Here is a 69,205-nt window from a genome sequence, read left to right as displayed (position 1 = left end):
ATAATAATAATAATAATAATAATAATAATAATAATAATAATAATATAATGATAATACTAATACTATTAATAAAAAGAAACTAACAAACCATAGTAGTAGCCGCATAGCCGCATCAGTAAAGAAGTAGTAGCAGTAGTCGAGGCAGTAATAATAATAGTAGTATAATATAATAATAATAATAATAATAATAATAATAATAATAATAATAATAATAATAATAATAATAATAATAATAACAACAACAACAACAATAAGATATATGTTTAATAAGTTTTCATTATGTGAATAACTTTTTTGTTTAAGAGATTAACTTGAGTTTAAATTATAATGTGACTTACATGAAAAGGATAATATATTTAACTAATATGAGATATATTTGCTTTTTGAAATTTGAATTGAAGACGTAGAAAGATAAACTAAACCTAGAGTTCTATATGTAGTATTAATTTTTTTCTTTTAAAATTCCCTATTTTTATGTATCCTTTCAAGGAAATTTATTTTTAATTTAAGATAAGGATGAAATTGAATATAATTAGAGACCTAAAATCATGGCTATTTCATTATTAACTTTTGCAATTTGTAAGAGTTTTGAATTAAAAGATTAGATATTTATATTAAAAAAATATTAGTGTTTTTTTAAGATTCTCATTAGCTTGAAATTAGGAACGTAATATTGAAGAGTTCTAAATGAACTCTTACTATTCATAAACTTATTCCTTTCAAATATTATTTAAAATATATTTAATTAAATTAAATAGAAAATATTAGCCTAAATAATAATAGTAGTAGTAGTAATAATAATAATAATAATAATAATAATAATAATAATAATAATAATAATAATAATAGTGCACGTTTAACCCAAAAAAGGTATTAGTACAGGTTGAGCAGTGCTTCTAATTTTTTTTAAAAAAATGTAGTATAATAATAATAATAATAACAACAACAACAACAACAACAACAACAACAACAACAACAACAACAACAATAATAATAATAATAACAACTTTTAAAATAATAATAGTAGCAGCAACGGTAATAGTAATAGGAGTAGTAGAAGTAGCATAGTAGTGTAATGGCTGTAGCAATAATTATAATAATAATAACTAATAACAATTAACATTATCAAGATAGTTATTCAGGAAATTGCATGTCATAGATCCAAATATGAGTAACTTTAGATATTTGATCCCAATAAGAAATGTCTTTAAAAAAATAACCTTCCCTACTTTTTAAGTTTAGTACAAGTATCATTTTACCCCTCTACACCTCAAATATATTTTTAAACTTTTCATACTCATTTGTCCCTCAAATTTTATTTTTTATTTTTTTCACTTTTTATTTTTCCTTTAACTTTATTATTCTATTTTTTATTATTTTCACTTTTTATTTTTTACTTTAATTTTATTTTCATGTTTTAATTCATTTGTCTCAACCTTTATTTTTTTCTCTTTTTTCTTTTTTCTCAAGTATTATCTATTTTTTTTAATTCATTTGTCTTTAACCTTTATTTTTATTTTATTTTTTGTTCTTATCAGTTCTCTTTTTTTCCCCTCATTTTTCTCAAACTTTGTTTTATTTTTTACTCTCATTTTTTATTTTCTCAATTTTTTTAATTCTTCGTTTTTTACTTAATCTTTATTTTTTCTTGTCTTTTTTTCTCAATCTTTTTTTATGTTTCTCTATTTTGTTTGCTCGCTTTTTTCCCTTTTCAGTTTTCTTTTTTCCCCTCATTTTTCTCAAACTTTATTTTTATTTTCCTCACATTTTTATTTTTCTCAAATTTTTTAATTCCTTATTTTTTTCTTGATCTTTATTTTTTTTCTTTCCTTTTTTTTCTCAATTTTTTTTATTTTTCTATTTTATTTGATCATTTTTTTCTAAACTTCTATTATATTTTGCTAATAAATAAAAAATTAGACAATCCGTAAAGGAATCTTTTTTTTTAACTTCAAAACAAATTTAAGGGCATGAATTGTTGTTACGAAGTTCTTTAAATTTTTTTGAGATAAGTCGTGTCTCTAAGGTGAGAACTATAGAATATCTCATAAATAAGTGGTAGTGTCACCTCTTGCCCATGGGGCATAATTTATTATTTGAAAGTCTTTGAGCTAGGTTTTGCCTCTAAGGCAAGAGTTGTAGAGCATCCCATAAATGAAGACATAACGTGGTAGTGTCAACTCTTGCCTGTGGGGCATAATTTATTATTTGAAAGTCCGTGAGCTAAGTCTTGCCTCTAAGTCAAGAGTTGTAGAACATCCCATAAATGAAGACATAACGTGGTAGTGTCAACTCTTTCCCGTGGGGCATAATTTACTATTTAAAAGTCCTTGAGCTAAGTCTTGCCTCTAAGGCAAGAGTTGTAGAACATCCCATAAATGAAGACATAACGTGTTAGTGTCAACTCTTGCCCATAGGGCATAATATGTAGTTTGAAAGTCTTTGAGTTAAGTCTTGCCTCTAAGGCAAGAGTTGTAGAACATCTCATAAATGAAGACATAACGTGGTAACGTCAAATTTTGTCCGTAGGACATAATTTGTAGTTTAAAAGTCTTTAAGCGCAAGAGTTGTAGAACATCTCATAAATGAATACATAACGTGGTAGTTTCAACTCTTGCCCGTGGGGCATAATTTGTAGTTTGAAAGTCTTTGATTTAAGTCTTGTCTCTAAGACAAGAGTTGTAGAACATCTCATAAATGAAGACATAACGTGGCAACGTCAACTCTTGCCCGTAGGGCATAATTTGTAGTTTGAAAGTCTTTGAGCGCAAGAGTTGTAGAATATCTCATAAATGAATACATAACGTGGAAGTGTCAACTCTTGTCCGTGGGGAATAATTTGTAGTTTGAAAGTCTTTGAGCTAAGTCTTTGATACAAGATAAACAAAGAAGACACAGAATCACACACCAAAACAGTCCACAAGTCAAGAAACCGAAGATTATCTTGGTGACCACACTCGGATTCGCTAGTGATAACAATAATGGAGAGAACATCACGTGTTAAACACAATAATCAGCTAGTCCCAAGCTATGATTAACAACAATATATAAAGCACAAGATGAACATAACAATGTGAAGAACAACAACAAGACAAACGACTTACAATACAAGATACCAAACCGTGACAAGATTACAAGAATGTAAATGATAGAAAGATAGACATACACTACTACAAAGTATAAGAACCTAATGTGTTCTCAAACACAAAGACCCTTAAAAATAAAAGTAGCAACACCTACACTCTCAAAGAACACAAGAGGGAACTCAATCCTTCAAGCATCCAAGGTTCCAAGCAAATAAACAACAAGAGTGAATTCACACTCTAATTGTTACCTAATTTCGGCCAAGCCCTTATTGGGAGAGTACTTGTGTGTTTCAAGAGTGAGATACAATATTCAATATCAAAAAGTTGAAAACTAAAACCCTAGAATGTTCCTTTTATAGTGTATTACATAATAGGAGTTAAAAGGACAAAAAGGCCACTCAATGATGGGGCGCCCCTCTAGTGCATGTAGTGGGCTGATTTGGTGTGTATTTAGGTCCTATTTGCACTTTATTTTGTACACGTCAAACCTCGGTCCAAACACGTTCTCTCTTAAATCCATCTACGTGATCGCACTTGTATCATCCTCTCCATCTTGAGAGGAATTTGTCCACAAATTCAAGCAAACACCACCCGCAAACTCTCCTCTTTGAATCATCTTTTCAATGCTCCTCCCAAGGTTAGGATGTTCAACCAAGGTTTCCATGAGTTCATCAAGCATGCACCTTGAACTTACATGTTCTACAACCTGTACATAAGAAGAATGGATGCTAGGCAAAGTGCTAGCATCTTGGTTAGGAAGCAACAAAGGGCCTTTATGGGCAAATCCCATAACCCTAACTCTCGGCATCTCTTCTTCTTCACCTTCCTCACTCTCGAATTCTTCTTTCACACATTCACTAAGTATGACTCTCCTTGCCATATACATAGGCACTACACACTCTCCATCAATTGGCCAAATATTTTCCCTACCTTCATCAATTTCCACCTCGGCTTCTAGCTCTCCATTTTGAGCTTTTTCATCATACTCATTCGATTCAAGCATACCTCCTCACCAAGGTAATACAATTTTCCCTTCCTAAGGATTAAATTCCTTTGGTTTGGGCATTCACTAGCCTTGTGCCCCCACCCTTGATATTTAAAACATTGAAATCTCTTAGGACGAGAAGTAGAATTTAGTTTACCTTCGTTTCTTGGGGGATACCTTTGGGCAGCCTTGGTTTCGGTTTGGACAACCTTGTTCTCGGCTTGATTGACATTGGATGAGTGCTCTTGATGTTGGTGCCAATCCGGGGAAGGTTGTTTGTGTTCTTGGACTTGGAAGCCGAGAGCTCTCTCTCAATTTCCAAGGCCGCTTGGAAGATACCATCGATGGTGTCAAACTTGTGGAGGGTCATCCAAGAAGCTATGTTCCTATTCAACCCGACTTTGAAACGTATAATTTCATAGCTCACTTATTCTCCTCGATGGTCAAGCTTCAATATCAATTGTTGAAATTCATCATAGTATGCCATGACACTTTTGTTTCCTTGCTTCAAGTTATACAACTTGGCAAGAAGTTCATGTTTATAGCCCTCGGGTAGGTACCTTTGACGCATAAGGTACCTCAATCTAAACCATAGAGGTGGCTGCCCGGCAATCAACACATCACTAAACCGCTTCACATACTCCCACCAAGTGTTTGCATATCTCTCAAAGTGAGTGATAGAATAACAACTCTTCTTGTCTTCGGTTAGATCATTCACTTGGAACATATTATTACACAATGTCTTCCAAGCAAGATACGTATTGGGATCACTCTCGCCCTTGAAGATTGGAAGACTAACTTTTATGGTGTTGATACCTAACTCCCGGGTTTAGTGACCACCCTTCTCCTCTCGGCCTAACTCACCTTGCCTACCTCTCACCTCTTCTTCCCTAAAGTGAACATCAGCATAAGATCCATAACCCCTATATTGTTCCTCTCTAGCATAACCCTCAACATGATTCGGCTTTGGAGGATAGTATGGCCTTTGGTTCAATGGAGCTTGGATTAGAAGGTGGTCTTTGGTTAAGTAGGTGGCTCGGGTTTGGAGGTATTTGGGTTCCAAATCCATCATGTTGGACTTGGTGAAGTGGAGGGATGGTTGGTTTATCATACTCATGGTTTTGGAGAGCATTTGGTGGTTGGCTCGGTGATTTGTTCATTTGGTGTAACATTTCAGAAGAGATAGTAGGGGAAGGGTTTCGAGGAGTTGAAGGTCGGGAACTTCTTTGGATTTTTACCCGTTCTAAAATCCCACTCATGGTAGACATATCCCCCTTTATTATTGTGAAATCCCATATCATGGTACTAACTTCCGTATTCAATCTCTCAAGTGTTCGGGTGATAGCCTCAGGGGAGGCTTTCATAGTGTCAAGAGTATTGTTGTCCACAGTTTAAGTTGTGGACCCTTCCATTGCAAGTACCTAATAAAAATATCTACAAAAACAGCAAACAAATTAGTTCAAAAGCCTCACCACACTCACATGCTTCGATTACCTTACTCGTAGCTTCACTAGTGTTGTAAGCCAGTTAAGGAATCCGTGAGGAGCCAAGGATTGATTCACTCTTGTCCTGATTTGATTTCAGTTTTGAAACTCAAACAAATATCGTAGGATGAGAACTAAGAACTAATCAACGAATCAAAATGACAAAAGGTACACAAATTATGCTAACACGAACAAACGAGCACAAAACTGACTAACAAGCTAGTAGGAGATTACTAGGTCGTCAATTAGTGTTCAAACCAACAAACGAAACTTAGAAGCAATATGATGAAACTAAGAAATCTAAAATTTGAACTCAAAAAAAAATTGTTGCATGAACAGTAATTTAGTGACGTGGCAGTCCACTATTGGCCTCAGTTTTGTCAAAATTTTACTCTCTAAATTCAAGTCTTGACCAATTTACAACTTGGAAATGGTGGATTTGGTTATGGAGGGAAATTTGGTCTTGGAGCTTCTTTTTCAAATTCAAAACAAGACTAGACTTCTTGGTACTTTCTCCTTGAAACAAGGTCCTTAAATCAAGGAAAGTAGGTGAAAAGTAGTGGTCAAGTCTTTGAAGTGATGTAAACAAGTCTTTCACCTTTTTAGATCTATTTGCACTTTAAAGCTTAATAAGATGATGAATGTGGTGAAGACTTCAAGAACACAATATCAACATCAATAACAACTAACAACATCTCCAAGAACAACAACAAGTCCATAACAATTCGGCCAACCCACAACAACAACAACCAGATTGTCCACACGGCCACACCTATGTTTACGGCAACAACTTCAACAAATTCAAGTTCAAGCTTAGATTTGGACACTTTTAGTGTTGGTGAGAAAGAAACCAACACTTGAAACACTCTAAACAAACAAAATACTACCATATCTATCCAATAAAAATATGAAAATCTCGGCCAAGAGACAACAAGAACACACTTTTCGGCCAAGAACACAACAATGGACAGATTGCTATTTTCTAGATTTTTCAGCTTTTCAACAACTTTTTTTTTTGTTTTTTTTGTTTTTCCAACTCTCAAACCCAAGATTGATATTGTTAGTACAAAATCAAAGATGACTTTGATACCAAATGATACAATATAAACAAGGAAGACATGGAATCTCACACCAAAATTGTCCACAAGTCAAGAAACCGAGGACTATCTTGGTGACCACACTCTGATTCGCTAGTGATAACAATAATGGAGAGAATATCACATGTTAAACACAATAATCAGTCATCCCCAAGCTAATATTAACAACAATATATGAAGCACAAGATGAACATAATAATGTGAAGAACAACAACAAGACAAACGACTTACAATACAAGATACCAAACCGTGATAAGATTACAAGAATGTAAATGATAGAAAGATAGACATACACTACTACAAAGTCTAAGAACCTAATGCTTTCTCAAACACAAAGACCCTTAACAATGAAAGTAGCAACACCTATACTCTTCAAATAACACAAGAGGGAACTCAATTCTTCAAGCATCAAAGGTTCCAAGCAAATAAACAACAAGAGTGAATTCACACTCTAATTGTTACCTAGTTTCGGCAAAGCCCCTTCTGGGAGAGAACTTGTGTGTTTCAAGAGTGAGATAAAATATTCAATATCAAAAAGTTGAAAACTAAAACCCTTCCTTTTATAGTGTATTACATAATAGGAGTTAAAAGGATAAAAAGGGGGCGCCCCTCTAGTGCATGTAGTGGGCTGATTTGGTGTGTATTTAGGTCCTATTTGCACTTCATTTTGTACACACCAAGCCTCGTACCCGACACACACTCTCTTAAATCCATCTACGTGATCACACTTGTATCAGTCTTGTTTCTAAGGCAAGAGTTGTTAAATATCTCATAAAATGAAGACATAATGAGGTAGTGTCAACTCTTGTCCGTGGGGTATAATTTGTAGTTTGAAAGTCTTAGAGCTAAGTCTTGCCTCTAATTAGGTAAGAGTTGTAGAATATCTCATAAATGAAGACATAATGTGGTAGTGTCAACTCTTGCCCGTGGGACATAATTTGTTGTTTGAAAGTCCTTGAGCTAAGTCTTGCATCTAAGGCAAGAGTTGTAGAACATCTCATAAATGAAGACATAACGTGGTAGAGTCAACTCTTGCTCGTGGGGCATAATTTGTAGTTTGAAAGTCCTTGAGCTAATTAAGTTTTGCCTCTAAGGCAATAGTTGTAGAATATCTCATAAATGAAAACATAACGTGGTAAAGTTAACTCTTGCTCGTGGGGCATAATTTGTAGTTTGCAAGTCCTTGAGCTAAGTCTTGCCTCAAGGCAATAGTTGTAGAACATCTCATAAATGAAAATATAATATAGTAGTGTCAACTCTTGCCCATGAAACGTAGCTTGTTGTTCGAAGTCATAAGTCTTGCCTTTATAATGTGATACTGTCAACTCTTGCTCATGAGATGTAACTTGAATGGAAGAAATCAAAGAAAAGAACAAAAATTATTTTAAAAATGCGGAAAAAGAAGAAATGAAGAAAAATATTTTAAAAAAAAAAGAAAATGGTCAAAAGTCTCTCCAACCTTTATAACAAATCCCAATTACATACTTATACTTTACGGGGGGGGGGGGGGTCTATGACCCCCCTCAACTATTTTAAACTGAAATTATTACCTCCCCAAAAACTGACAACCAGTCATTTGGAATGTGGTGTGATGCACGCGCCAACAACCTTTTTACACGTGTTTTTTAATTTAAAATTATTTTTTTTTACTTTATTCTCCATTTTTATCACTTTTTATCACTTTTCATCATTTTTTCACCTTTATTTTTCATCTCTTTTCTTTTTCAAACTTAAATAATTTTTCGTATGAACTTGAAGTGGAAAATAATGAACAATACCGAATTTAAAATTTCCAATGATTTTGAAGTCAGAAATAATAAACAACATCAAATTTGAAATTTCCGACAACCTTGAAGTGGAAAACAATGAACAATATCATTATTAAATTTCCGACGATCTTAAATCCAAAAACAACGAACAATACCAATTTCAAAATTTTCGATGACCTTGAAGCCGAAAATAATGAACAATACTGAATTTAAAATTTTTGATGACCTTAAAGTCGGAAATAATAGAGAAATTTTGAAATTTTCTACGACCTTGAAGTCGGAAATAATGGACAATACTCATTTTAAAATTTACGACGACCTTGAAGTCGAAAATAATGGACAATATCAATTTTGAAAATTCTGACGATCTTGAAGATGAAAATAATAAACGATATCCAATTTTAAATTTCCGACAACCTTGAAGTGGAAAAAAATGAACAATATCAATTATTAAATTTTCGACGATCTTAAATTCGGAAACAATAAACAATATCAATTTCAAAATTTTCGACGATTTTGAAGTCGAAAACAATGAACGATACTAAATTTAAAATTTTCGATGACCTTAAAGTCGGAAATAATAGAGAATTTTGAACTTTGCGACAATCTTGAAGTCGGAAATAATGGACAATACCCATTTTAAAATTTACAACGACCTTAAAGTCGGAAATAATGAACAATATCGATTTTAAAATTTCTGACAACCTTGAAGTTGAAAATAATGAAAATACCCATTTTAAAATTTTTGACGAACTTGAAGTCGAAACCAATCGATTTTGTGCTTGGAGATAAGGAAGATGATAAATTAATCTTGGATGCCATTGATGAGTTCTTGAAGTTTAGAAGAAGAAGAAGAAGAAGAAGAAGAAGAAGAAGAAGAAAGAAAGAAAGAAAGAAAGAAAGAAAGAAAGAAAGAAAGAAAATGAATAAAGAAAGAAAGAAGATGAATAAAGAAAAAGAATAATTAAAAATAAATAAAGAAAATAAAAAAATATTAAAAATAATTTTTTAATAAATAATTACATCCTCACTCTCTCGCCATGTCAGCTTTTGGGGGGAGGGGGTAATAATTTTACTTTAAAATAGTTCAGGGGGTCATAGGACCCCGCAAAGTATAGGTGTGTAGTTGGAATTTGGGGTAAAGGTTGGGGAGCTTTTGATCATTTTCCCTTAAGAAAAATAAAAATCAAAGAAAATTTAGAAGTTGAGACAGAATAGGAAAAAAAATAAAGGTTGATAAAAAAAAGATTAAATAAAAATAAAGGTCGAGAAAAACTTTAAAAGAAAAAAAGAAAAAAAAGAAAAAGAAATAAAATTTTTTTTTTATAAAAGTAGACATTGAGAGGCGTAAAGAAAAAAAATAAGGGTTGAGAAAATAAAAAGAGCAAAAAAAAAGAGGAAAGAAAAAATAAAAAATTTAAACAATATAAAAGAAAAAAAGAAAAAAAGAAGTTGAGAGGAAAAAAGAAAAAAAGCAAGGTTTGAGAAAAATTAAAAATAAAAAAAAAAAGAGAAAATAAAAAATTAAAACCAATGTAAAATTAAAAAGAGAGAAAAAAAGTTGAAAGACATAAATATGGAGATGTTATCCATTATGAGGATTATTTATCTAATTTTCTCCATTGATCAAGGACAATTTCGTTCAAAAAAATATTAGTTAATAGGTAAAGGTTATTTTAAGAAAGTCTTTTTATTTGGGGCTAAAATTTAAAAGTCACCCTAATTTGGATCTATTTTTTAGATTCACCCATAGTTATCACACTAAAAAGTTTTAATTGGACTTTTATTGTAGTCTAACCAATTCAATAGAATATTATTTATTTTATCAACTTTTTGACTGAAAATTAGAGATACAATATCTTCTCAAAGATAAACATAGAATTTTAAAAAGAAAAACTTAGATATTTTTTTAAGAAAAAACATTAGATTTATTAATCAATAATGCATGCTACACGAGTTGTTGCTGCACAAAATGAATTGAATCATTAACAACAAAAGAGTTATTATTTTAATAGGACACAAAAAAAAAATGAAAGATAAAGAATTTAAATAATAATAGTAATAGTATATTGGAATCTTGAATTTAAACTTATGATAATCATGATATTTTCAAATCTTATCTTTCTAACAAATTCATCTCACATTCAATTTTGAATTTAAAATTTAGTTTGCATGCATATCCAACTTTGTAACCTCTCATATATATATATATATATATATATATATATATATATATATATATTAAATGAGATCTCTTATATATATACACCTAGAGTGAGACACGTATCAATGTAAGTTTTCTTATTCTCTTTTAGTTAATCATTTTTATTTTAATTTATCTTGAGAGAACTATGATCATTTTATTCATAGAGATACTGATTATTTTTTTTATGCGTCTTGATGCTATTTTGTTTCATACGTTGAATGTAGTTAATATATTTTGTTTATAGCATTGTGTGCAAATTACTAATTACTAGCTTCCATTGTATTACAGGTTGAAGTTGCTCAATTTCCGTCAAAGCTTTGTCTTCAATTTTCTCATTTATACATCGGTAAGTCGTTAATATCATATACAAAGTTAACAATTTATATAAACCGTCATTTATTCCCGCACTTAAGAAGTAAAATTAAACTTATTAATATAATTTTTCATACACTTATATATTAATATATATTATTTTGGTCTTAGAAAATTTCTATCACGATATAAAAATGTTATAGATAATGTCCATCATATTTCGTCATATAACTATTAAACTATGTTATTCATGCTTAATTTTTTAATTATTTTATTGTTATTTGTAATAAATATTATATTTATTTTTCAATAGATAATTTATCTATATTTCTTGATAGATATAATAAATAATTATATTTATTATAGTATTTATTACAAATAAAAAGATTAGGATTAATACTCATCAAATTTATGTTTATTTTTTTAGTATAGATATACTAATGGAAGCTGAAGTTCCTATGAATCTGATGTATGAAGATATCTTAAGAATGTAAAATGTATTTGAGAAATCAACAAATGAAATGGAGAATGAAAATTTATAAAGGGGTCTTACAAGATCATGTTTGTAAAGAAGAGTGCAGATATATTTTTGCATATCTACTTTCTTCTAGGAGCTTTATAAAATAGTATTTAAATATTATAATTAATTTATTATTGTCATCATTTAACTTGTGAATTTATTTTTATTTTTTTATTTTTTTTTGCTGATTTTGGGAGTCGTTTATATTATGTGGAATAAGTGTTATTTTTTCGCTCCCTCTTGAGCTAGTTTCATGTACTTATAAATTCTTCTTAGTTCTACGTATAGAGGTAATTAATTTTTAAAAATTTGAATTCAAAATAAAAACTGAAATGGAGTATGCGATAAATTTAAACATAGATATGTAGAGGAAATTTGATGGAAAAAATTGCTATGATTAATATTTGAGTTTGAATTTGAGTAGAATACAATTAACTCAAGTTTATGAGTCTTTAAATATTTTGTTTGTAATTATTTTAAAAATTATATTGATTAATAAAATATTATAACTAAATATTTGTCAAAAATAAGCAAAAATATGTAAACAATAATAATTAATCAAAAAAAAATTAAATATGAGTAAAGGGGCAGAAAGATATTTGTGTCATGAACGAATAATTTTCTAGATCATCAATATATTAGTTGGATTGCCAGTTGAGCTTTTTATTTACATTTTTATTTTTAAAATTTTTGGTTGATCGACTAAATGATTTTTCTCGATTTAATGAAATAATTTACTGTGCTGATGTGTTTGATTTTGAGAAATATTTTTTTAATTTTTTTTTTCAGAAAAAACAAGTTCTTTCTTAATTTTGGTATTTAAAAAATTATTTTTCTAATGTATTTGTACATTTATATAATACAAAATAATAGAATGAGTTGAGATAAGATGATGAATATTGTGGTTGGAAATGAGAGGATAGAGGATTGTGGTAGGTGGGGCGAGGTAGGGGTGTGGGTAAAAAAAAAATTAAAATTATTTTATTGAGCAACATAATAAATTATACGTGCATAATTAGTTTTAAGTTGAAAGATAAATTTTAAAATTTGGAATAAGAAGTTTTAGAAATAGCCACCACCGAGTACTTTTAGTGTAATTGTTGATTTTGAATTAACAGAAAAAATAAAATTTGACATGAAAAATAAAAAATGTAATCACATATCTAAATTAAAAAATATAATCACATATCTTCATCGGTTATAAATATTCAAAATAACAATTATTTACTATTTTACATTTATTATTTTTGATAATCATCAACAAAATTTAATAAAAATATTAATTTCATTCTTTTCATATCAAAACATCTAAAGTAATTGCAGCGCAGACTCTATATTAATGATTAATTACAATTTCACTATTAAATAATTTTTTAAATAATTCATAACTAATTTAAAATATGTTAATTTTTTTAATAGTAAAACAACAACCAACTATATATTATTCAAATTGTAATTGGGTACATTATGATTTTTATGAATCAAAGATAGGAGATGCGTAATCCACTCCATAACATCAGACATAGAAGATAAAATAATTTAAAAAAAAAAATTAATTACTTTTATAAAAAAGTATTCCGCGCATCGCACGGTACCTATACCAGTAAGCTTTAACACCAGACTTATGACCCATAAATAAGCACTTGACAGATCTAGGTTTCAACTTTTCATTATCAACATGAGCATATGCAGGACACCCAAATATCCTCAAATCAGAATAACTAGCAGGAGTACCAGACCATACTTTTTGTGGAGTCTTTTTATCAATCATGACTGAGCGAGAGCGGTTAATAAGAAAACAAGTTGTGGAAGCAGCTTCATCCCAAAAAGACTTGGGTAAATCAGCATTAGAGAGCATACAACGCACCTTCTCTATTATAGTCTTATTCATTTGTTCAGCCACACCATTTTTGCTGCGAAGTATGACGAACTGTCAAGTGCTTCACAATTTCTTCTGACTTGCACAGATCATTAAATTCATTAGAACATAACTCTAGACCATTATCAATCCCAAGGTGTTTTGCCTGCTTCCCTGTTTGTTTTTCAATCATAATCTTCCACTCCTTGAAAGCAGGCAACACATCATTCTTTTGCTTCAGGAAGAACACCCAAACTTTTCTGAAATAGTTATCAATAATAGTCAACAAGTAATTCGCACCTCCTCTAGAAGGTACTCTAGAAGGACCCCAAAGATCAGAATGAATGTAATCAAGTATGCCCTTAGTTAAGTGGATGCCTTTAGTGAATCTGACTCTCTTCCACTTCCTGAAAACGTAGTGCTCACAAAACTCCAATTTGGTAATACTCTTCCCATTAAGAAGTCCTCTCCTGCTTATTTTATCCATCCCGTTTTCACTCATATGCCCTAGGAACATATGTCAAAGTTTAGCAACGTCACTTTCTAATAGAAGGGAAGTAGAAACAACTGCATCACCTGTAACAGTGGAGCCTTGCAGGACATACAAATTTGCAGACTTTTCCGTTCCTTCATCACAACAAGAGCACCTTTAGTAACCTTGAGGACTCCACCTTTACCAGTGTACCTATAACCGTTTGAATTAAGAGTACTCAAGAAAATAAGATTTCTCTTCAGGTTTGGCACATAGCGCACATCACCAAGTGCCCTCACAAACCCATCAAATATCTTGATCCTGATTGTTCCAATACCAGCTATTTTACAAGGTGTGTTATTTCCCATCAACACAACACTTTTAGAGACTGTTTCATAGGTTGTAAGCCAATCCCGATTACGACACATATGAAACATGCAAGCTGAATCAAGAATCCAATCCTCACAGGGTTTGGAGTTACCATCGGAAACTACAAAGAGTTCTCAATCACTACCACCATTTTCCACAAAACTTGTTTCACCGAACTTCTATGGTTGGTTTTCCTTTGGTTTTGGACCTTTTTTTTCTCTCTATTCTATAGCTTCCAATACTCGGATTTGATATGGCCCTTCTTCTTACAGTAATTATAGGTTTTGTTTCTATTTTTGGATTTGGACCTAAACCTATCATCACCCCTAGAATTCCTCTCACGAGTCCTTCCTCGAACAATGAGACCACCTCCTTGAGTCTCCGACCCATTCATAAGATGCTTTATCTTCTCCTTAGAGAACAATACGTCGAAGACTTCATCAATTGTCAAGGTATCACGACTATATAAAATCGTATCCCTAAAGGTCATGTATGATGCAGGCAGCAAACACAACAAAATCAATCCTAGATCTTCCTCATTGTACTTAACCTCCAGAGTCTCTAAATCAGAGATGATTTTCTTAAATACAGATAGGTGATCCTCCAAGAACGCACCCTCAGACATACGATGGGAATAAAGTCGTTGCTTGAGATGCAACTTACTTGTTAGGCTCTTCGTCATACACAACGATTCCAGTTTCAACCAAAACGCAGCGGTTGTCGTCTCCTTCAAAACATCTTGTAGAATCTGATTAGATAAATGAAGGTGGATTTGAGATAGAGCCTTTCGATCCTTGCATCGTTTGTCCTCGTCCGTCCACGATGAGGGCATCTTCTCAAACCCTAATAAAGCATCGTCTAAATCCATCTACACAAGCACAACCCGGATCTTAACCTGCCATAACAAAAATCTGGTGTTGCGATCCAACAACAGAATATCATACTTCATGGTTTCCATCCTCGAGAGAACAATTGAACAGGCTCTGATATCAGCTTGTTATGATTCGGACAGAGTAAGCAAACCACAAGTAAAAGAAAATAAGAACAACACAGATTTACGTGAAAAGCCTTGCAGGGAAAACCACGGGCAGAGGCAAAGGAGGTTTCACTATAATGGAGAGAGAGTACGATGTGGAGAAGGCTGAATTTTTTGAATACACAAAACAACCCACTTAAATGCACTTATATAATATGTGCATACAAATAAGTCCCAGACCCAAAAACATGAAGGTCCATACTTTCAGGTTCGGACCAACAAAATTCGGGTCACAACTCTAACAACAACACTGGGCATCACTATAAATAGATCTTTTGAGTTTCGCTCTGCTGTGACATGATCATGCCTGTTTCTTTCTATCAGTATAGTATTGATAATATAAAGATCTTTAGACTATATAATTTTATCGATTACGAAAGATCATCGCCTTATTAACCAATTACTATTGTACAACCGTGCTATACCAGAGACAGGACAATGTATATACAGAGATGACTAGAACTATGTGTAATATGTTCTACAAGGAGACTGGCATATGGAAGGCGACTAGCTGAAATAAGAAATTTGACGCCATTTGAGACGTATAAACTATACAACAAATCTTTTACAATCTGCTGCATGTCGTTTTTTCTTTAATCTAGAGACTCCAGATCAACCAAAAAAAAAAAGACACAATAAGCAGAGAAGAAAGAAGTACCACATTATTTCAACATGTCAATCTAATGGAAGAAGTGAAGAACCTTTTCTTTTTCGCAATAGCACCTCACTGACCAACTTCTCAAAATTCATATAAGATGATCCATCCGAAGAATTAATAGCTTTTTCAGCTAATTGTTTCCACTTCAATGCATTTTCTTTCATTTCTCTACCCTTTTTGCCAATCATCAGCTCAATCACAAGCTCCTCAACCACTTCCCTCTTCACATTGCCTTCAATTTCCATCCCTACACCCCAACGGTTACAATTAAGCCAACAATTTGTTTGTTGATCCCCGAAGAAAGGCCAACACAACATTGGCACACCAAATGATATACTCTCTAAAGTGGAATTCCATCCACAGTGAGTTAAAAATCCTCCAATTGACGGATGACTTAAAACTTGTTCTTGAGAACACCAACCACCTAATAAACTTCTTTCCTTAGTCTCCACAAGAAATTCATGTGGCAAAATAGCCGAGTCACCCATGACTAAATCTGATCTAATGATCCACAAGAAATTCATCTTGGTATTTGCAAGTCCCCACGCAAATTCAATTAACTGCTCATTGCTCAGCACTGTAATACTTCCAAAATTCACATAAACAACAGAATTTGGTTGCATTGTGTCCAGCCATTCGAGACAGTTCCACAGATTTGATCCAATTGGTTTCAAGTCTTCATCTTGAGTTAGATTATTCAACAAAGAGTGAAAGGGTCCAATTGTGTAATTAACTGTAGGGAACTTGGTTGCAATTTGTTGCAAAATGTCACTCTCTAGCATGTCAAAAGTGTTCAAAATGAGTGCAGAGAATTTGGGAATTTTGTCCAAGATTTCTTCCATTATATATTTGATTACAATATAGCTTGGTTCATCAACTGTGGCTCTGATGAAACCTGGCAAGTTCTTCAGACGGATGCCTTCCATGCCAGGTATCCAATCTATAATTGTGTCTAAATGTCCATTGGTCAAATAACTATGATCTGAAGTTCAAACAATAAAACAAATTGCAATTAAATACTATATTATACATTGTAAAAGAATTTTAAAAAAAAATAACTCAAATTCTGTGTCTTTATTGTTGTTGTCTAGGATTTGTAATTAAGTTCTAAAACTCTAAAATACATGGTGGCAAGCGTTCAAATTTGGTCGTACCTTTTAGTGGAAAGTAACCTTCGTGCACAAGTTTAGGATAATGGATGAAAGACAACAAAGCACCACAACTAGATGCCCAAAATCCAACATTGGGAATATCTAATTCCTCGGAAACTTGATGAGTGAAGCTCATGCCAAGATCAGAAACTATGCAAGTAACAGGAGGGAAATTCATCGCGCTTGATGAATTACTGTTTAGTCTCGTGACAAGGTCTCTGAAAGGGTGGACCAAACACTTCTTACATGCCTCACACAAAGAATATCTTGTGTGGCATCCTCATTCGAGGGAGTAGGGAGTCCGTCAGGGATGGACTCAAAACAAAAGGAAGAGAGGCCATCGAGGGCATTGGGACCTTGAGATTTGAGCAATCTCCTGTGATTGAATTCTGTGTTGATGAAGGTTATATGAAAGCCTCGGACATGGAGGATTTTGGCCATTTTGAGCATAGGGTTTATATGGCCTTGTATTGGAAATGGTATGCATACTGCATGAGGCTTGGTGAGGGGTTGCTCTGCCTGATTCATATTGCCTGTTTTTCTAGAAATTATAAATATTGGGATGGGCTTGTTCAATGCTTTAATCAAGCTTCCTCGCTTTATATAGACCATTTGGAAAATATAGTCCATGCATTATTGGATTGAAAATAGGGTCCACGTAGATTATTCAAGGAGGTATGCCAAACAATGATCTATCTAGTGTTACTGAAGCTTTTGCTAGATGTGTTATTGACATGGCTCTAAATCCTCTCACAGTATAAAGGAATGGAATTTCAAGTACAAGTAGTCATCTACACTTAAAAACTTTCTTATCTTCACCGTTTTGTTTGGCCCAAGATTTTCTGAGTCCGAAGCATCACTTACCTTCTTTCATCATAGTAGATCTTGAAAGTCGTTGGTGATAAATTTTTGACCCTGGTTTGTCCCATGGGTAAATTTTCATCAAGTTCAACAGTCAAAATGTTGCTCATGGAACAAGTGGAAATTAAACGTTCAAAACCACCCATCTTTAAGGTCATTCTTGTAAATCACTCTTCAATGTCTATAGAACATTTTTCAAAGCATATACCAAGATGACTAAATACCAAAAATGAATGAACAGATAATTCAGCATGCAAACAAATTGTAGACTAACGGTTGGTTGCTGCTTTATATAGATGAAATAATTGAAAGATTAACAACAAACACTTTTTTAGGTTGAGCCCGACATTAGAAGATTAAGTTTGTTTGGGGTTAGTTGGTATATTGTTGTCCTCATTCAATGAAAATAAAGAGTTTCATTTCCAGAATTGGTAATTGGGTAGAATTTAAGAAGAATCGCAAAGCCAATGCATATGGGCAATTTTAAACCTGGAAATTACGTTAAGGGCAAAAAAATTGATCCACCAGGTGGAAAGAGCTCATTTTTTAGCCATTCTAATATGTTAAGCACTTCTGATACAATGGGTGGAAGGAGGGGCAAATTTGATCCAATAGAAGGAATTAGAGTAATACGTTGAGTCATAAATTGAAACTTTAACATGACATCAAATTATAATTATGACCTTTAATTTTATCGATGCACAAGTAGGACATTTAACTATACAAAATTTAAACAAAAAATATTTCAATCCTACCTGGCAAAATGCGTGTATACATTCAAAATCATGCACGTCGGAGTTAGAATTGAACGGTTTTTTTATTTAGCTTTTGAATAGTCAAAGGGTCTGCTTGTGCACTGACAAAGTTAAAGGTCATAGTTATAATGTGTCCTTTTTATTAGGTGGCAGCATCTGAGTGGATTACTAATCCACGTAGGAGCGATTGAGTTTCACGCATATAAGTTGCAGAATTGGAGTGTTTTTTTGTTCAGTTTTTATATAGTTAAAGGGCCTACTTGTGCACTGGCAAAATTAAAGGACATAGTTATAATTTGGTGTCAAGTCAAATGTCTTGTTTATGTATTATGCCAAAACGAAATAATGAACTTGTTTTCTGTTGATTTGTAAAGGGTTGCCCTCCAACTTTTGGACCTAGTCCCAAACAGACTTAAACAACAAGAAACTTAATAGTAAAGTATGTGAAGAGAGTAAATGAAAGGCACAACAATTTTACCTAAAAACTTTTTACTCAAGGGAGAAAAAACATGAACCGCCTCCAGGATTTCTAAAGCTCCACTAATATTCAAGAAAATTTGAATATAAACTCTATGATTTCAAGGATTAAACTCCTAATACTTCTTCTCTTAGTAATAACTCGATTACAAAGAGAAATGTGCAATGTCTCTACTGCACCACCACCCAACTAAGAGTTGACAAGCTAACTCTAGCTTCAATATTTCCTAACTTTAGATGACAATAATGGGTTTGGGAGCTAAAACACCAACACCTACTAATAACAAGAATAACAGTAGACAACGTATGTAACCACAATACAAAGACTCGATTACATCAAGAACATAAAACACAATTTTATGAGCAATCAGTTCCCTATTGCGAATGGGGCTTTGATTCAAGAGCTTCATAGAGAGATTTGTTGTAAGTATAAGGAAGCTAGGTTTTCTTATTATGGAAGATGAGAAATATATATGACACAAGAAAATTTAAGACGAATTTCATTGGCTGGGGCCAAAAAGTGTAGCAGCTTTTTCCACCAGCCTTGTACTTTCGTCCAGGTGTGCATGATAGTGATGTGCAGGCAGCCAGAGTCGGGTACCAACATACAATTTATCAATCATCAAAATTAATTACTTAACATTTTCCTAGCAAAAATAAACTTAAATGAGTACAAATCAATTGAAATATTACGGTTTATTTTATGAACCAGTGAACATATTTCCCAGTGGAGCACGTGGAAAGAAACGAATGGAAATTGTTGTGCAGAATCTGAATCCTCTCATCCTCTTTCTTCTATGGTTTTCTTCCATTTTCTAAGTGACCCCTCATCTCCTTCCGCCCTCTCTGTGCTAGTCTTGGTCGTTTTGATTTTTCTTATTCAGTTTATTTTTCTCCGTGAGTATTTGGATAGTATTCACTACAGGTAAGGCCTCCATTGTGTCGTCGCCCTGCCTGCCAATTCAGGGGAGGATCTATTAAGAGCGGTGAGGATGTCACGTCATCCACAAATTTTGATGGAAGCTCTCTCTATATATACATATACATATATGGATATAGTCAAATAATTAACATACCACTCACAAGACTGAAGAATTGTTTGGTCGGAGTGATCGTTCGTCAAATTTGCTATCCTCAAGTCGCGGATTTGACCTTTGCTGCCAACCTTATTTTTTTCATTTATTTTTAGGTTGAAATAACTATTCAGTTGGCAATCCTTTTTTTTATATATGTATTAATAGTAACTAGTATTAATACCCGCGCATTACGCAGATAATATTAAAAATATATAAATTATATCATATTATAATATGCTAATTGAGTACATTAATTCACATTACTTTAATAAATTTTTAATTGTCGTCTTAATTTTAGTTCCCAAAATAAGATTATTTCTTAAGAACTTTAACTTAGTTTTAATTTTTATATTATCAATTACTCATGATATGATTTTTTACCAATTAATCACCAAATATCTATTTCTTTTGTTTTCTTCATAAAATTTTGAATTTTAATAATGAAATAACTCAAGATTTCTTATCTTTCGGTATTATTTTCAACTTGTGTCGTATAGTTTAATTTATTGGTGATCTATTTTTTAAGTGTTTTAATTATTTTTTAAACTCCTTGATATTTATGGTATTAACTTAGCTTCTTAATATTGGTATGTACACTTTAATCATATAAGAAGATACTATTTGTGAAATTTTATTAAAGAATATCACAAACATAACTCATGGTCCTCATCTTAAAATTGAGACATGACAATTTTAATCACAACATCTAACTTAGCCTATGGTCCATAGTTTCAATTTATGTGATATGCTTTTTATTTGATCAATAAAAAATGACAATATTTTTCTTAATATTTAACAATAATTTAACGTTAAACATATCATTTTACTCTTAATAAAGTAATTTACATTTATATAAATATCACTGTCTTATTTCAGTCTATTCAACTAATTTTGAATTTTTTATCTTTTGATACAATCTTCCTCTCTTATTTGACAAGTACTTTTTCTTGTTCATTATACTCGAGGACTCCTCTTGATTCTAAATAATCTAATTTTGCTTTGTTGTTTTAAAATTTTTTGAAACCACATTTCAACTATCAGTTTTATTATATCGTCACATAACATGCAATGAAATATTTTTCATATGCAAAAAAGTTTATTCCTTTTTGACAATGTATAAAAATAGTTGTTCTTACTAATTTAATCAACACCAAAATTCTATCATATTACATACTAAAATATGATATAGTGTTATCACAAGTACAACTTCTTATCAAATTTGAAAATGTAAACATAAGAAATTAGGTTTTTCGAATATAAAAAGATGATATTGGTATATGTAGTTATCAAATAATATGTGATATAACTCATTTTAAATAGAATTTAGGAAAATTAATATGTCAAAAAAAGATTTCATATAAAATTTATTTTCTTCTCCATTTATTGCTTATTATAGTTGGATTACCAAGTCAATATTATCATATTTAAGAAGAATATCACACAAATTAAAATTAATGAAAATCAAAGCATAATCCACAAAAACAATAAATATTGTAGTTATAGTAATTTGTAAATACTAAAAGATAATGCTAGAAAGTAAGTTTTAGTGTGCTTTGAAGATCTTTTTTCCTTTATACAAATATGAATAAAAATTATGATAATTTTTAAAATTTTCTTCCACAAATTAATGATTGATAATTTTTAATTTTTTAGAAAAGATATTAAAACTTTACAATCAAATAAAAAATAATACCGGACATATAGACAAAAAATAATAAAATTTATTGACTTTCAACACACTAAAATTTGACAAAAGCATAATTTCCTTATTTATAGTCTTAGTGGGGTCATCTGCATTAACAACTGCAAAATTTTACAAGAAAATTAAATTTACTTGTGAAATATACAAATATTCAAATAATTGAAGTAATAAAAAATAAAGATGCAAAATAAAAACAAAAATAAGGAGAAGACTAAAATCATTTTATAATAAGAAAATATGAATTACTTTCACAGGAAAAAATGTATATTTATATCAAAAAAGTACTAACTTACTTGCTACTGTTTGTAGTTGTCCCTTGGTATTATACTTAAACAAACAAAAAAAACTATCTTAATGTAATTGCTTGAATCGAGAGAGGCGTTATATGTCAGCAATTACAACAAACATTTCATATATTCAAAAATATTCAGGGCAAACACACATAAAAAAAAAAACTTCAAACAATACCTCACACTTCATTTCTTCTAATTTTTTTCTATGCAAAACAGTAGAACATGTATAAACATAAATAAAGTGTATTAAAGTAAGCCATTGCAAAAGTTATATAAAACGTATTAGTTGAGGGGATTAAGTAAGGAAGGAAAATATATGAAAAAAGTAAAGTAGCTTAATAGTTAATTTAGAAGATTTTTATCTTACAATTCAAATGTAAAATTTTAATCTCAATGCACATTTTTTCTCTACATAGAAAGGAACATGTAAGAAAAAGAAACAATTGAGTTGATTATACCTGCTGAACATACTAAAATTAGTTGTGTCTCATATTTCTAGAAAATATTAATTAGTAATTGCCTTAATTTAGGAAAAATATTATATGATTAATTCTAAGAATGTACTTACCTCTCAATTCCATACAAATTCAATTTTCGTTTGTTTGAATTCAAAATTTTACATCTTTCCATTCAAAAAAAATATTTTTTCTCAATTCAAAATGTTTTCCTTTCAAATATGTCTCTCAATTGCTAATTGATTATGCTATCATCTTGATTTACACTATTTAAGTTAAATCATTATATTTTTATTATGTAATATAGATTCTTAAATATATATATATATATATATATATATATATATATATATATAAATATATATATCAACTATTATTTATTGTATGATTTTTTTATTGCAATAATCTTTTCTATATACGTCACTTGATTTGTAATTGATTATTTCCTTAATTAAAATGATATCATTAATATTTAATTGAACCATAGTATTTTAAAAATAATTATATTTACTTCTAATATCCATCAAAACCATAAAAATAAGATTAGGCTAAACTAAAAAAAAATAATTTTTAAAAAAGTGACGTGAGGAATTTTGATATACTAAAATGATTTTGAGTTTGACCCATTTCATATTTTTTAACAAAATTAATTCACTACTGGCTTAAATTTAGGAAGAATTTTATCAATTTTAAAGATGTGTTTTTTTATTCAATTCAATTTAAATCCAATTTTTTTTTTTTTGCCTCGATCAATTCAAACTAAATTCTTATTTCATTTTAAATATTCTTTCCGAGTAGAGTTTTTTTATAGTCCAAACTTATGAGTATAAAATCATTTTATTGTTTAGTTTTTAAGGAATTTCTTATCATTACCAACAATATTTTATATGAATTGTTATTAGATTTTATCAAATAATATTTATTGTAAAAATGTCATTGTTTGCTTTCAAAAATTTCTTTTCATTACGTCACTTGTTTTTATTTGAATTCTTATTAGATTCTATTAAATAAAATTTATTGTAAAAATGTGAAATGGATAGTATTTTAAATAATAATAATAATAATATTGTATTAAACTCTTAATAAAATTAAATAAAAAAATGATCAACAAAACATACAATAATATGACATAATTAGTTATTAACCTTAATATGAAATAATTGAACAATTATAATAGTTTTCATCCAATAGAAATGAATTTCAATTGGCTTTTACCAAAGAATGAAATAGAATTAAATGGAATAATATGAAATTATAATAGTTTTCATCAAATAGAAGTGAATCTTAATTGTTTATACCACAGTATGAAATAATATAAAATAAATGAATAATAAATAAAAATCGTAATAGTTTTCATCCAGTATGAAATAAATTATGAAATAATATTAAATATTTAAATAATCAACAAAATAGTTTTTTGTTAGAAAATAATAGTTTTTTGTTGTAAGAATTCAAATAGGCAGTTCTACACTTGTCTAAATTTTTGTTTAGACTATCCTCCGTTATTATATATATATGAAATAAATTATAAAATAATATTAAATATTTAAATAATCAACCAAATAACTTTTTGTTATGAAATGACAACTTTTTGTTATAAGAATTCAAATAGGTAGTTCTCAGGAAGACACTTGTCTAAATTTTAGTCTAGATTATCCTCCTTTATTATATATATTGATATGAAATAAATTATGAAATAATATTAAATATTTAAATAATCAACAAAATAATTTTTTTTTATGAAATGATAGTTTTTTGTTGTAAGAATTTAAAGGTAGTTCTCAAAAAGACACTTGTATAAATTTTAGGCTAGACTATCTTCCTTTATTATATATATATATATATATATATATTATATTAAATTTTTCTTTTATTTTCCAAATATTAATAGTCAATATTTATTTTAAAAAGTGCATAATTTTATTCTCTCTCCTCAAATTAAAACAAAACTATTCTAGGGGTGGGTGTGGTATGGTATATACCGAATATCATATCGAAATCAAAATTTCTTATACCACAGTATGGATGTTATGGTATTTGGTAGGACTTTTAAATTATTTTGGTATTTATACAATAAATACCGAAATGCCGTATATCGCACCAACATTTTTTAATGATAGATAAAATCCATATATATTATATTTAATATTATTAAATATATTTATATATCATTCATTAGCCAATCGAACATAAAAGTAACTTTTATTCAGAAATAATTTTTTTTTAAAGCTTATTAGTTAGGAGTATTATGCTTAAGTTTAGATAATGTTGTTCAGAATTTGCATCTTGGACTACTCAATCGTGATTAAAATATTCTTTTAGTGTAATTGATTGACAATGATAGTTGTTAGTTTGATATGATTGAGACGCTTTTAAAGTTTAAAGTTATAATTTTGTTTAGGGTCAAAATCATTTTTCCTCCCTAACTCTGTCTTAAAAATCAAACTCCCCCTCAACTTTGAACAATAATCATACTCCCCTTTATCCTAATTGACTTTTTAAAATTTCTATTTTACCCTTTATCATCAATTTTTTTATTCTTTTTTTTTAAACTTCTTTAAAATCATTATATTTTCATTTTTTTAAAAAAATCATATAACAAAATTTTCATAAAAACATAAACATTATCTTCTAGGGAAAAAAGTAAGAAATACTAATTAAGTATATAGACTAATGATGATCTTTATGAAGTAAATTAGCATGATAAGAAAACTAGTTTTATTAATAATAATCAAAACTATAATATTTATTTTACAAGTGAAAATAATAAGTAATACTAATTTTATAAACATATTTCAATACAGAAAATACAAACAATAAATGAAAGCGATAAGCTTCTAGTACTACCTCGAACTATGGTCAAAGTTGTTACAATACACTCCAACTTCACAGGGGGCCTACTATCTCTTGAACTCAAATTTAGCGTATTTTTATCATTTGTGTGCTAATGTGATACCTTTATTACATAAAATGGAGCCCACATCAAAGGTGACACGTCATCTAACATGATTGACAAAAAGTATTATGTTAGCTAAAAAAATTGACAAAAATACACTAAAATTTAGTTGAAGGGGTAATAGGGACCCCGTGAATTTGATGTCTGTCGTAGTAAATTTGGTCATAGTTCGGGGGTACTAGATGTTTTTCTCGAATAAAAATAAGGTCAAATTTTAAAGATTATATTTATTTATATAAATTATAAAATATGTAATATTCTATTAATGACAATCACAACTTATTTACTGATATAGACAGTAGATAATATCGTTTCTTATCACTTGATTCTCACACTAAAAATAGATGTTTTAATTTATCTGCTAAATTTGTGAAATCAAGAGAATTGTATTATATTTTTTTTCTATCCTTTAGTGTTAAATAACTATATAAAGTAACACTATAGATAAATTTAAAGTTTCAAATTATCATTAATAAGGTTAATTTAACAAAATATACCTCTAAGTAAAATTTTCTTAATGGTTGTGTTATATCAACAAAAAGTTAAGTAATATGAAATGAATTTAGTAAGAGAGTGATAAAACAAAAATATACGCACATGCATGTACATACATATGTATATATACACACTTAGGGGTGGGCTGTTTGAAAATAAGTTATTTCGGAATTAGTTATCACAAAATCAGTTGTACTAACATGTATGTGTGATAACTTATCCCATTATTGTGGTATAAATGGTGCGACAAATAAATTTGAGACTACCTAATATATCTAATAAACGCAGGATAAATAATCATGAACTTTATCTCTGAATTATTATAATTATACCTCACACCAAACGATTCTTTAATACATATAATACTAAAATAACGAGCTTAAAAAATAACATTAAATTTTATGATAAATTTATAAAAAAATATTAATTTACTTATAAAGTTAATAAATTTAAATAAATACTATAAATATTTATATTAAAAAAATATTTATTACATATAATATAAAAAGATATTAATTACATATATGATTAATTAGAAGGACAAACTGAATATTGAATGGGATAAAGAGGAAGTATGATACTACAAAAATTTGGCCTTTAGCCACTGTTATTTAGCCACAGATTCAGAGATCATGGCAAAATTAATTTAAAAAATTAAAATTCCCTACGCATGAAAGAACCGACGCTAAAGTATCGTGGATAAAACAAGCGGTAACTGAAATTTCACCTCCCTCTTTTTTTTGTCATTTTGCCTCCCTTTTTGTTGTTGATTTTAAATTATTTTCTCTAAAAACTTTTAGATATAAGATTTTATTTTCTCTTTCTTGGCTTCACCCAGATAGCTTCTTTTCCCAAAATCACTCCTTCACCCAAATCGTTGCTCATTCAAAAAGAGTTCCAGCGTTTGAATAATAGCTAAAAATGGTAGAATCACTGCTTCAGGTAACAAATTTTTCTATTCATATTTTAATGTTTTGTTCAATCTTCAATGGGTTTCGTTGAGGGTTTCTTTGTGCAAAATTTTATGAAAACCAATGTTTTGGAAAGAATTTTTTCTTTCTATTATCTTCCTATTCGTTCAATTTCTTGTTTCTTAGGGCTTTTTTACATTTTGATTTGTGAAATAGCTATGTAAACTTGACAACAGCTAATCAAAGCTCAATACAAACTGATAAAATCTGCTACATAACGTGGGTACTCACACTACTTCATAGCTGGAATAGCTCACAAGAGAAAGAAGAAGATGATCAAAGTGTTTATTGATGTAATGGTGAGAATGGGAAGTTAACAGTTTTTTTTTATTCCTAGCTGACTTAGTGTCTTATTTATAGAGTTTATACAAAGTATCTAGAAGCATCTGGAAGCTTCTCAACTTGTAGTGTCCTAGCTGGCAATTAGTTATAACTAACTAACTACTCCTTGCAACTAATTAACTACTTCACTATTGGACAATGCAACAGACTTGAGCAATAACCAGTAACTATAGTGCTAGTATCGTCTGCTTCCACTTCATCCATATGCGTTGGTAATCTTTAACACTCCCGCTCAAGTTGAAGAGTGCAAAATGTTGAGCACACCAAGCTTGCTAAGAAGATATGAATGTTGCTCATGACTTAAGCTCTTGGTCAATATATCTGCCACTTGATGCTGCGTAGGCACATGAACTGTTTTGACTAATCCAACTTTGATCTTGTCCCTAATAAAATGACAATCAATCTCTGTGTGTTTCGTTCTTTCATGGAATATAGGATTAGCTGCCAATTGAATAGCTGATTTGCTATCACTCAATACTGTGATAGGCTTGTGAATATGAGAATAATCCTTCCAACCAAGTTATCTCTGCCACTGCTGAGGCCATGCTTCTATATTCAGCCTCAGCTGAACTTCTAGAAACCGTGTGTTGCTTCTTAGATTTCCATGATACAAGTGAGCCTCCAAACTGTATCACATACCCAGTGACAGACCTTCTAGTGGTAGGGCATGTAGCCCAATCAGAATCACACCAGCAGGTTAGATCTGCATTTCCTTGTGACTTCATCTAAATACCTTGCCTTACTGACCCTTTTAGATATCTAACAACCCTGTTTGCAGCCTCTAAGTGAGATCTTTTAGGTTGTTGCATAAACTGACTCTAAGTCTGGACTACATAACAAATATCAGGCCTTGTGATTGTGGCATATATAAGTTTTCTAATCAGTCTCTGATAAACAGATGCATCTCTTAGAACCATATCATTAGTGATTCCAGCAGCTTCATCAACCTCTACTGAAGTCAGTTTAATGTTGGATTCAAGTGGTGTGGGTGCAGGTTTTGCACCTGCAAGGCCAGTCTCTGAAATCAACTCAAGCAAGTACTTCCTTTGATTCATAATAATCCTTTTCTTTGATCTTAGCATTTCAATGCCTAAGAAATATAAGCTCACCTAAGTCTTTTAACTTAAATTGTTGATGCAGTGTTGTCTTAGCTTCTTTGATCATAATATCATTGTCACCAGTTATAAGCAAATCATCCACATAGACTAGAATGACCACCATTCCTCTTGCTTCTTTTAAGGTAAATAAAGAATAGTCATAAGTACTTTGAGTGAAACCAGCCTTTAACAAGGATGAAGTGAGTTTGATATTCCACTGCCTTGATGCTTGTTTAAGTCCATATAATGATTTTCAGTAACCTGTAAACCTTATGTTGTCCTTTCTGCTAAAAACCTTCAGGTAGGTGCATGTATACTTCCTCATCTAGGTCACCTTGCAAAAAAGCATTATACACATCCATCTGGTACAAACTCCATCCCTTTGACACTGCTAGAGCAATAACACACCTGACAATTACCATTTTGGCAACAGGTGAAAAAGTATCATGATAGTCCAACCCCTTCTGCTGGCTATAGCCTTTGGCTACTAGTCTAGCCTTGAATCTTTCAACATCTCCATTTGCCTTGTACTTGATTTTGTATACCTATTTTGAACCTATAACATTCTTACCTGGTGGTAAGTCCACCACTTCCCATGTATTATTGTCTTCAAGAGCTTGTACTTCCAACTTCATGGCTTGAGTCCATCTTTCATCTCTAGCTGCTTCACTAAAGTTTTGTGGTTTTACCAGAGCAGAAAAACTATCAACATAGCATTGGTATGAAAGTGAAGTATTATAATAAGATAGATAATGAGCAATTGGATATTTGGTACCCTTCCTTCTTCCTGCTGTAGTATAGTACTTCAACCAAATACGCTTTTTAGTTACTCTTAAGAGTTCTGCTAGGTGGAGGTTGCATATCTCTTATCTCTGTAGTAACTGGTGCATCATTGTTTGACTCTTGATGTGGTAGAACTTCAGCCAAGTGTTCAGGTTCTAAGCCATCTTGTGGTGATCCATTTGTGTCTGCAGAAGGATTGATTACATGATCTTCAATCACATCAGGCTCTATCTCACTATGGTAGTCATGCAGTTGTAGAAAGTCAGCTGCATCATCTTTATCTTACCTGTTGGCAAATGGAAACACATGCTCTTGGAATGAAACATCTCTGCTAACAAACAATCTGTTGCTATCTAAATCCAATAGCAAATATCCTTTTTGTGAAGGAGAGTATCCCATCATCACTGCTGGTTTAGCTCTTTCTGCAAACTTATCACTTTTAGGTAATACTGAAGAGTAGCACTGACAACCTAATACCTTTAAATGCACCAGTGAAGGGATTCTGGAAAATAACAACTCATAAGGGCTTTTGTTACCAATTGATGATGATGGTAACCTGTTCATCAAATATACTGCAGTTTGAACCAAAACTCCCCAAAACTTGATAGGTATGCTAGATTGAAATCTAATAGCTCTAGCAATGTTCAATATTTGTCTATGTTTTCTCTCTACCACATCATTTTGTTGAGGTGTATGAGGACAACTACTTTGATGCAAAATCCCTATAGAGTTAAACAAATGTGAGCATTGTGAATTAAAGAACTCTCTCCCATTGTCTGACCTTATGACCTTGACAGTAGCTCCAAACTAATTTTTGATCATGACTATAAAATTCTTAAGAGCCATTATGGTTTCAGACTTTAACTGTATTAAGTGGATCCAAGTGTATCTGTTGCAGTCATCAATAATAGTTAAGAAATAAAACTTCTTATCAAAAGTTGGAGTTTTATAAGGTCCCCAAAGATCTATGTGTACCATATCAAAACATGCTTTAGACTTAATATCACTAACAGGAAAAGCCAACCTAGTTTGTTTGGCCAATGGACATATAGGACATTTATGTGACATCTCAACATTCTTATTGTGACCTAAGATATCTAAAATCTTTAATACTTGATCAGATGGATGGCCAAGTCTGTTGTGCCATATACTGCTGTCCTTCACATTGACTTCTGCAACTAAATTTCCTTGTTTTCTTTGCACCTTTGATGGATTGTTGTCTTCATGTTTACTTCTGATCATATACAAACCTCCTTTTCCTCAATCAATCCCCCTCACCCTTCCATTGTAAAGATCCTGAAAGACCCAAAAGTCAGGGTAGAAGGATATAAAACAAGACAGTTGTCTATTGACCTTGGATAATGGTAGCAAATTGATTTTGAAATCAGGTACAAACAACACATCATCCACCATTGCATTTTGAAATATTGTAGCTTTACTAGTGTGTGAGACATCCGCTTTAGTACAATTTGGGAGATTCACCTTGCTCATTCCTGGCCTAACTACTGTACTTGTGGATAGTGCAGTCTTATTTGCAGCTATGTGGTGAGTAGCACCAGAATCTACTATCCATTCTTGAGTTTTATTGTGAAACAATAATCATGCAGTTATACCTGACATGTTTGTCTGTTTCACATCTTGAGGATCTTTGTTTAAGAGCTCCATGATCTTTTTATACTCATCATTTGTGAAGCCTTGTCCCTTGCTTAATACTGTATTATGTACCTCTTTGTTCCCTTCATGGCTTGTTGAACTTTGCCCTGCATCAGTAAGGTTAGAGTAAGAATTGTATGTTGTTGTATACTGGTTTCCTGCATACTGGTTTCCATGTCCACTGTTTCTCCCATATCCTTGATTATTATATCCTCTTGATCCTCCATTGTTATAATTGTTCTTCCTTAGCTTCTAATCATTTGGTAGTTCTATTTGGTGTGTCCACCAAAATGGCAATATTCACATTTCTTTCCATTATATCCTTGAAATGCATAGCTTGGATTTGGTCCTCTATTCATTTGCATGGAAATAGGATCTGATTTCTCAGTGCTTGCAACCACATTTGTCAAATGTTGCATCTTATCCTCCATTGTCATGGCATATGCCTGATTTAGTGTAGGTGTAATTCCCTTTAGTAGGATCTGCCTTCTGGTTGAGTCATATGAGTCATTCAGTCCACTTAGAAATTGATTAACCTTAACTCATACACATGATCTGCATATTCCTTTGATTTTGGGCAAGTACATGATGGAGTAGAAATCATAGCATCATACTCATTCCATAAATTTTTCAGCTTTGTGAAGTAAGCTGCCACAAAATCTGTTCCTTGGGACAAAGTACTGATCTCTCTATGTAGCTGATACAACCTCATTCGATTGACCTTGTGAAACCTCTCCTTCAAATCCTCCCATACGTCAAATGCACTAGTTGCATATACAATTCCAGTTAACAACTCTGCACTGACAGAGCTCATCAGCCATGGAAGTACAATTGCATTGCAGGTTTCCCACTGCTCATGCAATTCTTCTCTATAATTGCTCTTGCTACAAGCTCCAGTTACAAAACCAAATTTTCGTTTTCCTAACAATGCTATGCTCATTGAACGACTCCAAACACCATAATTCTCTGAACTAGTTAACTTGATTGGGATTAAAGTTGCACTAGAAACTTCTGAAGGTTCAATATACAGTGGATCGCTAGAATCTATTTTAGGTGCCATTTTAACCAACAAATTTACAGAATTTTTTTAGGTGCCATTTTAACCGACAAATTTACAGAATTTCACACTGATCTATAGCTCACTTTTAACAATTGACACAATTGATCTAGGCAATTGAAGAAACAACTCAAAACAACTTAAAAGGAACTGTAATTGAACAGAGATATCTAACCAATAAAGCTTTCCTCAACTTGCTCTGTAGATAGAAACCCAGAGATCTAAACTCTGTTGAAGCTGTATCTTAATCAACATTGCGGCTACAATAAACCTAGCTTTGATATCATGATAAAATCTGCTACATAACATGGGTACTCACACTATTTCATAGCTGGAATAGCTCACAAGAGAAAGAAGAAGATGATCAAAGTATTTATTGATGTAATGGTGAGAATTGGAAGTTACAATTTTTTTTATTCCTAGCTGTCTTAGTGTTTTATTTATAGAGTTTATACAAAGTATCTAGAAGCATCTGGAAGCTTCTCAACTTGTAGTGTCCTAGCTGGCAATTGGTTATAACTAACTAACTAACTAACTAGTCCTTGCAACTAATTAACTACTTCACTATTGGACAATGCAACAGACTTAAGCAATAACCAGTAACTATAGTGCTAGTATCGGCTGCTTCCACTTCATCCATATGCGTTGGTAATCTTTAACACAAACCCATAACTAGTTAAATGTTTTCTGTCTCAAAGCATTTATGAGCGATTCGAGTAACTTGATAGGAAGTTGATATCGATGGTCAATGGTAGATCTGGATATGTCTTTTATGTCACCTCTACCTGCCCTCTTAGATTTTATAATCCTAAATTTGCTTTTATTAGTTGAGACATTGAGTCAATTTTAAATGATAAAAAATGAATCAATTTATTACAGAAGTTTAGCCACCAGTTTAATGTATGGAAATGTTAATTAATCAGTATGTCTTCGTTTGGCTTGAGGGAACTCCAGATATTGTAGAAGTTCTTGTTATATATAATATGGAAGATTTCCTCGAAGATTCTAAGAAACATGTCGAGCCCTTGAAACAATAGTCAGTTGTTGTCGCTTGAGAATCTTAAAGTTTTGATATATTTTATTTTCCTTTTCCATTTTATAATCACATCTAACCTTTATACTGTTAGTTTTTGTTAAGTATCCTCATTTTGTCTGCCACCCATGTGTACAAGTTTTCCTTGTATAACAGATTGTGTTGCTTGGTTGAGCATGGACTTATTTAATTTATTTTGAGCGTGATGGTTTATTCTTCTTGTGATGACAGGTCCTGTCGGTAGATCCACACTTGGCCGTATCATGAATGTCATTGGAGAGGCAATTGATGAAAGAGGCCCAATTAGCAAGTCATAAATGTTGCGGATACTCCATATTATAATTTATTCACGGGACAATATCAAAATATTCTAATTTATCCATGAGAATGTCTCTATTATTGCATCTTAATCTGTAAAATGGTTGCAGCAACCGATCACTTTTTGCCAATCCATCGTGAAGCTCCTGCCTTTGTTGAGCAAGTCACCGAACAACAAATTCTTGTCACTGGTATTAAGGTACTTCCATCAGTTCTTATTGTCTTGGGTGGTATATTTTTGCACCCATCCGGAATGCTGCATTCACTACTGATTTCTCTGGTATTGCTTTTTATTAAACTTAATAATGATGACTATATCATTTTTGTGCTTTCGGTTAGGTTGTTAATCTTCTTGCTCCATACCAAAGAAGAGGAAAAATTGGGCTGTTTGGTGGTGCTGGTGTTGGGAAAACTATGCTTATTATGGAACTGGTTAACAAATTCGCAAAAGCACATGATTAGGAATGGTTTCTTTTTACTTCTTTATAAATGTCAGATAAAAGTCACTGCAAAGTGATCAGTTGGGTTGCTTGACTCTACAGGTGGTTTCTCTGTCTTTGCTGGTGTTGGTGAGCGTACTCGAGAGGGTAATGATTTGTACCGAGAAATGATTGAAAGTGGTGTTACCAAGCTTGGCGAGCGGCAAGTTAGTTTTGATCTACCTCTTTAACTCATAGTGCTTTTCCTGTATGTTTCTGGCATATTATGACCTCAACTATTACAGAGTGAAAGCAAGTGTGTCCTTGTATATGCTCAAATGAATGATCCCCCTGGTGCTTGTGCACGTGCTGAACTTACAGGTTTGACCGTGGCTGAGCACTTCCGAGATGCCGAGGGGCAGGATGTGCTTCTCTTTGTTGACAATATTTTCGGGTTTACTCAGGTAGGATTTCTTCTATGATCCGATATACAAACTTTGCTCATATATAAATCCTGACTGTGGCGCTAAATGCTATCTGCATCTTGTTTTGAAATAGGCCCAAGATCCGTAGACATGAAGTTAAAGTTGAAGTTAAAGGAGTCACTAGAAGTGAAGTTAAAGTTGACAAGAAAATGAATCAAACGGCTAGCATATGTTTGAAGCAAAAGACAAAGCAAATCCCCTTCTAAAGAAGAACCCGAGTTCTCTTACTCTTTTCATTTTTTTCATTGTTCTGCAAACATTTGCGCTCTCCTTCCTTTAAGATCTGTTGTGTCTTTTTTTTTTGTAGTTAATCTATTGCTTATCAAAGATTGCTGTCCTCAGTAGTTTATGTTGCTCGACATGCGCTGCATTGCAGTCCTTTTTGAAACGAGATGTTGGAGCTGCATATTGATCTTTTCAGATTCTCAGCTACTGTGAGTGCAACAAAGTTTAGTCATTCTCGTGTTCTTTTCCTCAAAATTTGTTAATATATTTATATTTCTGTAATTGTTTATGTACCAGAGATTGTGCTAATTAAGTTATTGGTTAGCTATCACACAGAGGCAGACCACAAGTTAAAGGTGATTTACAAGAAGTATTCAAGTTCTCATAGAGGTGCTGTTGCAGTAAAACCTCCAGTCATTTTGTTGTTGGCTGAATTGCCTGCTTTTAACTTAAATTATTTTTAGCCTTTAGTATAGTTTGGAATTACCATATATCTTGTACTTTAATTTTTTGCATTCCATTATGCAACCATTGTAGGCGTGATATTTTGTTAGTAAATCATTGTAAACTTTGATTATTATAGCAATGATTTGTATATTATGCAAGTGAATGTGTATCAATTAAATGTATTGGAACCAAGATTTGTGAGAAATAATTATATATATTTTTTTAAAATTGTGTAGTTTAGCCACGGATTAACCGTAGCTAACTAATCAGATGAATTAATTATGTCTTAAAGTAGCCACGGTTTTGGTGTGGCTATTTAAAAATTTCAAATATATATATATATTTAACTCAAATTTACCCATGGAGAACCGTGGCTATTCACACGCTAAACCGTGGCTAACGAAATGTTACCACGGAGCCTAAAACCGTGGCTAATTTCGTTGCCACGCCCCTTGTGGGCACGCTGGTGACCATGGATCTTAGCCACGGTTTTGGTATCATTTAGCTACGGTTTTGACTGTGGCTAAACAACACATTTTTTGTAGTATGTAAAGTCGAAATCAAATAAAGTATGGTTAACGAATTATCATAATGTAAAATATTGAAATCGAAATTAAAAATACTGAACCATACCAACCTAATTTGATATGGTAATGGTATTATTCTTCTAGATACCGAAAACCAAAGTTATCGTACCGTACCATACCATACCCACCCCTACCCTATTCCTCTCAAATCCCAATTCACAAATCATCATTGCTCTATGCTTTCTTGGTCTTTGTTGCTGCTACCGCCAGATTTGTTGACATCGCCGGCAAAGGTCACGGTTTCAGCCTCACCGGCCACCTCTCTCTGCATTCGTTGTTAAGTTTACTTGGCACCCGAAAAGTTCAGATCCTGAATCCGCCTCTGCCTGCCATCCATATAGGCATGTCACCCGTGCTTGAAAAAAGTCTTCATAAGACAATGACATGGTCTGAAGAATTGTTTTCGTTAACAGTGCTTTTATAGCTAGAAAGAAAAAGTTTATTTTAACCAAATATTTCAAATACAAAAACATGACATTCACAAAGCTTATAGAAGACAATTAAAGTGAAAGACCATTTCGTAATAGCACATGGCTAACAAACTTCTCAAAATTCATATAAGATGATCCATCTGAAGAATTGGAAGCTTTTTCAGCTAATTTTTTCCACTTCAATGCATTTTCTTTCATCTCTTTACCCTTTTCTCCAATCATCAACTCTCTCACAAGTTCCTCAATCACTTCCCTCTTCACATTGCTATCGACTTCCATCCCTACACCCAAACGGTTACAATTAAACCAACAATTTGTCTGTTGATCTGCAAAAAAAGGCCAACACAACATGGGCACACCAAATGATATACTTTCGAAAGTTGAATTCCATCCACAGTGAGTTAAAAATCCTCCAATTGATGGATGACTTAAAACTTGCTCTTGAGGACACCAACCAACTAATAAACCTCTTTCCTCAGTCTCCTCAAGGAATTCATGTGGTAAAATGGCCGAATCACCCATGACTAAATGTGATCTAACGATCCACAAGAAATTCACTTTAGTATTTGCAAGTCCCCACGCAAATTCAATCAACTGCTCATTGCTCATCACTGTAACACTTCCAAAGTTCACATAAACAACGGAATTTGATTTCTTCGTGTCCAACCATTCGAGACAATGAGTATCTTCTTTCCATAGATTTGATCCGATTGATTTCAAGTATTCATCTTGAGTTTGTTTATTCAACAAAGAGCGATGTAAGGGTCCGATTGTATAAACTTCAGGGAACAAAGTTGATATTTGTTGCAAAACGTCACTCTCTAATGTGTCGAAAGTGTTCAAAATGAGTGCAGAGAATTTGGGAATTTTGTCCACGATTTCTTCCGTTATAAATTTCATTATAATATAGCTTGGTTCATCCACTGTGGCTCTGATGAAACTTGGCAAGTTTTTTAGACGAATGCCTTTCATGCCAGGTATCCAATCTATAATCGTGTCTAAATAACTTTCATCTGAAATTCAACCAATAAAAAGAAATTGTAATTAATTTTGGGATGGCTTACAAGAGATGTTATGAAGTATTAAAATTTATAGAGCTTATTATCTATGAACTGACAATCAACGAACTTTCCAACGCTAAACTTATCAGCTTAAAGTCCTGGCTATGCTTCTGACTATAGAATCGTACATAAAAGTTGAAACTAGTAATCTAGAAAATAAGATAGGTTATTTACTGTAATGATTTCATTTTCATACCTTTTAGCGGAGCGTAACCTTTTTCCACAAGTTCAGGATATTGCATGAAAGCCCACAAGGAACAACCACTAGCAGTCCAAAAGCCAATATTAGGGACACCTAACTCCTCAGAAACTTGTTGAGTGAAGCTCATAGCAGCATCAGCAACTATGCAAGTAATAGAAGGGAAACTGGAATTATCATTTAGTCTCGTAACAAGGTCTCTAAAAGGGGCCAAACATGACTTCTTAGATGACTCACATAACGACGGAACGTCTTGTGTGGCATCCTCATTAGAGGGAGGGAGTCCATCAGGGATGGACTCAAAACGAAAGGAAGGAAAGCCATTCAGGGAATTTGGACCCTGTGATTTTAACAATCGACGATGATTAAATTCTGTGTTAACAAAGGTGATATGAAAGCCTTTGACATGGAGAATTTTGGCTAATTTGAACATAGGATTAATATGGCCTTGTGCTGGAAATGGAATGCATAGTGCATGTGGCTTGGACAATTTGGATTCCTTTGTATGATTCATATTGGACTTGTTTTTTCAGAAATTGTGAATAATATTAGATGTAACGTATTATTGTTTCTTGCAGTGAGATTCAAGCAAAGGTTGTTCACTTATATAGACCGGCCAGTCCACAAATTTAATTACTCTATAAGTTTCGATTTATATAGCGAGAAAAGAAAAGGAGTTTTAGAAATTATGATTTTGAACATGTTACGACAAGTTTGTTCTAACAAATATGACGTTATCAGTTACCTAAAAAGTTAAAAGTGTTTTCAAATATAGAAAAATATATGTCTTATTGAAACAAACTAATAAGAAGCGGATGTATCTTTTATACAATAACATGATAAAACGTATTAAACTATCATATTATATGAAAGCTAACTATGACAAGTAAATTAATTGTTTAGAATGGGACTTGGAAAATAAAAGTTATCAGTGAAAAGAAAAATCATAATTTCCATAATATTAAGCAAACTCTAAAAAAAAAAGAAAGGATGTTTGAGGTCACCCCAGATGGTTACTATATTTTAAGTGGTTATTGTACGGGAAAAACAAAGAAGAAAGGGTCAATTTATGTACAATGTTTGAGCTTAATTAATAATAATCACTTTGGCATTTTTACAAATGCACAACGTTATCAAAACAAAAAGAGAGATATCATTATTATATAATTATACATGAATAAAAAAATATTGTTTCTTTAAAAATAATTGAAGTTGATGGCCAGAAAGGGGAAAAAAAAAAAGGAAAGGCAAAAACTACCTGAACTAGTCAAACATCTCTATTGCATCTACATAATAAATCAATAGTTAAAAATAATTACATAATATATCATAACTTCCTAATTTCCTATCAAAATCAAAAAATTAGGTCGTAAATACATGTTGTATACTTATAGACTAACAAACCACATATTTTTTACTTACACAAAAACAACCCCTTAACGTGATAATTTTCTACCTTCTCTAGGCCGCCAGCCCCCTAAAAGGAAAAAAATGGAAGTTGGTGGATCGGGTCCACTCGTTCCCGAATCTCCTTTCTTCCTTCTATTCAGCTCCGTACGAATTTACAATGGAAAAAGTGCCTTTCGCAATACCCTCGTCCTTTGTATTTATAGAATGAATTTACATGTCTGCTGTTGCTAAAAAGTAATGAAAATTAAAACAGTGGGGCCTATCCCCATCTAACTTCTCCTAAAATTCTAAGTTACATAAAGTTTCTTACAATTCCTAAAACTAAAGAAAGAAAATAGTCAACAATAGTGGCTTACATATACATTTTTTCTACGTAAAAAGTCTAACAAATTAATTAATGTACAGTATCTTGTCTCCGTTGATTTTGTCGTATCTGCTCCATTATTGCTCTGTATCTGCTCCATTATTGCTCTGTATCTGCTCCATTATTGCTCTTTATTTTTATCCTTCCAGCTGGACGCTAAATTATAATCTTAATGATCTCTAGACAAATGACAGAATGATTTTAAATCGACATAATTGAGATTAAATTTAAAAAAAATGGTACTTTAGAAACAAAATAGTGAGAAAATCAAAGGGATTCAAACCACATCTAATTGTCTATGAAGACTATTTCAAGCATTTTTGGAAGCAAATTAAATTGATGGACCAACGGACTGTTGCACAATATAACTACTGCCTCCGGTTATTTTTAATTGTCCTTTTCATTTCTTGAGACTCCGTTCATTTTTATTTGTAACTTTACACTTCTTGAGAGTCACAAATTGTATGAACTTTGGTCAATATTTTAAAATATATTTTTTATCATACAAATAGAAGAAGGATTGCAACTTATAACATTTTTCATATTATTTCTAAATATCAAAATTTAAACTTTTAAAATAATGACACAAACATAAAATGCAATTTAATTTGACCACGAATCACATCTATGACCTCCAACTTTGGCTGTGCACAAATAACAACTTAAACTTGTATAAAGTTGAATAAACAGAAACATATATTTCATGTGGTATAATATACATAGAGGCTTATCTTGCATAAAATGAAGAGCGTGATATGAAAATAGTTCAGATATATGTTGAGTATAACCAAATTATTGAACGGCACGATCAACCGATAAATTCCACAAACAAGCGGCACCTTAACCATCCAAAAAATACGTCCCAGGCGACACCACTCGAAAAACTCATTACTAAGCTTTTCTGAATAAGATTGCCAAATAAACTACAAAATAGAAAAAAATTAAGTTTAAGATTTCTCATTAATTTAATTACTAGTTGTGCTTCTAAAGACATTTTTGCTTGTTTAAACATATGGGCCATTTGTTAGGAACGCTATATAGGAATTAATCATTCCAAAATAAGTTATTTCACTATGTATATTGGATAATTTTTCCCATCGCATTAAGGTATAAATGGTGGGATAAATAATTTTGAGACTAACTAATACCTCCAATTAAATGTAGAATAAAATAATTGTGTATTTTATTCTGGAATTATTATAATCTAACTTTCTTATTCAAGTTAACTTCAATAATCATTAATCACCACTAGCATTTAACTTTTGTCACAAAATAAAGCCAACTTATTGACTAGAATATGTTCCCCTTATATATAAGTCAACAAGGGTTGTACCAACACTGCAACTATTTGTTGTACAAAAAGTTATGTAAATAGTACTTTATATTTGGTCCTTAACCTTTTCCTATTAACGTGTATATTGCTTTGTCAAACCACACGTAGCACTGATTCTATTCTTCTTTTGTTTTCTACTTTTGCCTTTTCTTTCATTTTTTTTCCTCTTCCAACTTGAAGAACAACATCGGCATGTCAGAGGTACCAAAAATAAGAGTGTTCTTGACGGTACCAGAGTTCTATGTCAGGAACGATATCAACATCTCAGAGTTTTTGACGTAGGAAATAAGAGTGTATTTTCTTTCAATTTTTTTGGGCATGCCATCATCCATTGATGATCTTCAACAATGTCACTGGCTAACTACTTCAGAAGGTACCAGATTGTTTTTATTCTAGATCTACATGTTTCTCTGACTCTGTCCCTAATTGGTGATGTTCATGCATGCTTTTATGTTTGGTAATGGGGAAGTTCAAAGATGGACTGGAGAATTTTTAACAGAATGGCATTCTTCGTTGTAACTTCTTCAGTTATATTAGCTACAAGTTGCTTGTGTATTATCAAATTCTTCTTACTTTTTAATTTTTAAAGCTTTAATTAAGTTACCAAAAAAATACGTTGAGAAGAGCATTGTTGATGTAATCGGTGGCGGACACAGAATTTAGGGATCGTGGGTATTTGTGAAGTTCAAACACACATATTGACGCCCAACGCTTTAAGTTTCCGCAACCAAAACACCCAACTATCTTCTTGAATTTTGTTGAAACAATATATTTTTTTCATTTGGTAATATCTCGTTGTAGAAGTGAAGTAGTTTCAAGAATTGGATCAATATTGAATTTTGTTATAATAGTATTATCTTTTTCCGCTTTTGGTGATACTGTGTTGAAGAAGTGAAGTAGTTTCAAGAATTGAATTAAACTTGAATTTTGTTGAAAAAGTTTTTATATCTCTTTTGGTGATGCAATGTTGAAGAAGTGAAGTAGTTTCAATAATTGGGTCAATCTTGAATTTTGTTGAAAATTCTTACTACTGACTTGGTCTACAAAAATCTACAACTTTTGTTTGAATGGTTGCTCACTACCATTTTGAAGAGCCATCGAAGTGGTCTAAGGATGTGAAGTTTATCTTAGTTGATGTAGATAAAGAAGAGACTGAGCTTAGGAAACCATGTTTAGGGATAGCTGGTGATGTTACTAAGGTTGTTGAGATGATACATAAGGAGATTAAGGATAACCCTTTTTGTTTAGGGAAGTATTATCCTTGTGTTGAGGCATTAACAAAGAAGAGCAAGGAAAATATTTTGAAAATGGAGGCACAACTTGCAAAGGATTGTTGGAGTCCCACATCCGTGGGTTAAAGGGTCCTTGGTCTCCTTATATGGTCTTGGGCAATCCTCCCCTCAAGAGTTAGCTTTTGAGGTTGAGTTAGGCCCAAGGTCCATTTCTTTATCATGGTATCAGAGCCAGGCCCTCCCAGTTCATTGTTTTCGATGTTAGGCCCCCGTCTTATATTGTCCACGCTCCAGATGTCCAGTCCTGGGCGTTTGGGAGGGTGTTGGAGTCCCACATCGGTGGGTTAAAGGGTCCTTGGTCTCCTTATATGGTCTTGGTCAATCCTCCCCTCACAAGCTCACTTTTGAGATTGAGTTAGGCCCAATGTCCATTTTTTTATCAAGGATGTTGTGCCTTTTAATTTTATGACATCAGTGAGAATTATTAGAGATGTAATACTGCAAATGGGCAGTCCTGCTCCAATTGTTGTCTCTGAAGGTGCGAATACTATGGATGTGGGGCGATCAGTATTAGTTCAGACAGAACCAAGAACCTGGTTGGATGCTGGGACGTGGGGGACAATGAGAGTTGGTCTCAGGTACTTGTAATACCCAGTATTCTTCTAAACTAGAAAATGAACCGTTCTTCCTACATGTGAAAACTCTAATCTTGTAATTCACATTGGAGTACATGACTTATAATGAGTATCCTAGTGATAAGAGAGCTTATGATGTGTTAAACGTGTTCATAAGAGTCACTTAAGGTAATACAAGCTAAGAGCTTTGGAATCCATCAAGTTTTAGTGTTTGATTTCGCAAGGGTCATCTTTAAATGAGCATAACTTGATGTATATGTGGTATTTTGGCATATTTAGACCTACCAAATTGTAGAGAATCAAATTAGCTTTCCAATGATACCAATTTTGCCTTATTCTAAATACCTGAGCGAAAAGTTATGCCCATTTTTGTGAGAGACAGTAATGGTATCCGATTGGTTAGGCGCCGCCCAACCATACTTGTGCGATTAATTGGGCGTCGCCTAAGTCAATTCCAAGTGCCAAAAACACTTCATTTTGACTTATATCAAGGGTGTTGAAGTCATTTCACACCCCTAAACCATCCCTAACCACTCCAAATCGTTATAAGGGATATTTAAACACATTATTTACATTACCTAAACCCTAAATCAGTCAAGTTACAATCCAAAACCCTTTCCCTGTTCCCAAAAACAAAATCTAAAGTTTACCTCTTACTAATCAAGAAGTTAAGCTCCGAATTCAAAGTTCTCTACAAAGATTCTTTCAATCAAGCTTGAGGGTCCAATATTTCAACGAATCCGTTACCATAAAGGTATGTGGGGTTATGAATAAGAACACCCTTTCGTTCTTTTGCCCAAAGTTTGCATTATTTTACAAAGATACATGATTTTTACATGTTTTATCATGAATTTGAAGTGATAAATCTTATCCTATGTTATTGTTCAAGATACTATGATTAATTTGAATGTTTATAAAATCAACTCCATGAGTTTGAGATTGTTGTTATGATTAAAGGCTGAAAATTTTTCAGATTCCCATATAAATTATGCATGCTTGTGATATAAAGCATAAATGTTGAAATGTTTTGATTAAGTATCGCTATAAGGGTCATTAACCCACATTGAGATTGTTGTTTTGAGAATTTATGTGCTACATGCACCCATGTTTAGACTATTTTTGATGAAGTGTAGAAAAATTTGACCTTTTGGTCATAACAGAGTTAAAATCCACTTTATGAAACAAGTTACGGATTTTATCATTTATTTAACTTAAGAAATATGAGATTACCCTTAAAGTGGACTTTTCTTGAAATTTTTTTGAGCATAGTATTGGGAGTAGTATTTAGCATCGAGTTGGGTATGTTACTATGGTTTCATACCTCAGAACTACGTGCCACCATAGGTTGAGACATTGACTTCCACTATATGTGAAAAATTGGGATAGTGATTACTGGGATGAGATTGTTCTACACTGATGGAAAGGGTAGGATAGCCCTAACCTTACGGGGGCAAGTCGTGGGACATCATGGGTGCTCACATGGTGTACATGTCGGTTAGAAGAACCTCCCAAAGAGTCATCCCTCATTCTTAGATTGATTTTACTGATTTAAAAGAGATTTGAAATGCAGATTTATGATGTATTCAATATTCTAGATTTCACTAAGATTGCTTGATGAGAGAATAAGAAAAGAATCTTGATATTTGGGTTATGTGTAATGGCTCATGATATCCAGATTGGCATGTTTTACCATTCATTGTGTATGATTTCTGATTTTAGATTTCTTTTAAGCTTTATGAGCCATTTATAAATGTCCTTCATGATTTGGAAAGAAAACTTATGACATGATCGTTACATATATATATATATATATATATATATATATGCATATAAATATGTTTATTTCATGCACCCCCATATACTCGGTACGTTTCCATAGTACTGACCCACATATTCGTATGTGGGCTATATTTTCTCGAAATGTAGGTACAAGGTATAGTGTACATCTTCAAATCCAGTCAGTTCGCATCATCCAGTCAGCAGATGATGAGTCCTTTTGATTCAAGGGCTTGAGTTAGTTATACAGTTCGAGAAGTGTTGTATTTTCTTTATTCAGTCGTATTGAGTTGGGTTAGTCGAGAGTCATGACCCGGCTACCTACAGTTAGTACTAGTAGAGGCTTCATAGACAGTCAGTAGAAGTTGATGTATTCCATTTTAGTTTTGGTTGTAAAAGCAGAGTTGTAATTTTGTAAATTTAGTTTTGTATCTATCATATTCAGAAAAGAGCTATTTTTTGCAGATTTGTATAGATTTATACTTTTTGTTCAGTTGCTTATGAGTTATGGTAGTAGAAGGGTTAGCTTGGGGTCACTTGTGATCCTAAGCACTGTGTGACTTCTCGGGACCCGATTTTGGGGCGTTACAAACTTGGTATCAGAGCACAAGGTTCAAGTGTCCTAGGGTGTCTATAAAGCCGTGTCTATTAGAGTCTTGTAGAATGGTACGAAAACGTCTGTACTTTTCTTCGAGAGGCTACAGGGCATTTAGGAAATGTCTCCATTCTTTTAAGTCTTAAATCGTGCTATAGAAAAATTCTCCAAAAAACTTATACAAATTCTCATCTTACTCTAGGCAGGCCATCTCTGCCTTATTTTCAAGGTATTAGAAACTGTTGAGCTTCATTCTCCATAGATAGTTATGGGACTGTAAGAGAGCTAGAAAGTATCCTGTCAGTACTTTTGAGTTCCAAAAACTGAATTGCTTTATCAGGCTTGTAGAAATCATGCACAAAGCCTGAGTCAGACGTGCTTTCGAATTTCTCCTCATAATCCATAATGATAATCTATAATTCTCTATCTATGTTCTTGAAGTAACATGTTCGGCAAGTTCCAGTTCCTCTCTAGATAATGCTTTTATAATTGCTAGCAAAAGTTTCAGAAGTTTCATAAAGCGACTTGAGAGGAGCCTTCTAGTATGTTATAAGTCCATTAGATTTGAAGTTATACCCTTGTTCTTATGAGTTATTTAATTAAGACAGAGTAAGGTGTATTCTTAGATCGTTGAAGGTTGTGTGTCAAGTTTCTATCTCTTGTATTATGTAATCTTGTTATCATTATGTTTGTGAAAAACCAAAGTCTAGTGAAGCCGTGTGAGACCTATTTTGATTCACTAGCAACTTGTTGTTTATCTTGTTGTTTTGGTGTTAGTTGAAAGTGTGGGTTTCTGTGTAGTGACAGAAGTAGTAACGTTTAGTTGAAAGTCTTATGTTAGTTGAACTTGTGGGTTTAGAAGTGTAGTGGCAAAAATGGTGGTAAGGGCGATTTATTGAATATGTATAGCTGAATATTTGCTTATGATTGAATTAGTAATGAAGTGATATACCCTTGTTTGTTAGTTTAGTGAATTTAGAGAAGGATATTATTAGTTAAGTTGAATTGTTATTTGCTTGAAGTGTGAAAAGAGTTATTGATGGTATTTATTGTGCTAGGAAAGTATAGGTTTTGATGGAAGTACTTGGTGGTTGAGTATTGTTAATTTAGGCTTTCCTGAGATTGCAAGAGGAAGTTTAGTTGAAATTTATAGAGCTATGAAAGTAATTTAGGTGTGAAGATGGGTAAATAGTAATGATGTGAAGAAGGAGGATGTGTTAACAGATTACAAATAAGATAGGCCATATGATTATGATCGATTGTCATTGTGTACTAGTTTTTCTTAATGCTATGTTCTATAGTTTTGAAGTGAAAATTGTGTGTGAGATTGGGTTGTAAATCATGTTTAGCTCTAGATTTAAGTTCGAATAGTTGATGGGGTTCAGTTGTTGATGCTAGTTATATGGAGGTGAACCAATAGACTTGAAATAGTGAATGCAAGAATGTAAGTTTACTGATTTGAGATTAAGTATGATGTTGTATGAATGACGTAGAAGTATTCCCAAGGTAATATGGGGCTGCATTATTTTTTAGGATTATGGCATATTGTTTGTGGCTAGTAGTACCGTTGAGTTGCTAGGTGGAGAAAAACTAGTTAGATGGTATATGGCGTTCTAAATAGCCAAGTTAAGGAGTTTTGATTGATAGTGTTGAGCCTTTTGTTATGGTCTTGATTCTCATGGTTTAGAGATATAAGTTTGGAGATGCGATATTGGTAGGCTATGACGAAAGTAGTATGGTTCATTAAGGGTTGAAGATATTCGTGTTAAGTGTTGGAACATAAGTTGAGTTTTGTTTTGAAGATTGAGCTAATAGAAAGTAGAGTTAAAGAACTAGTTGGTGTGAACTCATAGTATGGTGATGCTCCTGAAGATTCTAAGTTAGTAAGTGTTCAAGTTATTAGATGATGACTATTGGAGACGTAGAAAGATAGAGTTGTATCTTAGAATGAAGTATTAGCAGTGGGTTTTACACTTTCAGGTGTAGTCTTTCAAGGTAAGTTATTGTTTATGAGTATTATTATGCCCTAGACTCTAGAGTAAAAGGATTGCAGTTTATATTAGTGTTAGTAAAAGGTTACATAGACTTAGAATATCACCTTTGATCTAAGGGGGAGATGGTAGAGTGAAGAACCAAATCAAGTTTTGAGAGTTAGATTGTGTTATATGTTAACAAGAGTTACGGTGAGATAGTGATCCTTTCTTCCTCTACAGTATTCCTTGGATTTCGATCGTTATCACATTAGATTTATGTCATGCGTGATAGATCTATGCCAAAGGCCAATGCTTATACACTTCATGTGTACTCAAGTCCATTCGCAGCTTCTAGCAAACAAGTAACAACTTCACTTTGTGATTTGAGTTATCCCTCATATATCTATGAAATCAAGTCTTATGTTGAATAGCTTATGTTAAGTATAAACTCATGTTTCAGAGTATGATCAGTTCTTAGAAACTCATGATCCTAGTGAAATCCAGTTTATAACATGTATGCCCTCAGTTTAGATCTTTTTAATGGATCCATGTCTTTGACATTCTATTCTTCAGGCTTTAGTTAAGTGTCAGAGTTATGTATAGTATTCTTTCATGCTTCAGGTCCTTATGTGTTAGCCCTTCTATGACCTCTTTTTACGTTAAGATAGTGATGATGAACAGTTGTTTAAATGAGAGAGTAAATGTTTAATGCTGAAAAAAGATCGTTGTATGCCTGTTTTAGATAAGGCTAAAGTGTGAAGTAAGATTGAGGCCAAGTCTTTGATACATGTCGTGGTTTGTTGAAAATTTGTGTGTATATTCTTAAGAATAGTGCAAGAATATTGTTGTTGATAGAGGTTTACAGACTAGGGGGAGTAAGCCTTTATGAGTGTTTGCCTTGAAGTTCATATGTGGTTATAATGATAGGCTTGAATGTCGTGTTGGGATGTAAGTGGAGGAATGCAATATGCACTAGTGAATCCATAGTAAGAGTTTAGAGTTAGTCATTGAAGTTATAAGAAGAATCATCTTAGAGAGGAAAAGTTGTGAAATTGCTTAGGGTATTGAATTCATGGTTCATACTAGTGTTATAATATTATGTGTAGTAAGTTGTGATTCAAGTTAGGCTTGAACATGGTGAGAGAATGTAGTTCAAATCAGACATTAGTATATGAAGTTATATGAACCCGTGTGAGTATGGTATTAAAGGGGAGAAAGTATAGTTGAAAAGAGTATTTGAGAAGTGTTTCTAAGCTTGAAAAATTAGCAGTTGCATTGTCTAAGGCCTAGTAATTCTAAACTAGTTTATATTTAAGAAGCCTATGTTCCATGTTACAAAGTTATAGCTATACTGAGAATTCCTTCTTCAGATATCTCACTCAGATCATACCCAAGATTCTTTTTCCCTAATGATATTATAACTCCTTGCTAAGAGTGCTGAAGAAATATTCCAGTTGATTATAAGATTTCAGTATGATTCAGTCCGTATAGCCAACAATTTAGTTTAGTAATCAGACAACAAGTTCCTATGGTTTTTCTATCTTTCCTATTCTTGAGGTAATGCATTCACGTCCATGCTAGTTGCAAATCCAATTTAGTCCAAGCATCATGTTTAAGATTCAGCTATTTAGTCATGACTCAGTTCGTAAGTGCTCAGAGCATAACCTCAGTTTTTCAAGTATACCAACTTAGATAGTGTAGCACCCCTTGTACAATCTTAGTCTCATTGTCTCATGATTCATGCCTGAATAATTTATCACTTCGCAGTTCTATATTAATGGTTGTATCATGGTAATCTCAAGTGAGTTATGAACTCCTAGCATGAATCAGTTTCGATGGTCAGTAAGTCAAGTTAGCTTAGAATTCAACTTCATGATAGGATTTCTAAAGTTTCAGCTCAGCTATATTCTTTGTTAGAAGACACATTATTCCATACCTTAATATTTCAATAAGTTTCTACACATCATTCGAGGACGAATGATTCCAAGGGGGAGATATTGTAATACCCAGTATACTTCTAAACTAGAAAATGAACCGTTCTTCCTACATGTGAAAACTCTAATCTTGTAATTCATATTTGATTACATGACTTACAATGAGTATCCTAGTGAGAAGAGAGCTTATGATGTGTTAAACGTGTTCATAGGAGTCACTTAAGGTAATACAAGCTAAGAGCTTTGGAATCCATCAAGTTTTGGTGTTTGATTTCGCAAGGGTCATCTTTAAACGAGCATAACTTAATGTATATGTGGTATTTTGGCATATTTAGACCTACCAAATTGTAGAGAATTGAATTAGCTTTCCAACGATACCAATTTTGCCTTATTCCAATACCCAAGCGAAAAGTTATGCCCATTTTTGTGAGAGACAGTAATGGTATGCAATTAGTTAGGCGCCGCCCAACCATACTTGTGCGATTAATTGGGCGCCGCCTAAGTCAATTCCAAGTGCCAAAAACACTTCGTTTTGACTTATATCAAGGGTATTGAAGTTATTTCACACCCCTAAACCATCCCTAATCACTCCAAATCATTATAAGGGATATTTAGACACATTATTTACAATACCTAAACCCTAAATCAGTCAAGTTACGATCCAAAACCCTTCTCCTCTTCCCAAAAACAAAATGTATGTTTACCTCTTAATAATCAAGAAGTTAAGCTCCGAATTCAAAGTTCTCTACAAAGATTCTTTCAATCAAGCTTGAGGGTCCAATCTTTCAACGAATCCGTTACCATAAAGGTATGTAGGGTTATGAACAAGAACACCCTTTCGTTCTTGTGCCCAAAGTTTGCATTATTTTACAAAGATACATGATTTTTACATGTTTTATCATGAATTTGAAGTGATAAATCTTATCCTATGTTGTTTTTGAAGATGCTATGATTATTTTGAATGTTTATAAAATAAACTCCATGAGTTTGAGATTATTGTTATGATTAAAGGCTGAAATTTTTTAGATTTCCGTATAAATTATGCATGCTTGTGATATAAAGCATAAATGTTGAAATGTTTTGATTAAGTATCGCTATAAGGGTCATTAACCCACATTGAGATTGTTGTTTTGAGAATTTATGTGCTACATGCACCCATGTTTAGACTATTTTTGATGAAGTATAGAAAGATTTGACCTTTTGGTCACAACAGAGTTCAAATTCACTTTATGAAACGAGTTACGGATTTTATCATTTATTTAACTTAAGAAATATGAGATTACCCTTAAAGTGGATTTTTCTTGAGATTTTTTTGAGCATAGTATTGGGAGTAGTATTTAGCACCGAGTTGGGTATGTTACTACGGTTTCATACCCCAGAACTACGTGCCACCGTAGGTTGAGACATTGACTTTCACTATATGTGGAAAATTGAGATAGTGATCACTGAGATGAGATTGTTCTACACCGATGGAAAGGGTAGGACAGCCCCAGCCTTATGAGGGAAAGTCGTGGGACATCATGGGTGCTCACATGGTGTACATTTTAGTTAGAAGAACCTCCCAAAGAGTCGTCCCTCATTCTTAGATTGATTTTACTGATTTAAAAGAGATTTGAAATGTAGATTTATGATGTATTCAATATTCCATATTTCACTAAGATTGCTTGATGAGAGAATAAAAAAAAAATCTTGATATTTGGATTAAGTGTAATGGCTCATGATATCCAGATTGACATGTTTTACCATTCATTGTGTATGATTTCAGATTTTAGATTTCTTTCAAGCTTTATGAGCCATTTACAAATGTCCTGCATGATTTGGAAAGAAAACTTATGACATGATTGTTAAATATATATATATATATATATATATATATATGCATATAAATATGTTTATTTCATGCACCCCCATGTACTCGGTACGTTTCCATAGTACTGACCCACATATTCGTATGTGGGTTACATTTTCTCGAAATATAGGTACAAGGTATAGTGTACATCATCAGATCCAGTTAGTTTGCATCATCCAGTCAGCAGGTGATGAGTCCTTTTGATTCAAGGGCTTGAGTTAGTTATACAGTTCTAGAAGTGTTGTATTTTCTTTATTCAGTCGTATTGAGTTGGGTTAGTCGGGAGTCATGACCCGGCTACCTACAGTTAGTACTAATAGAGGCTTCATAGACAGTCAGTAAAAGTTGATGTATTCCATTTTAGTTTTGGTTGTAGAAGCAGAGTTGTAATTTTATAAATTTAGTTTTGTATCTATCATATTCAGAAAAGAGTTATTTTCCATAGATTTGTATAGATTTATACTTTTTGTTCAGTTGCTTATGAGTTATGGCAGTAGAAGGGTTAGCTTGGGGTCACTTGTGATCCTAAGCACCGTGTGACATCTCGGGACCCGTTTTCATGGTGTTACAGTACTGCATTGTAGTTGTTGTTGCCTCACCTGAAAGGTTTGTAGTTGTTGTGGAAGGGGACTCTAGATTTGCCTTCAGTGCCATGGAAGTCGAGGTTTCTTGTCCTCTATTTCTTAACATCTTTTGCTGCAGGAACTTACCAATTCACATCAACTTGAAGTGCTTTAATTTCATCATTATAAGCCAAGACAGGTATAGAGAACCTAGAGTGCACCTACATCAGCTATAAGACAGTGAATGCTACATCAAGCAGCATCATGTGCACATTAAATAAGTGAAACTTAGACAAACTAACTTGGCAATAACTATATACTGTTCACTAAAGAATCCATTGTAATGTTACTATTTTATTTCTCGCCAGCTCAGAGTATATTTTTTAATTTGCTGGTTTGTTTTAGCTCTAAAATTGAAAAGTTAAATATTTATTGACCTTGACAGATGTGTTGCAATAAAAGTTTATTCCATGCTGTTGCGTTTCTTTGGTAATATACACTTCTCACCTCAAGTTTATAGGTTAGTATCATGTCCCTTCTCACTGAAAAGGAGTCAATCGGATATGTTAGGTGGTTTACATGTTCTACGCTGATATTTAGTAAAATTCAGTTCTCTCTTCTTTCAAACATAAATGATGGTTAGGTCTTTAGGACCCTTGCTAATTTCTTAGAATCTCTACTCCCAAGTTAATATTTTGCTTACCTAAAACCTTCTAATTGATATGAAATAGCAGTGTTAATAGAAATAAAACTTAAATTTGAAGCTTCTGATGTTTTGTAGTGCACATGTGATAAGAATAACTACATATTTTTAATATGAACAATAATCAGAATCTTCTTCGTAGGTTATTACACGTCTTTCAATATGACATAGTGACTCCAAAACAAATCTCTGCTCAAATATATCCGGGAAGATATGTCAAAAGTAATTGATAATCTTCTTGGAGCTTCTACTTTTTTATCTTCAGATAATATGTATTTTTTTCCCGTGTTATCTAAATTTAGTAAGTCATAAAAAACTGTCGCTTAATGTATCACACTTAGTCTTCCTATAGTGGGGTAGCCCCAAAATAGTAATTCTTCCACCAACTCCAATTTTCATAAAGGGAATTGAAATCGAACATATTCCTTCAAATTGGATAAAGTAAGAAAGAACATTTGATTTGTGATATGATCGACTGACAATTGTATTACAGACAAGTAATGACCTACTTATACATGGACATATCACTGTCATCTTCTGCTACGGTTACCAAAGATTGTTTTCATTTTTTTTACCAATCCACTTGTTGTTGAGATCAGGGCTCGTCGTTGTATTTGTTGATTGTATTTTGTTCATGAATCAAACAACAAATATATCATTTTGATAACTCTAATTGACAGGGATTCAAAATGACCAAGCAAAGTATCTAGAGCTTTAAGCTTTGTTGGGAAGCTAAATCAACCACCAAAAGTCTTGTTGTTGGATGTTTTCTTCCAAATCAGCAAAACCTTGGATGCAACTTGCACAACTATGTCGAGATGCTTCTGCGGCAGTGAGTAGATGACACTCTATCTGGCATAAATGCTCCTTTACATAATGTAGTAGTATCCTAATAACTGCATGGTGGTGAAATAAGTTCGTAATAGAGTGATCTTATAAATCTTTAGAGTAGAGATTACATGGAGCTAAAAATGTTTCAATTGCATATCATTAAGCTACAATTATAGAAGATTATGAATTAAATTATCCCCTATGCTTCATCTAAATTAGACTTGTAAAGAGTTGAAATTATCATATAAAAGTCTAGAAGTATCAACCAATCAACCATGTGTTAATTCCACGGTATAAATACTCAATTTAATAGTACCACTTGACCACCCAAAAGAGGAATAAAAAAGCAAAACTAAAAATAGAAAGAACTATCTTGACAACTATTCCAGCTTATTAATTCAAAACAAGTGATAAATCTATCAAGGAAGATGAAAAATAGGAACATTGGAATGGTGTGAAAACTTTTTGTCAAAAGTATCCCTTCTTTGATTAATGATATCAACATGTATCTTATTCGAATTCAAATAAAATTTTTGAAATTAGGAGTATTTACTATTTAGTTGATCAACAAGTGTAGTGTTATTTTGAGTTCAAGGGGAACAAATGGACAAAGACTACAATAAAGTTGTTTGGTAAAGTAAGACAAGTTGCGCTTGACTGTTGAAAATCTTTGTCCTATTTGATACAACTAGATGTTTTCTTTGATTTCAGCAACTTTAATAACTTTTGACGAGCAACAAATGTTGTTGGATTTTAAGTGCCTATACCTGTTTTTCTACTCTTGAGGTATTCTCCCCAATTTCATTACGTCGTCTCATTGTGGAATGGTCTGGATGAGTTGTTGCGGGTTCAAGTCTCCTTTTTTGTTTTCATTTTCCTATGGATATGGCTCTTCTATGTTCTTCTACTTTTTGGTGAAAATATGGTATGAGTTTTCAATTAATTAGATAGTTAATTATTCCTTCCGACTTGACATGTATGTCCCTTTAATATCGAAAAACTGAGGTAGAAATACTTGGTTCCCTTATTTTCTAAAAAGATTGTTTTGATTATACATATATCATAATTGATAATTTACGTTGTGTAGAAATTACAATTGAGATGAAGACAAATTGAATAGGGGGCTGTCAGGATATGAGATCAACATATTGATTTGCTCCACGCATGTCTCTTAATCTTAGTCAAATTGCTATTTCTAATGATTAAGTTATGCAGTAGACCAAAACTTATAGCCTTTGATCTTTTACCATTTTTCAAACATGAAAAAATTATAGCCTTTGGAACATGAAGTAGACAGAGATATCTGATAATTATATTTGTAGGTCACTCTATCTCTTATTACAAAGAAGGGTTAACTCTTACAATTGTTTATCAGTTTTCAGCACATGTGCAAGATTTCAAAGTGAAAGATGTAAACAACAGAATGAAAATGGCAGTTCCATCGATTTTGGAGGACATACATAATTTTTAAATTCTAGATTGGTGAAATAGTTATAACTAAGGTGATTATATAAACTTCACATCTTATACCTTAGCAAAGTTTATATAAACTGCTCAAAAACTATTTATTGTACTTCAAAAGAATGGAAGATCCTAGTTTTCTTTCATTGACATAGTTGCAAATTTTTTGATTTTAATATTTTTTAGCTCAAGCATTTATTAAAGGAAGTACACTGAGAAAATGAAAGATAGCTAGATCAGGAAAGATTACATATTTGTTTTACATGATTACATTACATTTGCACTACTGCTGAATTCAAATATTGGGCTCGTACTCAGCACGGGCCATGTTCATCTAGTACTATCTATATTCAAATTAACTAGAAGAGAAAGTTGTAATGTTGTATATACCATCTATATTCAAATTAACTGGAAGAGGAAGTTGTATGCCTGAAGCTAGCATATTGCAGTAAATTTTTTGGTTACTGATTTGGAATCTCACTTTCTTGTTACCCCTTTTGAAATTTTGATTAACAAAACTGTTGAGAATGAGAATCAAAAGCCAAGTAATCCAGCAAAACATGTTGAAAAGTACAATCAGAGAACTCCTTTGAGGCCAAGTTCATTGGGTCAACGACGGAGCAGAGTATTGGGCTAATTTTGAAGAAGACATCGTCCAATTCACTTCAGCCAAAGAATATCCATTTGGATGATTACAAATCAGATTCTCAAGATTCTTATTAGATGTAAATATTTACAATATTTTCCTAGTATAGCATAAGATATGCTGTGATATTTAGTTTCTTAGTATAGTTTATTTTGTTCCTTTTATATTCTACCCATACTTATATATATACATGTATTCTTGTATGATGAAACACATTGAAAAAATTTTCATCTCTTTCTTCATGGTATCAGAGAAATAAATCCTATTCTTTCCACTCTTCGTTTATTATCTTTTGTCATTCTTCTTCTATGTTATCATGTCAAAAGAAACAGACACTATCATCCCAAGTGTTGCTACAACACAGGCTAAAAATCCTACTAGTCTCGATTGCAACAATCCTCTTTTTATTCATTCATTAGATACACCTGGTATGAACCTTGTGAACGGAAGTTTCGATGGAAGAGAATACCAACGGTGGAGGAGATCTGGGTTGATTGCACTTGCCGCTAAAAATAAATTGGAGTTCATCAATGGTACTTGCCCTGAGCCTCAATCCACTGCCAAAGACTTTTCATCATAGAGTAGATGCAATGACATGGTAATTGCTTGGTTACTCAACTCTTTATCTAAAGATATATCTCACTCTGTGATCTATTCAAGAACAACAAAAGATCTGTGGACAGATCTTGAACAAAGATTTGGACAATCTAATGGGGCAAAATTGTACCACCTGCAAAAGAAAATAGTTGAATTAGTGCAAACATCTAGTGATGTAGCAGGATATTTCACAAAATTCAAGAGATTATGGCATGAGTTAGATTCGATCAAAATCACATAGCATTTGTAACTAAGTATGTAGGGATGGAAATGGTGCGGTGCGGGTTTTTCTAAATCCATAAATTTTAAACCCGCACCACATCACCTTTAAATCCGCATAAAGCCACCCCACATTCACACCCGCACCGCACCGCCCCATATTTTTTTTTGAAAAATTCATAACTTCATTGAAAATCATAATATTTCCAAATCTACAACTTGGAAATAATAACAACTAATTTATATTATATCATTTTTCACTAAAAAATTATCAAAAAGTATCACGTGTACAAGTAATGATCAAATATCATATTTTTTTAAAAAATGAATAGGGATATTAAGAAATTATAAAATTATTTATTTGTAGTGATATACATGTCATTTTAAGTATCATAAAATTTTAAGTAAAGAATACTTATAATTTTAGGTGTATTCAAGAGAATAATACTAATTTTTATCTTTTTTTAATTTAAACCCGCAACCCGCACCGCACCGTACTATTTAAAAAAAAACTTACTTAAACCCGCACCGCCCTCGCACCACCCCACATAGCTTAAGACCCTCACCTCCCCACATTGCTTCAAACTCGCACCGCACTACACCCGCACTGCCTCATTACCATCTCTATGTGTATGTGAGTCTGAAGGAAAGCAAAAAATGGTCAAGTCTATGGGGGACCAAAGACTCATTCAATTTCTAATGGGATTGAATGATGTTTACGCTCAGGCAAGAGGAAATATATTGATGATGAACCCTTTTTCAAGAATCAATCAAACTTATTCCCTTTAATTTCAAGATGAAAATCAAAGGGAAGTCTACGTTAATCCTCAATTTTAATCTAATAGTTTGTTATTCATGGCAAGAAATCAAATTCAACAACAAAAATTTGGTAACCAAACACAAAGGTTTGGAAACCAAATTCAATCACAACAAAGACTTGGAAACCAGTCCTAGGGGCAAAAGATTTTAAGTGAAAATCAGAGGTTTAATCAGCCACAATGAAATGAAAAGGTGAAGAAGAAGAAATACAATCCCAATGTAAGTTGTACCTACTGCTTGAAAACTGAACATTAAGCAGATAATTGTTATAGACTAATTGGGTTTCCAAATGATTTTCAATTCACAAAAGTATTGCAGGGACCAATCAAAGGTAATGCAACAATCGCAAATGATGAATATGGAGGTTTCAATAATGGGAATGATCCCTATGATTGAGACATCACCAATCAGCTAAGTAAGGCTCAAATCTCACAACTAAGGCAAATATTCTAACAGGGACAAACAAATGCATCAGGAAGTGGTATCTAAGACATCAATGTCAATGTTATGGCTGGTACCATAACTCTGATTCTTGTTTCTCTATTTATAATTTAAAGTCTTGGATAATATACTATGGAGCATCAGAACATATGTGTTTTGACTAAACTCTTTTCTCAAACTCACATCTCTCCCTATGCCTCTAACCATAAATTTTTCCAATTCTTACAAAATTAAAGTCACTCATACAGGAAGCATTAGGATACTCCCTATTTACACTTTGCAAAATATTCTTTTTGTCCCTTCTTTCAAATATAATCTATTATCTGTCAATAGATTTTGTGGACAGTTTAATTGTTTTATTTCATTCAACATTGAAAGTTGTATTATGCAGGACCTTTTAGTGAGGAGGAAATAAGCTTTTGGTGAGGCGAGAGAAGGGTTATATCTATTAGAGTCGGTTATTTCTGAAGTGGCTAGTTTATCTTATGTAGTTTTTTTTTCAAAAAAAAGTTTTTAGAGTCCTATTTCAGTTAGTTTCCCTTTCTTAGCAAATACAATATCTAATGTATCCTTGTGGCATACTAGACTAGGGCATTTGCCATATTCTGCAATGAAAAAGTTTAATTTTTTTTCACTTCCTTCTGATTTTACTTGTGCTTGTGAATTTGTTTTCTTTTAAGACAAACAAGATTGCCTTTCTCTACTAGTCAAATTGCCTCCAAGAGGATTTGAGTTAATTCACATAGACACTTGGGGACCTTTTATGATTCCCACTTATAATGGCTATAAGTACTTTCTTACTATTGTTGATGATTTCAATAGAGGTACTTGGACATTTCTGTTGACTGTGAAGAGTAATGCCTTCTTAATTTTGAAAGAATTCTTACTAATAATTAGAAGACAGTTTAATGTAAAGGTCAAAAAGATTAGGTCTGATAATGCTATGGAGTTGGAAAAGGAATACAAGAGGGTGAGTTCTTTAAATCTCAAGGCATACTACATCAAACATCTTGTGTTGCTACTCCTCAACAGAATGGTATTGTTGAGAGAAAATATAGACACTTATTGGAGATTGCAAGGGATCTCATTTTTAAATCTAATCTACCCAAGTATTATTGGGAAGAATGTATCTTGACTGTCACTCACTTAGTTAATAGAATACCTTCCAGAGTTCTATCAAGTCATTTTTGGGAAGTTTCCCATCTATAAAACTTTGAAAGTTTTTGGATGTTTGTGTTATCCTTCAACTTTAAAAAGTAATAGAAGCAATTTTGAGCCTAGAGCTACAACTTGTGTATTTCTAGGATCCTCAAGGACAAAAGGGATACAAGTTACTTGATATTTCAACTAAGAAAATGTTTGTTTCTAGAGATGTGCATTTTTTTGAAGACATTTTCCCTTTTTCCAAATTCAAACCAAATGCAGAACCAATTTTTCCCAGTCTCTTCTTTCCTGATCAAGAACTATAAATTAATGATGTTCCTCTTGCCACATCTCTTGAACCGTATCCTATAACCCAAACATCCCCAATTTCTCCTCTCAATAGTCCTAAATCAAATAATCCATAAATTTTTGCCTCTAGTCCCATTAGAATGTACACCTCTATTCAATCTCCTAGAAGGTCACAAAGAGAAATCAAAAAGCTTGCATACTTGAATGATTTTGTTTGTAATAATAATTTTTTAACAAATATTTTGGATACTTGTTTTGATCAACCTGCAGCATCATCGACTTTCTCTTTTGGGGCCTTATCATTTCAGAATCAACACTTACTAGGGTCTATCAGTACATTTTCAGAGCCTACAAGTTATTAGCAATCTTGTTTGGACCCTAGTTGGAGGGAAGCAATGAACAAAGAAATTGCAGCTCTTGATGAAAATCAAACATGGGAGGTGATGGTTCTACCTACAAGAAGGAAGGCTTTACCTTGTAAATAGGTGTACAAAATAAAGCAGTATTCTGATGGGTCCATTGAAAGGTACAAAGCTAAACTTGCCAATAGAGGGGATATACAGAAGCAAGGTGTAAATTACAATGAAACTTTCCCCCCCATCATCAAGATGACAATCATTAGATGTCTTCTAGCTGTTGCAATTAAGAAAGGATGGCCCATTTCTCAACTTGATGTAAATAATGCCTTTCTTCATGGCAACCTTCAAGAAGAAGTGTATATGAAGTTTCCACCTAGCATGATTCCTCCCAGCCCTAATCATGTGTGAAGGCTAAGAAAGTCTTTGTATGGGCTCAAGCAAGCTTCTAGGTAATGGTACGCCAAGCTTGCAAGTGCATTGAGCTTCAAAGGTTATTCATCTTCTTTAAATAATTATTATTTGTTCTTTAAGAAGAATGGTAACCTTATTTATATCATTGTTGTTTATGTTGATGATATTTTAATTACTGGGAATGATCTAGATAAGTTTGCAGCTATGAAATTATTTTTTGATTTGGAATTCAGAATTAGGACTTAGGAGAGCTACATTATTTTCTTGGAATGACGATTTTGCAAGAATCACATGGATGCATCCTCAGTCAAAGAAAGTTTGCTTTAGAAATATTGCAGGAATTTAACTGCACGAACTTGCCTGTGGTATCTTCCCCACTCGATCTTTCTTTTAAACTCACTCTTTCTACAGGACCACCGCTATCATACCCAACAATTTATAGGCAATTAATAGGGAGGCTTAATTACCTCACTCAGAAGAGGCTCGATTTTTCATTTGTAGTCCTGACCCTGAGACAATATATGCAACAACCTTGTGTGGGTCACTTCACAGTGGCACTCCAGGTTTTGAGGTATTTACGGGTAAATTTAGGCCAAGATCTATTTTTTAATTCAGATTTCTCTTTTTCACTAATTGCTTCTTGTAATGTCGATTTGGCATCATGTCGAGACACACAAAGATCAGTTAGTGGGTTTTTTTATTAGTTTGGGTCGGCTTGACTATTTCTTGGAAATTCAAGAAACAAGCCTCTATTTCTTTATCCTCAGCAGAATCTGAATATAGGCCCATGAAAAGGGATACTGTAGAACTAACTTGGATGGCGAGACTTCTTCAAGATCTATCCATTTCTCCATCATTGCCCATACAATTCACTCTGATAGCTAAACAACTATACACATAACACGCAACCCGGTCTTCCATGAACATACCAAGCACGTAGATCTTGACTGTCACTTTGTGCAACAACAATTTCTCTCTGGCCTTATCTCCCTTACACTTGTTCCGTCGGCTTCTCAACTTGACGATTTGTTCACCAAAGCTCTCTCTGGACCATCGCATTATTCGATTCTCTCAAAGCTGGGCGTCGTTTCCCTCCCTTTCATATTGAGGGAGGTGTTGAGATGAGAATCAAAAGCCAAGAAATCCAACAAATTATGCTGAAAAGAAGAATAAAAAAACTCCTCCGAGGCCAAGTTCATATAGGCCAACGATGGAGTAGAGTACTAGGCTAATTTTGAAGAAGACATCTGTATGTAACAAAATTTTGTTAAAATTTTATCTGTACGAAATCCGGATTATATTAAATTCAAAATATATTAATCTCAAATAAATATTGGAGATTAATATACTTGGATTAGTCATTTAAGTCTAAACATGCATGGATTTAATTAAAGTCCAATTGCTGTTGGGTTAGTCCATTAATTTGGGCTAGAAATGACTAAGCCCACTTTATCAAGCCCAAGATATCATCATGTTCTAGAGGCCCAATTGGGTGCCACATGTCAAATGATGTAGCATGCCAAGTCAAGTGAAGGAGCCAATGGGACCATGCCACTTATCAAAATGATGCAGTAAATTAAAAGCCCATAAAAGGTGTCATATCACTTAAATCTGATTGGTCAAAGGAAGCTCATATTTATCATGACTCCTTACTTCCTACAACTATAAATAGGGGCCTCATAATTCAAAAGAGGGACCAATAAGTTTAACAAGAATCAAGAGAGAGCTCATGGATCAAATCAACAGATTTCTCTACAAATAGTTCAAAAACAAGCTCAAGATTTCAAGGTTCAAGAACAAGCTCAAGAGTTCAGGGTTCAAGAACAAGTTCAAGATTTCAAGATCAAGAGTTCAAGATTCAAGAACAAGTTCAAGCTTTAAGATCAAGACTACAAGATTCAAGAACAAGCTCAAAGGCCCTTGAATTCAAGAACAAGTTGAGATCAAGTTCATCAAGTCTTCAAATCAAGTTCAAGTTCAAGATAAAGACCGCAAGATTTAAGAACAAGCTACAAAGCCCTTAGATATAAGCACAAATCAAGATCAAATCCGTTAAGTTCAAGTTAAAGTTCAAGATCAAGCTCGAAGCCCTTGAATTTATAGTTGAAAAGGTAAATCAGAGGAATCATAGAGATTGTAACACTCACTTATTGAAATCAATAAATCGATTATTGTAGTATTTTTCTTGTCTCAGTTATTATTTTTGATCTCGAAAATTTTACTGTCCAATAAATTCTGGCACGCCTAGTGGGACTATCTCTACCTCTCATCTCAACTTTTCTAACTTTGAAGATTAAGAATGCTGAAATGATTCCAAGAAGATCAACTCTCAATCAACTGCTTTCAAGGCTACCGATTCAAGGTACTCCGCCGAAGTAGAAAGCATCTTTGGTGTTACTTTTGGAAGTTTGGGAGCTGTCATAAGGAGTAACGCAAATATGTTAGGACAACAAACACATTCAGTGTCGTCTGCGCCAACTCCAGTTTTTAGATTTTTAACCCCAAAAGGAATGAAGTCCAAAACAAGTGCTTCGAAAGGACGAAGCAGTGTGATGAAATCACTTAAGAGGACTCTTGCTCTACTTAAGCACTCTGGTTCAAAATACTCTGGCACAAAGAGCAATGATCGTTCAACAAATGCATCATATCCACTTATACCGCGTAAGCTGAGCACTTCAAAGATTAACTTATGTGATAATACGTATTACTCTCCAACATATCCAGTGTTCATGAAGAAATGACGACTGATGCCTCATCTATGGAGGAGCAACTAGTGAATCTGACAAAGGTAATTGAGAGCCTGACCAAATAGGTTCAGAATCAAGATGCTTGGATTGATAAGATAGTGGATAGAGTGAAAGGCCTGATAGATGAAGAATCTAGGCATGCACCAGGAAAATCTCCATAGGATCACGAGATAGAACATCCCGTGAAGCAAACACCACTGACTAAAGAGGTACGAGTTTCTTCTGAGGGGATGATCCTGATTGAGCAATTGAAATAATTCATCGAATGGACCCTCAAAGACAAGTATGATGTTGTCACTAAGTCTTCCCTTGTGTATGCCAAGCCCTACACTGCAGGGATAGATAGCCTCAAAATGCCAACCGACTATCAACTGCCCAAATTTCAACAATTTGAGGGTAAAGGGAACCCGAAATAATATGCCGCATACTCTGTTGAGACATGTAATAATGATGGAACTTATGGTGACTATCTTGTCAAGAAGTTTGTTTGTTCCCTAAAGGGAAATGCCTTTGATTGGTATACGAGCCTTGAGCCTAACTCCATCGATAGTTGGGAGCAATTGGAACATGAGTTCCTAAATCGCTTTTATAGCACGAGGCGTACAGTGAGCATGGTAAAGCTCACAAATAATCAACAAAAAAAGGATGAGCCATTCAAGAACTTCATCAATCGATGGAGAAATGCGAGCCAAAATTACAAAGATAAGCTCAGCGAAGCTTCTGCAATAGAGATATATGTCCAAGGGATACATTGGGAGCTCCTCTATCTATTGCAAGGCATCAAACCAAAGTCCTTTGAAGAGTTAGCTACTCATGCTCACAATATGGAGTTGAGCATGTCTTCTGCCGAAAAGGGAGGAGCGTCTATCCATGAATCTCGAAGGAGAAAGAATAAGCAGGAACCCAAAAGATGGGGTAAGTTCGTACCCAAAAATAATAATAAAAAATCCATAAATGCCGATGTGTCTCCTGTGAAGGTCACCACGAAGGTGAGAAAGAAGCAAAGCATGAAGACTACTTCTCGACCACATCCAAATCAGAGGTTAACTTTAAAGGAGATGCAAGAAAAGGAGTACCCTTTTCTTGATTCTGACGTTACCAAGATTTTTGATGAACTTCTTCATCATAAGCTCATTAATCTGCCAGAGATAAAGCATCTCGATGAAGCTGGAAGGACCAATGACCCAAATTATTACAAGTACCATAGGCTTGTGGGTCACCCTCTGGAAAAGTGCTTTGTCTTTAAAGACAAAGTCATGCAATTAGCAAACGAGAAAAAGATCTTCCTCGATGATGAGACAGCTAGTTCTCATCAAATATCTATTACTTTTGGCTCACTTGATCCGGTCCAAATATGTGTCAAAGAGCATAATGAGAGGCTATTAGAGCATGACAAGTCTTCAGTTGGTAAAGTCAATGATGAAGGTTGGACTCTGGTAACCAAGCACAAATGCAAGAAGATGAGTCCACGAAAGGAATCGGTCGAGCAACCAACTAGGAGAAAGATGGTAAGAAAATCAATAAAACAAAGGCTGGTCGAGATCCTATAAAATATAAAGGTAATGGAGCCTCACCACCAGAAACCTCGGTGTACGATGACTTTAGAGGATTCTTACCAAGTTGGTTTTGTGTAAAGACTGCCCAAGTCAACTTTGAGGTATCTTATTTTAATAATGCCTAAAAAGGTGCAAAGAGTGAAAATATACCCATGGAAGTTCCTTCATCCTCTGGACCGCTTGCTGAACCTCTTGGCCAAGAGGCACTTGTATGTGATACAAAAATCACATTCACAAATAACGATATTATTCTTGGTGAAGCCCTACACAACCGTCCTTTTTACATGGTAGGTCAAATTCTGGGAAAGAAGATCAATAGAATCTTGATAGACGAGGGATCCGGAGTCAACATCCTGCCCATATGCACTATGAAGGAACTTGGCATCTCTATTGATGAACTGTACGAAAGTCGTATAATTATCCAAGGTCTCAACCAAGGGGGTCAGAGGGCCATGAGATCTATCAAGTTAGGGATTCGTATGGATGATTTTCGATTAGATCTATTGATGCATGTGATTGATGCCAAAACTTTATACAATATATTACTTGGTAGGCCTTGGGTGCACAGGAACAAAATTATCTCATCCTTTTACTATCAATGCTTTAAGTACCTCGAAGGTGGAGTGGAACGAAATATAGTAGCTAATGATAAGCCATTCACTGAAGCTGAATCACACTTTGCCGATGCAAAATTCTACTTGAAAAACTATGTCGTGAATGAGAAAAGGGTTGATGATGTCACCAAGTCCAAGTGTGATGATCTTCCAGCCAAAAAAGTCATGGTGACTATTGAAAAAGTCGCCACCAAGAAGCCTTTCTCCACTTCAAATAAAGAAAGCATCATTCCTACGAAAAAGAAGGCAACTCCTGTTCTTCGCTACGTACCGAAGGTAAAGAAAGAGAAATCTCATCTATCTGATGCCCAAGATAATGTACTAAAGGGGGTAACTTTACCTATTAGGAAGATCGACCCAATAAATCCATCCTCAAGGTTGTTTGGAGAAGCTGTGGCTCAAAATCCACCACAAGATATGCCACTCCCTACGAAGCGTACAAAATAGGGCTTCAATCTAAATACATACAAATTATTTGTAAAGGCTAGATATAATCCTAATGAGCCATCAAGGTTGGGTAAACTTCCGTTGGAAGGTACAATAAGACAGGCATGCGAAGGCCTAGGATACACACAACCACCCCAATTCACATCTCCATAAGAAGGGCGATTATTAACTACATCACTATAGAAGAAAATTCTACCGCATCCAACAAAAGGCCTTCTGGCTTTGATTGACTTGGAGAATCAACCGCAAAAAATTCTGTGTTTGAGAGGTTGGGTGGGTCCTCTAAATAAGAATAAAAGTAACAAGCATTAGAGAAGTCATCAAAGTAAAACAATGCACTCCTTGCCTAAAATCCAGAAGGATTTCCAAAGTTTGATTCCTTCTAGAATGAGACAGAAGACGAAACTGGTAGTTTCATGCAATAAGGTGTTGAAAACAAAGGCTCATACTGTGGTTTATACCAAAGAACATGAGGAAAATGAAGAAAGTGTTGGCTCCTCAGATCATGTTATGGCCGAAAATAAGAATGAGGCCTCATCTTAAATGAAAGTTGATGAAGAGATGAGAGATACTTTCTGGTGTCACCACATATCCATCAGCGAAGATGATCCTCAAGAGGAGGAAGATCCTGCAGATGCTCCATCTCAACTTAAAAAAGGAGTGAAGGCCACAATAAATCCCTTAAAAGAAGTTAATCTTAGGACCAACTTACCTGAGTGCTTTTCTAGAGATGGAGGAAAAAATCACGTATATGGATATACTTAAAGAATATATGGATGTCTTCGCTTGGAGTTATAAGGAAATATCTGGCTGAGATCCAAAAGTAGCGGTCCATCAGCTAGCGGTCAAGAATGGTGCTTGTCCTGTTAAGCAAGCTCAAAGGCACTTTAGTCCAGAGTTGGTTCCACTAATCGAAAATAAAGTTAACAAACTCATTGAAGCTGGCTTTATTTGTGAAGTCAAATATCCAACGTGGATTTCAAGTATTGTTCCAGTACGGAAGAAGAATGGCTAAATTTGAGTTTGTGTCAACTTTTGAGATCTCAACAATGCATGTCCTAAGGATGATTTTCCAATACCTATACCAGAGTTAATGATTGATTCCACCATTGGTTATGAGGTAATGTCCTTCATGGATGGTTCAACCGGCTACAACCAAATCTGTATGGCGCCAAAGGATGAAGAGCTCACTACATTTCATACGCTGAAAGGTATTTATTGCTACAAGGTAATGCCTTTTAGTTTAAAGAACGCTGGCGTCACTTACCAAAGGTCTATGCAAAACATATTTGATGGCCTACTCCACAAAAATGTTGAATGCTACATGGATGATCTAGTGGTGAAGTTAAGAAAAAGAGATGACCACTTATAAGAACTAAGAATGGTGTTCGAGTTACTTCGAAGATATCAACTTAGGATGAATCCATTGAAGTGTGCCTTTGGAGTTACTTCCAAAAAGTTTCTTGGCTTCATTGTGCGACACCGAGGAATTGAAATTGATCAAACTAAGGTCAATGCAATTTTGAAGATGTCCGAGCCTTGAAACACTCATGAGTTAAAAAGCCTTCAAGGAAGGCTAGCATATTTAAGGAGGTTCATCTCAAACTTGGCCAAAAAATGTCAACCATTTAGTCGTCTCATGAAGAAGGATACTCCCTTCGAATGGGACCATGCTTGTAGTAACGTCTTTGAGAGTATAAAATCATACTTAATAATGCCACCGGTTCTTGCGGCACCCATACCTAGAAAACCATTGATACTCTACATCGTGGCACAAAAAAGGTCAGTTGGAGCACTACTAGCTCAAGAAAATAGTAAAGGCAAAGAAAACTCACTTTACTATCTGAGCAGAATGATGACACCAAATGAGCTGAAGTATTCTCCGATTGAAAAGTTATGCTTGACGTTGGCTTTATCTATCCAAAAGATGAAATACTACTTTCAAGCTCATGTTTTCCGTCTTGTGTCCAGGGAAAATCCCATCAAGTTTGTGATGTCGAAACCAGTCCTCAGTGACTGGCTTGCAAGGTAGTACCTTCAATTTCAACAGTCTGATATTGTGTACGTTCCCCAAAAAGCAGTAAGAGGACAAGCATTGGCTGACTTCTTGGCAGATCACCCAATACCTGATGACTGAGAGCTGAGTGATGAACTTCCTGACAAAGATGCAATGGCTGTTGAAATTAGATCCCCATGGAAGATATACTTTGAAGGTGCTGCACATCGAGATGGAGCTGGTGCTGGCGTAGTGTTTGTCACCCCACAAGAAGAAGTCATCCCCTACTGTTTTACCTTGACGAATCATTGCTCTAATAATGTTGCTGAATATCAAGCACTCATACTCAGACTTGAGATGGCCATCGACATGAAACAACTATAATTACAAGTTTTTGGTGACTCCCAATTGGTGATCAAGCAGTTTTTGGGAAGCTATGAATTTTGAAAGCCTAAGTTAAAACCATATCATGATTATGCACAGAAGTTGATGGGATAGCTTGGAGAAGTAACCCTCCAGCACGTGCCAAGGAAAGAAAATAAGCAAGCTGATGCCCTAGTCGCTTTGGCATCAACTCTAACTCTTCCGAATCAAACATGAGTTACTATCCACCAAGAATGGGTAGTACCGCCATCAAATGAGGATGAGGACATAAAAGGTAAGGTTTAATACCTCATCACTGTGTCTGAAACTGTAAAGGAAGATTGGCGACAACCTATCATTTACTACTTGTGTTATGGGATACTTCCAGAAGATCCAAGGAGAAGAACTGATATTCATTATCGTGCACCTCGCTTTCTTTACTACAAAGACACATTGTATCAAAGATCATTTGAAGGATTACTCTTGCAGTGCTTGGGAGAGGAAGAAGCAATTCAAGCTTTGCAAGAGCACACTCGGGATTTTATAGATCACATCAGTCTAGACCGAAGCTCTATTTTCACATTAAAAGGATGGTATATTATTGGCCAATGATGGTGAAAGATTGCTTGGACTATGCTAGAAGATGCAAAGCTTATCAATTCCATGCAAATTTCATACATCAACTTCCATAGGTACTACATCCAACTATAGCATCTTGGCCTTTCAATGCTTGGGGAATGGATGTTGTTGGTCCACTACCAAAATCTTCTGGTGGACACTTATACATCTTGACCACGACAGATTACTTCTCAAAGTGGGCCAAAATTGTTGCTCTCAAAGAAGTAAAGAAAGAAAATGTTGCAAACTTTATCCGAGTGAATATTATCTATCGCTTTAAAATTCCTCAGTATATAATAACTGACAATGGAAAGCCATTTGATAACAAGATGATGAGCAGAATTTGTGATCTCTTTGGTTTCAAGCAACACAAGTCTTCTATGTACCACGCTGCCGCCAATGGTCTAGCCGAAGCATTTAATAAAACTTTATGAAATTTGTTAAAAAAAGTCATCTCCAAATCCAAAGGAGACTGGCATGAGCGGATGGAAGAAGCTTTATGGACATATAGAACAACTTACCATACACCAATACAAGCAACCCCATGCTCACTTACTTTTGGAGTTGAAGCAGTTCTGCCACTTGAGTGTCAAATACCTTCTTTGAGACTGGCCATTCAAGAAGCGCTCACCGATGAAGAAAATGCTAAGTTGCATCTTATGGAGTTAGAATATCTTGATGAGAAGAGGCTGGAGGCTCAAAAAAATCTTGAATGTTATCAAGCCCGTCTATCTCGTTCTTTCAACAAAAGGGTTCGCTTGAGGTGCTTCCAAGTTGGAGATCAAATCCTTGCAGTAATAAGACCCATTATCAATTCTCATAAGTCTAGGGAAAAATTCACCCCGAAGTGGGATGGACCATATGTCGTACAAGAGGTATATTCAAATAGTGCTTACAAGCTTGTCGATGCAGATGGCGTAAGGGTTGGCCCCATCAACACCAAGTTCTTGAAGAAGTACTATCCTTAAAGGGAGATAACACTCCTTAAGGCACGAGTATAAACTGCATGTCTACTCCTGGTCTGCAAGAGTATAAATTGTGTACGGCTAAAAAAAGATCAAATAAATGTCCGCCATGTTGAAAACCTCGAAAGATACAGCCTAGGTAAAACTTAAGACACGAAAAGAAACACTCACCCCAGAACTATGTTGTGACTTGATCCTCTTTATTGAGGTATGTGTGCGCTTGGAATTTTATTTTGAGTTCAGTTGCATGAGTGTCAAAAAAATACATGTTCCCCCTCATATAAAATATTCAGTCTTCAAAAAACTTTTAACATCATCAATCTTCAGACTTGCATCAAGTGTTGGTGACTTAATGGGGGAAAATCCCTATGAAGTATAAGCTTTTTGGATATAAGTTGAAGTTTTTAAATTCACTAAGTCTTTATATTGGAGCTTCAATTTACCATATTGGAGCCTGCAAGTTCACAAAATCTGATAGTTGAAGTTTTCAAATGACCTATGCATATAAATTGAAATCTTCAAATTCACTAAGTCATTATGTTGGAGATTTCAACTTCACCATATTGAAACCTGCAAGTTCACAAAGTCTACAAGTTAAAGTCTTCAGATGCTCTGCAACTATAAGTTGAAGTCTTCAAGTCTGCCATAGTGAAGCTTTCAGAGTTTAAAAGTTGGAGTCATCTGGTTCTTTGATCAATAAGAAGTCTTCTAATTCACTAAGACTTCATGTTGGAGCTTTCAAGTTACCATATTGGAGCCTGCAAGTTCACGAAGTCTGATAGTTGAAGTCTTCAAATGACCTATGCATATAAGTTGAAGTCTTCAAATTTACTAAGTCTTTATGTTGGAGATTTCAACTTCACTATATTGAAACCTGCAAGTTCATGAAGTCTACAAGTTGAAGTCTTCATATTCTCTACGACTATAAGTTAAAGTCTTCAAGTCTACCATATTGAAGCTTTCAGAGTTTGAAAGTTGGAGTCATCGGGTTCTTTGATCTATAAGTTGAAGTCTTTAAATCCTTCAAACCTTCTTGATTTTACCTTCCAATCTTCATGAAATTACCTTTTCTTATGGCGGGGACGAGTAGCCATCCCTATGCGCCATAAGATTAC

The 69,205-nt window shown here is 33.4% G+C and overlaps 1 protein-coding gene, 2 long non-coding RNA genes and 1 pseudogene across 6 annotated transcripts; 2 read left to right on the top strand and 2 right to left on the bottom strand.

Annotated features, from left to right (window-relative positions):
- Nucleotides 1-15,566: 15,566 nt before the first annotated feature.
- On the bottom strand, nt 15,567-17,760 carry LOC107869526 (annotated as a pseudogene).
- Nucleotides 17,761-26,756: 8,996 nt separating this feature from the next.
- On the top strand, nt 26,757-33,795 carry LOC124897708. Of its 2 annotated transcripts, XR_007054590.1 has the most exons (4): nt 26,757-26,784; nt 26,912-27,015; nt 33,241-33,526; nt 33,667-33,795. It is a non-coding gene; the product is annotated as an uncharacterized LOC124897708 (long non-coding RNA). The 2 variants fall into 2 exon arrangements; XR_007054589.1 differs by lacking the exon at nt 26,757-26,784 and having other exon boundaries at nt 26,852-27,015.
- LOC107867476 lies at nt 33,796-35,131 on the top strand. Of its 3 annotated transcripts, XR_007054588.1 has the most exons (5): nt 33,796-33,973; nt 34,128-34,210; nt 34,305-34,449; nt 34,539-34,665; nt 34,754-35,131. It is a non-coding gene; the product is annotated as an uncharacterized LOC107867476 (long non-coding RNA). The 3 variants fall into 3 exon arrangements; XR_001673201.2 differs by having other exon boundaries at nt 34,305-34,665; XR_001673200.2 differs by having other exon boundaries at nt 34,052-34,210; nt 34,305-34,665.
- A 775-nt stretch (nt 35,132-35,906) lies between these two features.
- Nucleotides 35,907-37,810, bottom strand: LOC107869525 (7-deoxyloganetin glucosyltransferase). Its single transcript, XM_016716056.2, has 2 exons — nt 37,179-37,810; nt 35,907-36,934 (listed from the first exon to the last, which is right to left on the bottom strand). Exons 1-2 carry the CDS (start codon nt 37,693-37,695, stop codon nt 35,991-35,993), a joined length of 1,461 nt encoding a protein of 486 aa, XP_016571542.1. The 5' UTR covers nt 37,696-37,810; the 3' UTR covers nt 35,907-35,990.
- Nucleotides 37,811-69,205: the final 31,395 nt, after the last annotated feature.

Source organism: Capsicum annuum, chromosome 4 (genome assembly GCF_002878395.1).
Source record: "Capsicum annuum cultivar UCD-10X-F1 chromosome 4, UCD10Xv1.1, whole genome shotgun sequence".
Classification (NCBI taxonomy): Eukaryota; Viridiplantae; Streptophyta; class Magnoliopsida; order Solanales; family Solanaceae; genus Capsicum; species Capsicum annuum.
The sequence above is the reverse complement of the archived record's forward strand: the minus strand, read 5'-3'. Positions and strand labels throughout refer to the sequence as shown.

Bases quoted from the DNA above. Each gene is read 5' to 3' on its own strand.
- LOC107869525 (XM_016716056.2), bottom strand. From the start codon at position 37,695: ATGAATCATACAAAGGAATCCAAATTGTCCAAGCCACATGCACTATGC. The intron at 36,935-37,178 runs GTATGAAAATGA...GTTGAATTTCAG, and splicing joins AGGTTACGCTCCGCTAAAAG to ATGAAAGTTATTTAGACACG.